This window comes from Phoenix dactylifera, chromosome 12 (genome assembly GCF_051530095.1).
Source record: "Phoenix dactylifera cultivar Ajwa chromosome 12, Ajwa_hap1_PhDact_Kaust_v1.1, whole genome shotgun sequence".
Classification (NCBI taxonomy): domain Eukaryota; kingdom Viridiplantae; phylum Streptophyta; class Magnoliopsida; order Arecales; family Arecaceae; genus Phoenix; species Phoenix dactylifera.
In genome coordinates, this window is record NC_143201.1 from 8,266,015 (window position 1) to 8,338,103 (window position 72,089).

Genomic DNA, 72,089 nt, shown 5'->3' on the forward strand with positions numbered 1-72,089 from the left:
GCTTTTACAATGTTTGGATACAATCATCTAGATTACATGCTAATTATAGTAAGATCTTGCATCGTACGGCTAAATGACACACATAATTAGTATGTGCCTTCAGCTTCCACTTAATTATATCCAAACAAAGAATTGAGATAAAGTAACACACTTTTTCGTTAAGTTACCTTTTTATCAAATTGTGGTACTAATTTTTATTATGTGCACGCCTTCTATACCGACCAATCTGACAATGTCCTTATTATATCCTAACCCTATATATGATAGACAACTTTGATTCACTCCTTTGAGTGATTCGGTGTCGATGCTCTGAGTCTAGGTCTCATTTGGTCCAATACCTAGCTACTCCATTAACATCTTCAATCAAAGTTCTCTTTCACACTTTAACACTACATACTATATGCTCAAGTGATTGGTCATGCTCTTGCTCATATTACCTCTAGATAAACCTTTAAAGTCATGGCTCCATGATGCAACCCTTATTATCTTGTTAGTGTACTTTTTTTATTTTTTTGGCTAATTTAATAGCCAGATCATCATATAGTCGTATAAATTGTTCCTTCTAAGCATCTCCAAAATCTTTTCAACTATGCATTTCGCTTCATCTATCCGCAATGCCTAAGGAATTCTCAATCCATTGCAATTAGATGCTCTCATAATTTTTTCAGAGAGAATCCCTTGGTCATAGGATTGGCCACCATTTCTTCTAAAGGGATATATTCAACTTTTATTTCACCCCTCTCCAATATGTCTTGTACATGGTGATAATTTACGTCAATTGCTTATCTTTAGAACTATTTACTCCCCTCTTAATTAGTGAGATAACAAACTTATTATCACTCAGCAACTTTATAGGATCTATTGGTATACCAAGTTCAAGACTTTCTATAAGTCGTCTTATGTACACTACAGTGCTTGTTGCCATGCTATATGCTATATATTTAGCAACACATTCTTGTTTCTCATGTTCCTAAGAAATAGCCATTTCACCAAAGAAAAATATATGGCCGCTAGTATATTTTCTATCGTTTACACCACCTACAAAATCTGCGTCAAACTAGCTAACTATTTGTAGATCACTTAGTCCAAAGCAAAGTTTAATTTGCTTTGTTCTTTGTAAGTATCTAAAAATTCTTTTGACTGCTTGCTAATGTCTCCTACCTAGATTTGATTGATACCTGCTTACTAATCCAACTCCATGACATATGTCTGACCTTGTGCTTGTCATGGCATACAAGAGACTGCCCAATACTTGTGCATAAGGGATTTTTTGCATTTCTTCCTTCTTATCCTTACATTGTGGATAGATTGATTTACTCAAACACTATTCTTTGTTAACAAGGGTATTTAAAGATTTATAGTCTTGTATATAGAATCTTTTTTAGTACCTTTTCTAAGTACTTTTCTTGATCCAAATATAATATTCTCGATTTTCTATCTCCCGACAAATTCTTATTCCTAAGAGGCTTCTCCCGTATCTTTCATTTCAAATGTGGATCCAAGATATGATTTTGTTGTCTCCATCATATTCATGTTATTGCTAGCTAGCAATATGTCATCTACATATAAAGAAAATATTGATAACTTACCTTAGCAGTTCCAAATATACAGTAATCTAGTAGGCTCATTTTGTAACCAATCTCTAGTAAAGGTAGGTGGAACTTCAAGCACCATTGTCTTGAAGATTGTTCGAGGCTATATAATAATCTCTTTAATTCTGCCTTGTCGTCTTTACTTTTAACTTCAAAACCATTAGGCTAAAACATATGAGAACTTTGAGAACTTCTTGATGTTCCTCAGAGAAAATGAAGTTGATCTTAATGAAGTTCAGGTATAGAATAAATACATACCACATAATTTTGCATGGTTTACAAACAATATCATAAAATCTTCTGATTCTGTTTGAATAAAACAAAACTTTTGAGCTGATATCTTTTCCAGATCCCTTCATTAAATACCAAGGACTACTATGAAGACATGAAACAACCTCCAGCACAAGTGGAGAAGATTATTTAAGTTGTATCAGTTTCCACACTTCCAAGAATCAGAGTGCTTATCAATGCAGGGAAAGATCTAATTAATGGAGCCAACCACAACTTCAAGGGTGGGAGGCTAGAAGCCACTGTAAAGGGACATTGTTCAGTGACCTTGGAAAACCAATAGCAGAGACTCTCCAAAGGGCAGTGATAGAGAAGATCAACTCCATGAGGAAAATGAGTTCTTTCCAGCTTGGGCATCAACTTAGGTTTAAATGGTGCTCCGGAGCAGGTCCAAGGATTGGATTCACTGCTGATAATCCATTGAAAGTAAGATTAAAACCACTGGAGATGGTAAATATCTCACAAAGAGTAATAAGATCATCAACTTCCAAAAGGTTTGACTCATGTTTATTGCCTGACACATCCATGTCACTTACATGCTCTGGTTCAGCAAATCTCTGCCATCCGTTGATGCCTAAAATCGAGCATTTTCTCTGCACCTATTAAATCCCTGAATCTGATCAGCCATATGGATGCAGCTACTTGGATATTGTCCAACCATGTTCCACTGATTCACTTATTACCTCAAGATGATTATGTCACATGTTAAATGCTGGAGTTTCTCCTGGCTTTAAATGCAGAATTCAATCATTTTTACCTCAGTAAGTGAGACCAAAAGGCAGTTCACCTTGCATGGAGGTGCAACTGAAAGATCATACTTTTTGCAACATATAGTAGTGACCGCATTGAGGATCCCTCATAATTGATGTATCTTGCAGAATAAACTGTTTCTTCTGCTCTCTGTCACATTCTCAAATTTAATGAGGTAAATCCTGTTCTATTCAGAAACTTAATATATGCTACTGATTAGCTCTTCTTTTATTCATAATGCAAATTAACTTATTTGGGTGCATATCCTGCATCAACCATCTGACTGTCAACCCCTTAAATGTCTTATTAATACTTCATGGCTTTGTGTTGCTTTCCTTTCCTTTCACATCATGCTGAGGATCTCTAGTGATCCCCCCCCCCCCCCCCCCCCCACCAACAGGCATGTCATTCCAAGAAACCAAGTTCTTGAATGGATTAGAACTTTCTGAGCATCATTCAATCTTCCACAATTAGCTTACATGTCATTGAGTGCGCTTCCGGTGGATTCGTCTTTACCGATTCTTGGTTTAATGATGCAGCAGTGGTTTTGAGGACCCAAACTGTACTTCTTGAAGATCAGCACAAAGAGTCAGATTACTAGAATAGGTACAAAAATTTGGATTTATGCCTTCCATAGACATTTCTTTCAAAAACTCAAATGCTCCTTTGAAATCATCCCGACAAACCTGCCTGATGATCATAGAGTTCCATTATATGATATCTTATTGTTCTTACTAGGAAGTAACTTCAACTTAGGTTGGCAGGCCAGCTTCGAAATCTCTCCAAAAACTCCGTCCTTGCACCTGCAAACCTGAGCATTTCCTTGTCCTTTTGTTTCCTCTTCCTCAAAGGTCTGCTTCCCCATACCACCACCAAAATGCACTCCCATTTCTGCTTGTGCACCCGCTTTTCGCAATTACTTCATCCATTTCTTTAATATTTATAAAGGTTCATCAAGAAATCTACATCGTGCAAAAAAATCCAAAACTGGATTGCCAACATATGCAGCTATCTAGAACCTAGCTTTAGTATAAGTCAGTTGAGCTCCTTCCCTCCTCCAATTGCACCAGCAACAAAGCAATCAATGATTAACTAAATTAAAGATGTACTCCTCAGATTTCAAGGTGAATGAATGCAATTTCTGAGGAGGTCCATAGCCTTCTTTCCTTCTCTTTGATGAATGGAAAGCCTGGTGTGACAAATCCAAGTCATATGTACATAACAATGATCTCTCCCTCAAGAATTAGTCGGATCCAGATGACATAGCAATCCACTTGCTTCTCAACTGCTGAAGCTCCAAATCCAAAACAAGCACCCGAGACGCTGTCACCAAAGAAGACGCGAAGCAGGATCGCTAAATCTTTCCACACTGATGGTCGCCCAAAAAGATGAATCCCCATAACAGCAGTTATGGTTGAAGAATTCCATCAAACACTCTCTAAACCAGGTGCATGAATCACACCACTCTCAGCATATAAATAAACCAATAATTACTCATGAAGCCACTAAGAAACCTAATTCAATTCGAATCAATCAGATGCCAGCTTTGCGTGGGCCATCATCAAATACTCGGATGAATGAGGAGCTGCTGCTGCTTACTTTGTGGCTCTCAGGCATTTTGTTTGGCATTCTCTGGGTTCAAATATCGTTCGCCTCCAACTTTCTCGTCCAATTGTCCAATTGGGCCGGAGCTGGACCCCGCTTGGACCGGTCCACGAAACGGCCCAACTCACTGATCAGGTAACGTCCGTTGATGAATCAACGGTCAGGGATTTCAAAATCTGGACCACCAAAAACCCTAGAGAGATCATCGTAAACCCTCCAATCCGTATATATACACCATAGAGGGGCTTCCCCTTCCCTCTGAAAACCCTAGAGCGGCAGGCCTCGTGTCCGATCAGCCCTTGGGAGGTATTCTTACTTCTCCTTTTCTTGTCTTCTATAACCTTCGATCAGAGTAGCAAATCTTGAATTTTATAGTTGAATCTGTGCACAGAAGCAAATCATGTTGAGATATTGGAAATATCATAGTATGGTCTGTTTTGATTTGATGCGAATCCATGTTTATTTCAACGCAATAGATTCTAGTTTTATCTATACATTGTTGCTTCAAAACTAATAATCTAGTAAACATGTTTCGTAGTATTATTCTGAAACAACTCTTTCTGTAATTTATACTTCTAGTTGGCAGTTTTAACCATGGCATTCATTGTTGTGCTGTCCTGGCATTAGCTATTCAGCATGATAAGAATCTGTTGCTACTCTTGATCCCTAATCAATTTTATTTGGAAAGTATGTTAGCTTGGAAAAAAAGAAAAAAAAACAGTGAAGGATTCATCTGAGATTATGGTATGATAGGTGCTAAATTCTGACAATTTAGACCATGCGTTGCTAGGACAATGAAGCATGTGTAACAATGTCACCTACCAAAAATAATTACATGGGTTAGCTTGAGGACTGTATCTTGTATACTTATACATGTATTGGGTCATTGAATGCTGGCAGGTGAGGCGTGACATCTTGGTTCTAGTGGTTGCAGTTTGCGGGGTGTTTAATTATGAGTGCAAAGCAAGTTTCAGAGGAGGCATTTAAATTCTACTTTACTTGATGTTCATTGCTGTTCTTTTACTAGCTATGTAGATGGAGATATGGTTCTTCAATCCAAATTGACATCTGATGGATACCTGAAGTCATTGATATCCTATCTAATCAAAAGGCATAAGATTATTATAAACAAAAAAAAAGGGATGATGTCGAAAATTCTTGTAAATATTTACATGATAAGGAGTCAGCATTATGTAAATTAGAACATTGATAATATGTTGGTGCTTGAAAATAGGTTGAGAAATTGATTTTTGTGGACATGAGAATGTTAGTGAAACCATGGAAAGTACAATATGCAACACTATATAAATGCATCATCTTGTTGGTGAACTGAAAATTGTAGTCGCTTTTCTCCGTCAATGTGTCTAATATCATATCTGACCAGCAATTCTATTTGAGAATTTGGATTGTTCAATAATAATGATACGAAACATTGAAAGATGACCAATAGCTGGTATTGTCAGTTGAGGATCAAGGTATGGAGAACCTACTTTTTCTTTCTTCCTTTATACTGAGCAATAAGGATTTAAAACATTAACATGCACAAAATAGGCCATTGGGCAATATGATCAGCAGAATATGTCAAGGGTTTGAAAGGGGTCTGAGTGATGTATTAGTAAACTTTTATTGAATGTGAAGGGTGATGGAGCAACACACACAAAGGAAAATCCTTATGGCTGAGTTGATTTTTACTGCTTGTAGTCAAACTGGTATTAACTCCACATTGTATATAATTACTGATGCTGCATATGTTTTTGAAGCTGATCATGTAGTTGTCAACATATATTATAGTTGATACAGATAGTTGTTTGATGAAACTTGGCAAGTAGAATCTATTCTCTTTTCTTAAAACTGTTATGATGCTCTTATATCCCCACTGTGAAGGCTGGGAACTTTTGTTGCCCTTGAATCTATGAGATGATCGATTTTGTTCTTGAATATTCACTTATTCACGAATAATGGCTCTTCTTGAATCTATGATGCACACAGTAAAACCTTCTGCCATCTATTTTAGGATTGATATGATGCTGTATGTCATATTTCACATCGAAAACTATGTCCTCATATATTTAGGGTAATGTTTCTGGGACTAATAGATTCTTTTCTTTTTGCATAACATGTGTCTAATTTATCCTATCTCTGTTTCTTTTCTCTTCTTACTTTCCTCTGATGAAGTTTGACGCAATTGGTTCCAGAGTGCCAGTTAATTTGCAATTGTCTTTTCCATGGTTTTTGTGTAGCCTTCTTCTGACTGCTTGGTTTTGAGGATGTTGGGAAGAATGTCTCAACTAGTTCGTATTATGTTGGATTTGTGAATTGTATTTCAATCTCATGGGCTTATCATGTTCAGGATGAAGGTGATTGCTGCTTATTTACTTGCTGTTCTGGGTGGGAATAACAATCCATCTTCTGATGATCTCAAGGATATCCTAGGATCAGGTATGTGTTGTTTCTTGGTCCTTCTGGTTCCTTCTTCTAGCTATTTTGAGTTATTAGAGTCCCTCATGATGATTCACTGATTCCATTTCTTTTGTTATATATGTTATATTGCTCAATCAGATGTTACTCGATTTATATAATAGATAGTCTCAAGGTATTGTTACTTTAAAGTCATGAATTAGCTTTGATCTTCTGTACTAGTCTGTTGTACAGTTCTGGGTGAGAATAACATAATCCCTAGTACCTTTGTAACAAATATATCCAAGTTCCTAGCTGGCCCTCATGTCTCAAGCAATTTTTGTGATAAAATCTTCTGCAAAATATATTATGTAGGGGAGAGCTCTCAAATCTGGACTTCAGAATTATTTGTCTAGCCTGAAATTTTCCTGCTCGATCAACTGAATGTTTTCCCTTATGGTTGACAGTTGGAGTTGAAGCCGGTGATGATAGGATTGAGTTCCTCTTATCTGAAGTTAAAGGTAAAGACATAACAGAACTAGTTGCATGCGGGAGGGAGAAATATGCCTCAGTCCCTTCTGGTGCTGGTGCCATGGCGGTGGCAGCACCTAGTGGAGGTGGTGGTGGTGCTGCAGCAGCTCCTGCTGCAGCAGAGCCCAAAAAGGAAGAGAAAGTAGAAGAGAAGGAAGAATCAGATGACGTAAGTGTTGGTATATGATACTCTGTCATATTCTTAGAATGCGGGTATAATTCATCACATCCATTTATGTCTTTTATATCCCTGAGGTACCAAACATGTCTGCCTATCCCCAAGGTATCGAACATGTCTTCCTTTTATATTTAGGTTTGGCCTTCTTAGATGCCACAAAGGCCATGCCATAACCTGCTCTTATATGTATTATAGTGGATTAGACATGTCCTTTAAGAGTAATGCCAAGCCTAGCTTGTCTTAAGGTATCTGGATGCACATGACGTGGAACTCCTCTACCTTTTTAAGTATTGCACACTCTGTCAGGTCCTATCCAACAGCCGCATAGGCAGAATTGCATGTGCTTTTTATATCAAAAAGGAAGGAGTTGTTTAGTCCAGTAAACCTATCCATAAAACATTATTGCCAGTTGCGGTACAGAAGAGATTTCTGGCAAACAAGTAATCTGGATGGATATGATGGGCTGAACAACTTCTTTGCTGTCCGGGATAAAATAAGCAAACATCTGGCCCACCTCCCTAGTGCTGGCGCACAGCTGATATTTGATATGTCAAAAATCAACAGCAGCTTCCTACTTTTCTTCAATATTGCCATTATTTGAAATTGATCCCTGACTAAATCTTTACTAGATTATGCCTGATTCTTTTTTTTTTTTTTCCTCATTTGCTGCAGGATATGGGCTTCAGTTTGTTTGATTGAGTGGTTCAGCTATTACATTTTCATTTTGCAGCCTTCTTGATCATCTAACCTGCAAGATTGCAAAGACTTATAGAACTTGAATTTAGATCTTTCATTCATTCTTCTCAAAACAATGAGGAGTCATATGCTTTAGTATTTTGAGCTGTTTTTTATTCCCTTGCTGTAATCAGTAAAATGGAACTTGTAGGATTTCCTTTAAATGTGCATTGTCATTTATTTAATCTGTTTGACTGCTTAGATTGAATTTTGCAACTAGTTACCCTTGACAATATAGTGTTGGATATGATGATTTGACCATCTCCATACTTTGTCTGAATTCATTTGTTTTTGCTTGGTATTTTATCATTGAGCAGGAAGAAATACCAAATTGTGGAAAAGGATTAGCTAATTAAGGAGCAGCTCCACGTAGTATAGAACTAAGTATGCTTGCATGGGTCCTTGCATACCAACCCTGGCATATTTGTTGGGACAGGTCCGAATCCGGTCAAATCCAATAACACCCACCACGACTAGCCATGCTCAATCCCAAAAGAGCTCATGCTGCAACATTTCCTACATAGTCATTAGCCAGCTTTATTTTGATTCCATTTGTAATGATTTAGGATCTTATCTAGAAAGGCTAGTCAAAAGGTGTTGTTTGGATTTTTCTTAGTCCTTTTGAAGTATCCAAAACTTGTCCAGCGTGCAACCAATGTTAAAACAAAACACATCTGCACTGATCCTCATAGAACTCTCACTTGCAGGAGGTTGTTCAATTTCAATGAATTGAGTTATCTTGAATTGCAAACGGGCTGGGAAACCATGCTTCTGCTCATGTGCAGGAGGATGTTCAATCTCCATGATCTTGATTTATGCCTTTTATAGAAACAAGGCTCTCTGGTAGTTCTATTGACAGATAGTACAGACACCTCAACATGAGGTGGAAAATAAAAGCTATTCCCTCTCGTGGCATTCATGGGGGTTGATTTCAATCTAGAAGTTGAATTTAGGGGAAACTGATTTTGTTTTTGCTTTTAATCAAATTTATGTTTTTTTTTTCTTTGCAAAGCTTAATCACTTGGATCCTTGGTGAGGTTTATGCAAGTACTTCAGCCTGCAGCATAAAGAGCTGTGGCAAAAGCCAGCCGAGTCAGTCAGCCTTTGTTTATAGACTCTAATTTCTGGAGACTTCAACTGCATATTTTAAGCTAGGGAGAAATGAGGTTTAAGGTCAGTTGGGAGCACAGAATGTCATTGATTTTCTTCATAGTAATGAACTAACTATTTTAGGCTACTATAGGCCAAAATTTACGTGGTGTAATGATAGGGATTGGAATGCTAGAATCTGGGGAGATTAGACTTGGAGTGGCTAATAATGGATGGCTGAATAGTTTTCCAGAAGCCAGAATGCATCACTTGAACAGAGTGCGTTCAGATCATTGTCCTTTGCTGACTGCAATGGAGAATAAGATTGTTGTTAACTCCCTCTTTCAGTTTGAAAATTCTTGGATGCAAATTCAAGTTTCCCAGGAAGTAATTAACTGAGCATGGAGCAAAAGATTTACTAGTTCCCCAAGTTTTTAGGTAACTAAAAGTTGAAGGCTACAAAGTATGTGCTCCAAACTTGGAACAGAGCATGTGTTAAGCAACTTAACGAGGAAATAAGAGCTGGAAGGTTACAGCCCTCAGCTTCAGCAATTGGAATCTCTATTCAACATGCATTATCTGCAGAAAATCTTGTTATTCTCAAAAGCTACATTACAGAGTAATGCCTACAATAGATCTTTTGGAGATAGAAATTTATTAATATGAAACTAATATCAATACTAAATACTGTAAGTGATCTAATCCTACAGAATGGTGAATGGAACATCACTCTTATGCATCAATATTTTCCTGAGCAAATTGTCCACTCCATTATTTATACCCCTCAATCATCCACTCAAGATGCTGACCATATGTTGGAGTGAGAGTTTCAAAACAAAAGTGAATATAACAGCTACTACAGCTTCTGATGATTTACATCAAAAAAAAAAAGTTCTGATAACTTCAAGTAGATTTGGATGCTCAAGGTGCATCCTAGAATCAAGACTTGTATGGAGGATGAACTGGGAAAAAAAATTCCTTGCAATTCCATTCTGTGGCCGAGGGATGATCCATTCTTCAACTTGCTAGGGATACAATGGAGTCAAAGATGTCAATCACGCTATATTTACCTAGCATTCTTCTAGACAATTATGGAATCTCATCCATCAGATGGGGGCCTTCAATCAATACCTGGTTGGATGCTAAACATTGTCTTAACCAACACTTAATATGAGCATGGCAGATTCAAACTCCACTCCAGCATACATCTATGGCATTGTTGGAACTGCAGAAACAAAGTGATCATTCATGGTGAGAAGCAATTGCCATCACAGATATTTTGGTCAGCCTTTGCATAGGCGAGTATCAAAGTGCCAACAGGGAAGATATCTTGATGTAGAACGGAGCTTCAGGTGCCCGGGATCTGGAGTTCCAGCCCTTATCCCATCCTCATCCTCGTGTTCATTGGTGCCTCCGACAACCAGAAAACATCAAGGTGAACTTTGATAGTTCACTCAAGCAAAAATCAGCTGGTGCATATCATATACATTTGATTGAATAAAAACTAGAAGAATGCACAATGATGAAAAGGATTTGGAGCCTTGTTCTGAAACAGAGTCCCATTGTCACCTAGATTTGACTTCTGCAGTCCAAAGCCTTCTTCCCTAATTATGTCTGCTAAAAGCTGCAAGGCTTCACTTGTGGATATCTTATTAAAGCTGTTATAGGATTGCAAGCACATCTGTTTTTATGAGAATATTTGGGATGTTAAAAAGTAGTGCCCAAAAATGGATCATATATATATAAGAGCAATGCTTATAAGATAAAATTCAATTTAACAATTTTAATTGCATTTTCCCAAGTTTTCACTTTAGACCAAAAGAACTGCATTTTATAGTCTTGTACCAGTTCAAACTTAGAAGATGGTATATAGTATATCACAGCCATGGTCTAAGGATCTAAATAGACATCCTATCTTTGACCAGTAATAGCAATTTATAGAAAAAAATATTAAAATGTGGAGGAATATTTACCCCGCACTCCATTAAAACATAGAGAACCTGCTACGAGTTAGAAAGTCAATAAAAATAGATTGAGAAAGGTATTGACAAATAAAATTATTAGGGAATCAGTTTAACTGAAGGTCCACCAAAGAGGTGGCAACATTGAAAGTTTATAGGTGGTCCACACCAAAGACACAGCAACATTGTTATTTTAAGTTCATAGACACTAACTCAACCACCATCAAGTTGACAATCTATCAGAAAAGAAAATGCAATTGCCGACCATACAGACTGCCCAATTTCCAGCTCAACTCTGGAATTAGATCTTACATGCAAATGTAATACCCTCCTTTGTCAGTTGTTCAAGGTCTCCTGCTGGTGGCTGAACCCTTGCTACCTTGGCTATGGCCTTGTTTTCCTCTGCAGATCCGCCTTCCAGAAAAGTTCCTACCACCTTCCCATCTTTGATCCAGTAAGAACCAAACTTTGGCTTAGCTGATGCAGGGTCATTGTCGCCAAAGAGAACAGTATCTCCAACACTGTCTCCATAGAATTGCCATGACAAATCAAAGGCACGAGAGTAGAAAAATGGAAGGTAGTCATATTCCTCAATGTCTTTTCCTTCTTCGCTTGCCTTGATTGCCTGACAGTGCGGCAAAATCAGAAACTTAGCAAACCACCCAATTTACATGCATTGCAGTCATTACAATTAATTGAAACTCAGCTAATATATATATATATATATACACACTGGAAAAGTGATTACCTTAATAGCTTGTTCGGCCGATTTTCTCGCATGATCAACATGCTCCACTCTCCTTATATCGTTGTACAGTTTCATGGGGAAGGTTGCTACATCTCCTACAGCATATACCCCAGGAATACTTGTTCTAAAGAAACCATCAGTCTGCAACCAAAAAGGACAGCTAAAGCTTTTTTCACATCAAGACTAAAATCAATCCCAACAAGTGGCTAGATAGATTATGGACCAACACTTTCCACATATTGATATTTTTCATATTTCTAATATATTTGCTAGCTTCTTTCTGCTATTTTTATGGAAACATTTCTCGTTGGATAACAAACTTCATGACAACAAGGATGGACAGAAAGGGGAAGGGGGAAAAAAAAAAGATGCTTCTAAGGTAGAATTCAAAGGAGAGATTTTTTACCTTGATTCCACCTTTCTCCTCAACAAGTTGGCCCTTAAAAAGTGCAGTGAGAGGTCTTCCACCAACACCAACAACTACAATATCAGCATCAAGCACTCTTCCATCCTTCAACTTCACTGCTGTTACCTGATCAATATAAACCATGCAGTCACATAATGATACAGAAAGTGTATATATGTCCAAAGAAACATTGTACAAGTAAAGGTTTGAATAAGGTCAAGTAACTTACATCGCCATTGGCATTAGAGTCAAATCCAACAGCAACTGTGCCCTTAATTATTTTGATTCCCTTATTTGCATAATAACCCTCATAGAAAGCAGCAATACCTGATGTGAAAAGGCGAGGCACTGCAAGAAACAAGGGATGATGAGGAATTGAGGATATTCAAGTATGCAAGGATCCCACAGCTAGAACACGACATGGCTTTAACTAAACAACTTTTTTCTTTTTATAGTGATGTAACCTTAGATCTTCAATTTACCAAATAATTTTGATAATTAGGGAGCTGTCTATTTGCAATCCCAATATTTGTCATTTTATTCATAATTATATACAACTTAATTAACTGATTTTGGTGAATGGAAGAACTGGTGATGTAACTTCTATATGTATGATAAAATTCATGTGGTGGAAGCAAAATGAAACTTACTGCACCATGGTTCAGGGTACACCATTGTGACATCCAAATTGTTAATCCTCAATGCAGAGCCAAGTTCAAGACCAATGTATCCTCCTCCCACAATCACAGCCTTTCCATTCTTCTTTGCCTGTATTGCTGCCACAAGCTTATCGGCATCATCAATCTCCCTCAGATAAAATATATTATTAGCATCTGCTCCTTGAACACCAAAGTCAGAGAGCCTTATAACCTGCATAAGGAAAAAATCTACCTCAACATCAAGGAATGCCATGCTTTAGTGCTTTGACTATAGAACAGAATTTTAAATACTAAAGAACCTTAGGTCATAGAGACAAACAGCAGTAGAGGCATGCCAGATTAATATTATATAATCTCATTCCATGATTAAGAATTGACATGGTATAAAGATTTCATTTTTAATTTCACATTTTATTGTCTACTAACGCACAGTGGAACCAGTAGCAATGATCAAAATATCATATGTGAACGTGGCACCAGCAGCACTTGTTAGAGTCTTTGAAGTAACGTCTGCTTTCACGATTTCCATGCTGAGTATCAGCTCTATGCCTGCAATGACAAATATATTACAGTAAACAATCTGAGTTAGAATTAAAGTAAGAATTAACTTCCCATCTAAAGCTGGTTGCAATTTTAGGAACCATATAAAACAAGCAAATTAATTTAAGTATGTAGAACCATATAACCACAATTGAAATGTCAATTGAAAACCATTGCTCAAGGCAATAAAGGTATAACGAGAACAAATAAGACCACATTTTTTTTGGAACGGGTATTGTACAAATAACTATACAGTACAACTGATCTAACTAGCAGACAGGAAAGTTAACATGTTCCTCTGACTTCCTAAGGAAAACAACCTTCGGATATGCTCATCTATACATCTGATCATGTACTTCAAGGAAACCATATCTTTTATTTATATATAGTTGTCAATGATTGAACGTGTAGCATTCTTATCTTTCTATTGGCAACAAGACTACTGATATATAAGTAGCTAAACACAAGCAAGAATATTATATGCACACGCACCTCAGCTACCATCTCTGTTCTCAAATGTCCATACGCTACACTCATCTTAAACTATAGCTAGCAAAATAAAAAAATAAGAAAGCAAGATTCACCTTTTTCTGTATACCATTCAGGAAGTAGTCTTTCTCCCCCGCTTCCAACACATACATGAAAACCTGGGAGCCTTGCAGCGCCTGCAAATTAGAAACAATATAAATGTAAATACAGGAACTAAAAAGCATTCAGGGAAAACTGGTTGCTATTAAAAGAGCCTTTAGTTGTTTTAATAGCCAGAACAACTTATATCAAAGACAATGTGACTGATAAGGACCAACTAACAAGTAATTATGCAGAGACTAACAGTTATGCATGCAGTTACAACTGCTCCTGGATGTAATTATTTTAACGTATCTCTCAGAGTGGCAATAATAGGAAGACATTGAACAGGTTGCATCAACGATTATAATGATTACCACATTTGAACACAATAACAAATACAAATCAACCAAATAATGGGATAGAAATTTCCAATATTTAACTGCAAATATGCTTCAACATGGAACATATTTGACAGTAAACTTGACAATATGTAAAGCTAAATAAACTGATAAATGACACCAATCTTCAATATGGTTGGAATATGGTTTTTAAAAAGGAAATACTAAAAATATTTTTGGTGCAATCCACAAGTTAAATAGCTGGATTTCACAGATAAGAGTCATATATGTGAAAGTAAATGAATGAACAGTCATGCATGCACAGATGGATATTATCAACCATTTTGAGAATATGTTGCATGACCTACCTTGAGGAAAAAGGTAACCCTTGCTAAGTGCTGGACGCTCGTAAGGAGCCACCTGAAATATAGTCTTGTTAAGAAATATGTGCCTTATGAATATGCAGAACAAAAATGAAGATGTCCATAGAGAGCAACTATATAAAAAATTGCCAATAATTCACACAAGATCTACTTAATACAACATAATTTATACATGAAAATTGGCAATGATCAGGATGGACTGTAGTGAAGCATGTTATATCATCCCTGTGAAACGAATGTGAAACAATCCACTTTTATGGCAAGAGTCTCTGACTTTCTAAAACTCAAGACAAAAAATATTCAAAGAACCAAATGAAATTGTCAGACATCTGATATCAAAGTTCATGATAGCATCACCACATCTTATTGTTCTGAATTGCAAAACAATATAGAGGGACTGTTATTGTATATAACTAGGAACTTTCGAATTATAGAATTATACATATTCACCAGTTCAAGTACTTGGCCTGGTTTGTTGACGATAATCGTCATGTACTATAACCAAAATAGATGAATAATACCAGAAAGAAAGTAAAGGGCGAACTGAAAGGAATTCAAGCATGCAAAGTGATGATGAACAAAAGCTCTTAGTACTGATGTTATGTTCCAAGTTTCATCTGAAGCAGATCGCTACTCCTTTCTAGAAAATATGAATTCAACGAGATGTCTCTCTAGGTTACAAACGACTTTGCCTTTTGCTTAAAAATAAGAGCTAACAAAGGATCTTTCCATGGCTTAAGGAATTTTACAAAGTCAAAAGAGAATAAACAGGATTCGATCAATCGATTATAATTACTTTCCCGACTCCTGAGAATATAAGACAACAGCAACCACCTCAGCATTTAGGGAGAATGTAGTGCCATGAGATGAAGGTTGTATGCAATATGCTCCACCACTAACCTAACAATACATTTAGACATGCAAAGCAAGAACTTTTGCAAATACAAAGTTATTTTTATCAATCTCATAGCTTCCTGACAGAATCTGAGATTGAAGGAACGGGATCGGACCAACAAGAATATGGAACATTTACAACCGTTAACAAAAATTATCAAGCACACAATTCTGAATTTCCTCAGAACTGTGTATCTGCGAGAGAGGCATTTGCAGCACAACTGATTTTACGGATTCGTAGCCATTATTCTTTTGGTCAAGCCATCAAATAGGGGAAGGGAAAAGCAAAAACAATGACATCAGAAAATATGATGAAGATAACTGGAAAATAGAGCATGATTTTTTTTTATTGAACCAACATAAGGTCAAACTGTTCATACCCTGTAACATATTACATAAGAAACCATTAAAACAGCAAAAGAGCTATTGACTCCACCTTTTATAGATCCAAGTAAACATGACCAAAACCTTAAAAAGAATAATCAATTATTGCAACACAATAAAACAAGGAACTTACAGATTCGGAGTTATATAATAAATGCGACACGAACAAATAGACCATCACTTGCAGTAATCTAGAAACAACTGAGACATCTAATAATCAAAAATAAAAATAAAAAAAATAAAACCATACCGCCTCCTTTGATATGATCGCCAGCTCTCCTGGCTTGACTCCTTGCTTTGCGAACTCCCTGGCCGCATAACCCTGCAAATACACAACACAGAAAACATGATTTTCGGCATATAAGAAAAGAAGACAGCAAAGAATCCATTACTGGAAACCGTAATCCCATCTACCCCAGTGTAGTCGAGTAATTAATCACCCGGATCTCAAGCAAGTTGAAGAAGAAAAAAATCTAAACTAACAACAGTCTCAAATTCTCAAAAGCATCCTAAACTAGCAAAAGTAAGAGCCCCTCAGATCAGAGAAGACCGTCAATCATCAAGAAACTTTCAAATCCACGCATAATCAAAAATCGATACACATGTGAGAGACTGAAACGCCAATCGCATCACTAACAATCTCTCAAAAACAAGACGAAAAGAATGAAAAATTATAGGAAGCATCGGATCAGGAGATCGGGGAAAAGGAGTCGAGGAAGAGGAGATCCAAACCCACCGCTGCCACACCGCCGCCGAGGATCACGTACTTGAAGTGCTTCGCCGCCATGGATCGGTCGATTTCGTCGTAGATGAGAGAACTGAATGAAATAGAAGAGAGGAGAAGGGGAGGGGGCAAGGGATTATTTATTGGAGCGGGGTGAGAGGGCGTCCGAATTGGCTGGGATGGTCGGAGGAAAGCAAGCGGAAGTGGTAAACCATAGACTCCACGTGTCGCACGCTGAACCGTCCATCACCGATGATGACTCGCCGGCCACGATTGCTTCCAAAAAAACAATGACGTGGACAATTATGAGACGAGAGCTATCAACATACCATTTGTTCTTTTTTTTTCTTTGTTTTTTTTTTCTTCTAAAACTGATACGAATACAACTAAAAAAGCCAAAAAATAACAAGTTCCAAAGTGCAATGGACAGCTTCCTCTCCTCCAACAAAAGAGTATCCTTTTTAAATTTCTTGACCAATGAGAGATTGCTTAAGAGCTCATGGCTCGAGGCTACGAATCGAAAGTGAGAAAATAGGGTTCTTCTAGAGGCCATATCAAGATTGTAGGTGCAAGACTAAATCTCGAACAAGAAGATGAGGTGTGAACTTTTATTTTCTAGTTCTTTTCTTCAGAATTTTTATTTCTAGTTTGATCTTGTTAACTTCTGATTTGAATTTTAATTTGGTTTGTGCTTTTTATTGTCCTAGTTTGATCTTGTACAGGTTAAAAATTTCTTTAGGATTTTTTACCTACATTAGATTAGTTGTTGTCAAGCAACAATGCACCTGAAGATTTGTTACCCATTTTACCTAGACAAAAAGGGGAAGAAAGAGTGTCATTATCTTGGCCAAATCAAGCAGCTGCATTAGATGTCACCTCTCAAATCAAGCAGCTGCAAGCAGAGGTATGGTATGTCATTATCTTGGCCAGCCAAAATTCTAACATGCGCCAGGCATTGCCTCATGTTCCTATGATCACTATTGTGGGACTTCAACAAACTAGGTCTTTTAGATCCTACATGAAGGGAACCATGAAGACAAACATCTCCTTACATGTTGGCTATCCATGGAGCAGCAAATAGGACTAGAGGTGGATTAGATTAACCCAGTTTTGATTTAAGATCAATCCCCATAAAATAATAAAATTTAATTCAAATCAAAGCTACTTGGATTGGGCATGGATCAAATTGACCCTATGTAGATATGGATTATATTTGGAACATTAAGTACCTCAATTCAGACTTGAATCAATTTCACCACCCTTGTGGGATCTAAAAAATTACTTATAGTAATCACTTCTATTCAATTAGTCATTAAATTATAATCTACATATGCTTGTGCCCCATATATGATGCGAATTGCTGATCATGTCTATATGCATTTAATTGTTATTTTCAATTCATTACATATTTAAATTTAATTAAATAAATAATATGTTTACAACTATTGTGATTTGTGTTTGGGTTACTTCTGATTTGGTTTAAACTAAAAAAATCTAATGGATTATCAAAATTTGAATGTTAATCTGGTTTAATTAGAATGGCAATGGATCAGGCTTGGATTCAATTATTTATATGATCGGAATACAGATTCCATTTGGAGTTTGCCAATTCCAATTCCAACCCAATCCGCTATGCAGCCTTAGCAAGCAATTACTGCTTGATGATTAATTGGTTACATATTAATAAGCAATTGTCAAAAAGATTCCCAATAATTCCATTCCCAAGGATGAGCTACTTCCATTGAGAGAGGGCTTGACACGATTGATAGGATGAGGACTGGAAATTGAGTTCCCTATCAAAATGTAGAGAATGCACAAGTATGTAGTTTTCCTACCCAACTCTTTCCCATAGAGGAAACCAGCATCTTGTTTAAAGTTTTCCATCTTCCGAAGTCTGAACTACAAAACACACAAATGCCGACTTCATATGATCTAGTCTAATTCTTTTCTTTTTTGGAAAAAAAAATAACGGAACCTAACCATCACTATTTCATTTAGGAAGGAGATGATCAAACAGGAGTCCAAGAAAGTGGAATGCTAAGTTATGGATGTATTGCTATAAAAAAAAAAAAATCCGGTTACACCTCTTGATACGTTCAGCCATTTTTCCAAAGGAATTCAACGGCCAGTTGGTGGTGGGAGCGTATTAGGTTACATTGTCGGCGTAGCTTTCATTTCTTTTGGTAATTAAATCAAAAGTTAATATATAATATTTTTTGATGCAACGGCTGCCTACACAGCTCTAATATGAGTATAAGTAATAGAGTCAAAAGAAAGAAGATGGCGTAGAGGTGCGGAGTACCTACTCGGGCTCAGAATAACTCCTATATTTATTGATGCTATTATTTTGCCGGCGCTACGTATGTCAGCCATGACATGGGCTCTTAGCGAGCAGGTCAAAAGTCTGTATGAAAGAACTCTCTCTATCTTTTGACCATAGCTAACTAGTCCAAATTACTAACGTCTCTACTCCATTTGGTCAACCTGTCGGAAAGGAAAATCTTTGGGACATTGAGCCAAACAGTATTTTGATTCCGTTTATGAGGTCCACTTTTCAAATAAAAGAACTAATATTATTTAATAATTATATTTATATTGTGTATAATAGTTATATTACTATAATTTATTATATTTAATAAAAATATTAATATTTAGAAATTAAAATTTATAAGTAGTTAATAAGTAAAGGAATGTAGAATAAATAAAATAGGCATACCTATTAATCTTTCTGGATATTTGGCAGCATTTTTTCTTTTTATTTTTAAAAATAAAATTATAAAAATCTAAGTAAAATTTACCTAGTGCTATTATTTGTTTCTATTTTTAAAATTTATTTTTACTATCTATATAAAAATAAAAGTAAAGAATTCTTTCTTTATCTTTTTCAAAAATATAAAACTCATATCTTTTATCTTCTCCATACAAAAATCATATGGGTCAAGCACTTTGGAATATCATATAGAACGAAACTCCTATTTTGCCACGTTTCTTCTAACGCCATCTTAAAGAGGACACCCAAAAGTCAAATAGCAACAAGACTCCTACTAACGGAGTCTGTTAATGCGATAACTTAAAAAACAAAAAGAAAATGCGCCAAGAAAGATCATCTACTAAGAGAGACCATCTGTATCTTTTTTTTTTTCCTCATCAAGCCTCTCCATCTATTTTTTCCTTATCAAGCCGTCTATCACATCCGTGAGGGTTTCCTTCTTCTCCTAAGTCCCTTTTTCCTTGTCCAAATTCTCCTGTCCTTTTTTGGATCTTTGCAACTAAGAGTTTATAGAATCTAAAAAATGATATGTATATAATTTCTTATGTTAAACAAAGCTAAGAAACTGTGTACCGATACCGATGAATGTTATTGTTTAAAAAGTATGTATTAATTACTTGGTGTATATCACTTACATGCTTAGTGTATATCACTTGACCATATAGTGTGTACTGGTAAAAAATATGTTCTGAAAAATATGTATCAATTTACCTGAATATATGTATTAAATTACTGCTAAGTCTATATCAAATAAACTTGCAGTATATATCAGAAAATTGATGAGTGTGTATCACCAACTATATAGTGTATACTAGTGAATATGATATTATAAAAACTGCATATCAATTTCTTAGAGATGTGTATTGGGTTACTAGATGACTAATTTGCTAAGTATGTATCATCTGACCATGTACTATATACTGGTAAATACCATGTTCTAGAAACTATGTGTCGATTTTTCATATGTATTAGCTTGCTAAATGATCAATTTGCTTGGTGTGTATTACTTGGCCATCTAGTATATATATCGATAAAAAGCATATTTTGGAAAACGAGGAAGAAAGAAGATGCCATGCACGATTTTCTTTTTTTTTTATTTTTTAATCATGAGACTAACAAGTTTATTAGTAGGACTTTATGACTTTTAGATTTCTTCTTTAAGATAGGCACTAGAGAAAGCATGGCAAAATAAAAAGCATGCTCCATATTTTCTTCTTTGGTGCTCGTTCCATATGACTTTTGTTCATCTCCACCACCTATACCACCTTCATTGTCACTATCATTGCTGTGAATTGCTACTATCGTTGTCTCCACCACCATTACCACCATTATTGTCGCCACTATCTTGGTTTGGGATAAAAGGGAACTATTGGTTCAGGAGAAAAGGGATGATATCTTGGTTCGGATGAGACTTCTTCTAAGGCAGATGAAAGGGCAGATGGGGATTCATATGCCCTATCTGACTTTCCCGAGCTTCTTCCTTCCCCACCCATTTTCTAGTTTAGTAGTCCACCGCCACCATCTTTGCCACTGCCACCGCCACCGCCATCATGGAACTACCATTATTGCCGTTGGTGCCAACTTTTCTCCGGTACCAATGCTACTATTGCTGCCATTGCTGCTTCCACCATCTTCTTCCATCAAACAGTCATCACTCTAGGATCTCCGCCTCACCATTACTATTATTGCTACCAGTGCCCATCGTTGGTGCCTCTACCGTCACCACCACTACTAATACACATCATTAGTGCGCTCGTTATTACTACCACAATCACCATCCATTTCAATCTTCAGGTCAAAACACCTTTTTCACTGGACTAGCTGAAAGTACAAAACGGTAAAAATCGAATTATGAAAATATGAAGCACTCCACAACAGCAGCTGAGTGCTCATGCAACCCCTATTAGCAAGGAAACTACCAATGCGATTGCTCTCATAAAGAATATCGACAGGTGGTAAGTGAAGCACCCGCCTGACTCAGCATGCAGATATCTAGCAGGTTAAGGGCTGGGATAAGCATGCAGATACCTGTTACGAGAACAATTAGGAAAAGGGCATCATAATCGGCTAGAAAGGAAAATTGAGAAAACTCAACCGGTTATCCTCTGCATCATTTACTAGTTGACTTTTAGATCCTAGGATCCTGATGCCAGTAAAACACGTCAAACAAAAAAATAAAATAAAAAATAAAAAAAGGGAAGGAAATCTGTTGGTTGTATCACTCTCTTTCATACTCTCGCATCAAAACACCATTACTTTTTGAAAATAAATAAATAAATGAATTTAAATAATAGTCATCAGCCATCAGTTTTTTGATTAAGACGGCGATTATATAAATGAGAATGATGGATGCCATTTATTATATGTCAGGATTGCAAAAAATTATTTTATTTTAGCTAGTAGTGATATGATGAAATTACATCATTAGTTTTCTTTTATTTGTTTTTTTCTTTTCATTGAAATGGCAGGTGACACCTATTACAACCATCATAATTTGTTTTCAAAATAATTTTGTTGTAGATAGATTTGGGTGAATAATAGGGATTGCAACCTGATATACTGTTTTTCCCATGTTTGAGAAGTAAATTTCAATGCGGATGCTGAAGGTAGGTTTCCTATTATTTGGTTTCTCATTCACACTGAAGGTCAACTAATCAACATCTGTCCTTCCGGCCGGTTGCCGAGCTTTTTCAACCAAATAAAAGATAAAAGATTAAACACTTATTTGAATAATCCAGCGGCACTAGGCTAGCTCAAATCATGGGGGATGGGGGGGAAAAATCTTCATGGATTTCTTTTTTTGGTTCCTGCAGGCCACAGAATGGAACTTTGGAGAGAGACAAGCCAACTAACTGGCTCGATTCCTACAAAAACACCGGCATACACATTAACTAGAATGCAAGTTCTATGCATCCTAACCTCATCACAAGTAGGAATAGAACACCTAATACACAAACAAAAAGAGCCCTAGCACTGCATAGTCATCTTGATTTGCACACGCATGCAGAGTTCTCTTTTTTTTTTTTTGCTGTGTTGAATGAATGAAGCCCTGTTCATTATGCAAAGTCAAACATATAATTTATAAGGTCTATTCTTGCTTGTAGTTTATTTAAGCTCTAAATAATTATGAAGCAGGCACATCATTCACCGAATCACTTACATGAGAACCGAATTACCACGTCACCCAGTGTTTCTAGACCAAACTATGAGAGACCAAATGAATCACAAAGGAATGCCATACTTGCTGTGATCATCTTGCACCTTTTTTGTCAACCATGACTTGAGCATGCTTATAACCGGTCAAGTTTTCCTCAAACTCTCTCCAGCCTTCTGACAAATAAATTATTACCATGCCTTGACAACTGCTGTTTGATCTATTCGACATAAGTATCCATAATGAGCCTCATTCTGAATTATTTCTGTTTCTAATTAATTTTTCAAGAATCATAATAAAAAGAATAGGGATTTTGCAAAGGATGACCCATCAGTTACGAAAAAAATGCAGAGATGATTCTAAATATCATTTGCCATGTTCAATGCCTGTCATGACCATACAATCACAATCCAAATCCATCTGCTGAGCTTTGGATTAGCGTCGTCAACCAGAGGTTGGGCTACAACAGGTTAAAGGGATTCGTTTTACCTGGATCAAGCAGTAGATACCAAAAACAAAGCATAGCCACTCCCAGATGCTAGAATCTGCAAGGTCTAACTGATACCCTCTGAAATATTTTCAAGAATTATCAGCTAAACATCAGAACGAAGCATGCAGCTTTCACGAGCATGACAAATAAACAATCCACCGGACCAACCATTTGGGTTCCTTGGTTTCATATGTCAATTAGCATTCTCAACATACCATGAATTCCTAGGCTAGATTATAATGTATTATTAACAGATTTTTTTTTCTGAGCATAAAAAATTATAATATTTTATTTTAACAGAAATTTGTCCTCACAAGTCCCTGCACAACATTTTTTTAAAGATAAATCTTCACTGTCATACAAATAATTATATTTAATTGCTTGTCATAGAAGATGTTTTTCATGTTTATTTGTAAGATTTCATCCTTCAAGCAGAACCTTCCACATTACCACCAGAATGATGTGCTATTTGCTAGTGTCAGATGTGGATTTGAGAAGATAGCTGCAGGATTGAAAACACACATAGAAACAATGCAGCAGGAGAGAGAAATACCCTAATAAAAACAACAAATGCCTCGTAAAATGCCAACTGAATGCCCAGGTCCTCACACTTCTCCAGTAATTAATATCATATGAGCCGAATTCTGCATCATATATGCATCCACCACCGGACAGAATTCATCAGATATTACCGCAAAATACTGAGGGTGGCGCTGATAGATTCATGTCATAAAATCACAGCCGGTTTCATAATCCTCCTCCATGTTGCAAGCAGACTACTACAATTAGCAAAAGCTCAGTGGGGCTCAAAATGTCTCCTATAGTAAAACAAATAAACAGAAAAACTTAACAACTTGGCAGATGCTTGTATACCAAAATAAAACATGATCCAGAAGAAATAAATTCAAAATCCATATGTTAGCAGCAAGTTGTTTAACATTTACTTCACTCATTTTTGGACTTAACAAGAAATGTAGTATTTGACCGTTTTGCAGTTTAGTCTCTGTTGGCTTCTAGTTAGTGCCATTTACTGTAGCACTTTTGCCGACACTGTCTTAAAATGGTATTGCCTAGAATGCAAAACTTCAGTATTAGCAATGGACTTCATTAAGAATATATAGATCAGCAAAACCAGAAACTGAGCCATCTCCTAATCTTGTCATTTCTAATCACTAGGTGTGTGTCACTCAAGTGTACTGAATTTTAGGTGAAAGCACTGCAGTACCATCTCCTTCAGATGCAGTACCGCCCTAGACAGTCAAACAGAGCTAGACCAACAAGCTCTCAAATATAATTATTTTCCTTGCCAATCCTCTAGCAGATATTCATAAGTAGCAGCTGATAATACTGAGTTTTGGACAACATTTCAGCTTCAATCCTATGCCTTGCTTTAATTGTCAATCCCATGAGAGGTAAAGAAAACCACTCCAATACACCCTCATTAGTAAATGTGGACCACCACTGCTTTATAAAGACAAAGTTACATGTATAATATTATTTTAAGCATACACTATGGTGAATTTTAGGTGCTCCCAAAATCCTAATTTCATCATTTTATAGACTTTGGGTGAAAGCGATCCTTCACCATCTATTTGGGTCTTGATGTCCCCCAAGTCAAAAGTTAAAACAAGGTTATGCCAACAAGCTATCAAACTCAACTAATACCCTTGCCCATCTGGTTATGTGGATGCTACTCTAAATTTTGGACACCACTTCGGATTTGATGCTATGCCTAAAAATCATCCTCACTTCTATGAGTCCTTAGATCAATAAAAGAAAAAAAATGCTCAATATACTGCCTATTTACCTGCCCTCCACAACACTGCTTTATGAAGACACAGTAACATGTATGATACTTTTAATTGAACATTTATTGGCGTTTAGGTACTCTTAAAATCATAAGCTCAATTTCCTGACCTGTAGGCATATCTCAGTCATGTTAATTACATCAGGTGAAAGGAATCCATCACCAGCCTAGGATTTAGTACCAGCCTAGTCAAAAGAGGATTAGACTTGATAAAATGGTTAAGCATCATGCTTGCTCCCATGCATGCTCTGGGGGAAATCACTCCATATGCCCTCATTAGGATCGCCTGCCCACCACAACACTGCTCTATAAAGCTTCATTGAGATCTACAACAATTTTAATCATCAACCACCCTTCCATTAAAACTCTTATCAATTTACCAGATGTAATTGACTAGCACTGTAACAACCTTATTGGTGCAGCTATAGTAAGAAAAAGGCTTGGCCATTCTAGTCAAGGGGAGAGGAGCAGGAGGGGACATAACCCTAGCTTTGGAGAAATGTATATATCCTCTGATCCCACTCACCATCCCTTTGTGCACCCTTCAGTTGGATCGAGGCATCTCCCTACTTTCAATCATGTACTCCCTTGATGTCCCACCCAAATCAGCTATCCAAGCCAATGGCCCACCATATGACCCACACCAAATCCAACTCCTTGTGGATGCAATAGTAAAAGAAAAGAACGAAAAAGCGCTTTCAAGTTAAAAATAACTCCATAGCCTCTACTTCCTCTCTCCTAATTCTTGAAGGCATTTACCTATGAAGCTTCTCTCTCCAAGAAAGCCTCACTTTAGACCCCAAGTGCCTTAATCGAGCTCTCTCAACACCAACATCCAGATTCATTATCTCTATCTCTATCTCTATCTCTATCTCTATCTCTATCTCCATATGTGCGTGTGCGTGCGTGTGCTACATTCCAACAAGGTGCCTTCTTCTTCTCCCATGGGTTGTTGGCCACACAACCGTGGACTATAGTGGCCACCATCCACTTGGCCAGGGTCCTATTCTCATGTATCTATCTATCTATCTATCTATCTCTATCTCTATCTCCATATGTGCGTGTGCGTGCGTGTGCTACATTCCAACAAGGTGCCTTCTTCTTCTCCCATGGGTTGTTGGCCACACAACCGTGGACTATAGTGGCCACCATCCACTTGACCAGGGTCCTATTCTCATGTATCTATCTATCTCTATCTCTATCTCTATCTCTATCTCCATATGTGCGTGTGCGTGCGTGTGCTACATTCCAACAAGGTGCCTTCTTCTTCTCCCATGGGTTGTTGGCCACACAACCGTGGACTATAGTGGCCACCATCCACTTGGCCAGGGTCCTATTCTCATGAGAATATATTTTTGCTTGAATATTTCTTAGGTTACTAATATTGCAATGATAATGTTGTGTGGAGTAATATATTTATCTGTGGTGTCTAATGAATTCCTGATAATTGATTCATAGAAAATTATTTAGCCATTGCATTTGACACATCTCCAATGATCGAAAAAATAAAAAAGAAAGGCCTATTTTTATATATTTTTTGGAGAAAGAAATTAGTTTTAAAGGGATTGAAAATGTGATGAATCAAAGCTTAGCAAATCTTGTTATCATCTAGGATAGATGCTAAGTAACCATGTCTAGACTCCCTCCTGTATAGTTGTTACAAACAGAAGATGCACAGGCACGAGAAAGAGAAACAAAAAAAAGCAAAGCAAAAAAATAAAAGGAAAAAGAGACAAGTGAGATGCAACTTGCCTACATCCATGGTGAGAGCAGAAGATCCCAAAATAAGAGCCCATATGGTGCCACCCTTCAGTCAATAAAAAAGGGAAAAAAGACTCACGCAAGCCTCACAATCCAAAGGCTCTCTGTAGCATAAATAAACCCTAGAAAAGAATAATGCATCACATAACACCAAGGTTACTCTTAAAGGAGTTGGAACTAAACCATAGCCCAGGATCCACTGCGATTAATCCATAGCCTTCAGCATCCTACAGTGCAAACTAGTTTGCAAATTCAAACCTTATTGCAATGCTGGAGTTGAAACCCATGAGCCCACACCCATGAGTCCACGACCACCTTAGAGAGAAATCTCCGTTAGTAAACCTCATAAAACCCGCATATCATAGCATCCTCCATTATTGAGTCAGAGGAATATAATCATTAAATACCTTTGGCCCACAAACTTACCAAGAGAGAATGAACCAGCTCTCAGTTTCGTTACCAGTGGCCACTAACAAGAGAACTTTTAGTGCTCACATCTAAATATCCATAGTGGCAGCATTTTGACAGAATCCCTATGAGGAACGGGAAAACGCTCATGCTTTACATTAAAGCTCGCACCCACTATAAATAGAAAACCCAATATGCTTTGTTTTTAGTGACTCAAGCACGCGGTCACCAAATTCAAAGAAAGAACTATAAGTTCTGTGTTTCCATGTGGCTCCAACACCAATCATGAATATGTCATCAAGCTATTTATAGTTTTGCCACAACAACAAAGTAAGACATGTTTATTAGCAGCTAACACTACATACCCCTCTACCATGCCTTATATAACAGGTACATCCAGTTTCTCTTGTAAAGCATTATATTTCCCTTAATACCCCTTGATCATCTTGTTCTCTAGTTCACTCGACAAAGTTGGGACTTATGAGTGGCAGTACCGAAGCACAAATACTCAAGTCAAGGAAAGAATAGATACCAACAAGATCAGTTTAGATGGTATATTAGGAAATATACTCTATTTATTTGAGTAACTGGAAGAGTCTCATTATCCCTCTTATTCCTGATTTTCTTGCACATGGCAGCAAATTATATGGCCTGGGATTTGGGCATGGGAAGGCAGGGCATGGCTACCTATCTTCTTTATCTAGATATTTTTCAATTATATCAAAACTAGGAAGAACAGATTGGGTATAGAATGCAAATAGACAACAAGGATATGCCAATAGGTCAAATGTTGAAAGACAAGGTATGATTCAGCTAGGATATGATTATATATACTATATACACTGACAACACATACACACACTACATCTATGTTAACATATTACCCAAACAGCAGAATAGATGCAGTAAGCACATAGAAATCAATAACAATATGTTCATCAAACATTTGATTACCCCATAAAACGAATTTGGCAACAAAATAGAAATAAACACAGCAAAAACAAGCATGAAACATATATAAATTAATAAAACATAAATGCAGCAAGCATTTAATTGTCCTAAAAGAAAATGCCGCAAGATAACCAAAAAAAAATGCAGCAAACGTTAAGATTAAGGGGAACTGCTGGGCTTCTTCAACCCTTTGACTGCACCACATATTTCACCATCATGTGACTAATGAAGATCCAAGGGAAGACAACCCAGCACCCAAGGGAGAAAAAAGAGGTCTCAATCATGCCTCAAGGAGAATGAGGTGACAAGAAGGTTTTGCAGGAAGAATGAAGAAAGCAAAAAGAGGGGGGCTGGCATCTGTCAGCAAGCACTGCTTCACTCTCATTCTTCTCTTCCTCTCTCCACCCTTCTCTCAATTAGGGAACAGGCAATTAGGGCATGTGATAGGAGGAAAGCAAGCCAAATTTTGATTTATTTTATCGGGAGATCCAGGTCCAACACATACTTAGCCTGAGCCAAATAGACCACTAGCAGCTCTATAGTATCGTACAAGTACCCACGAGTCCAAAAGTATCTTGGCATATGCCAGAAAGATCAAAAATCATTTTAATTAAAAAAAATCATGATGTTTATTTGCCGTATTTGACACTTATCAAGTCCATATCCGACAGTACCAGTTATCCACTTCATACAAATATGGTCGTGACCAGCATGGAGTGTCTATACTTCCTGCTTTCAAATGACTTAATTCACCAGTGAGAATTTTATAGTCTATTTTATGAAGAATACAAATCATACACAGATTATACTGCCAAATGTAGCCCTTCCCCAAAACAATTCAGGGAAAAAAAAGAAAAAAAGATGTCAAGGATCTGCCATAGAGTTAGATATCCACCAGGCTGGAGTTAGATATATGTCAATCAAATTATGCTGCACTTCAAACTACAGGTAGCAATTGTTCAGGCTTGTGTCGGGTCAGGTCAAGAAAACCTTCAACCTAGAACCAAGTCAACCAAACCATTTATAATAGGGTCGAGAAGTACAAATCCATACCTAACCCATTTATTTTGATGGACCCATAGCCACCTGCCAGAGCAATAGTATTTCCCCTGTCAGTTGCATATGTTAGTAAATGAAAATAAAATATGACCAAAAACAGGGGATTTAGGGTTGGCATCCAAACAATGTGAGATAGCAATGGAAAAGAAAACAAAATTAATCTTAAACATGTTGTCACTTCATATTTACGGTGTTCTTTATTCTCATGTAACCGTTAATTATGCAGCTTTACTAATCATCCGAAACAATCTTTAACTAGATTATAGCCCATATCGCCACTACTAGTATCTTGGAGGCTTGGAGATGCATTTTAAAGGTTTATTCAACCTATGGTGACCCATTGGATTACCCTACCCATTTATAATTAGGTTGGCCTATGCTAACTCATACCCAACCAATTATAAAAGAAAAACATCAACCAATCCATTTATTCCGCACTTGGTGGTGGGTTTTTTTTTTTTTTGTTGGGGGGGGGGGGGGGGGGGGGGTGGGGGGTTGCTGGCCTGTCCTAGTCGAAACTTGCCACTCCTTCAGAAAAGAGAGTATGTCATTGACATTAAAGTACTTTGATAAGCCAAATGACATGGACAAAGCCACCGAAGGCAAATTAACACCATATACAACCATCAGGAACTGATCTCATGTCATCCCAGAAGCAAGTTGTACACTAGAACCCTTCTCATTTATTGAAATATCATGGTGTGGGAAGAAAAAATTGCTTTGAATCCATGTAAGCATTAACATGACAAACATCAACACATGATAATGAGATTCTGTGATGCTCCTTTCGTTAGAATGGACATATAAACAAGAACCTGATAACTATTTGGTACCGGAACAACTTTCTGACCAGTGCAACTACCAATGGAAATCCTTAAGCTTGACCAACAAAGAAATAAACCATGACAAGTTTACATTGTGTGCATCACCCGAGTATATAAACTATGACCATATACAAAATTGAAAAATATTGGAATATCTTGTGACATAGGTTCACAAGCCAAGATTTCAAACTACAGACTTGGAGAAACACATACCATCAGTCAATGGGAAAGAGCATGAAGTCTAGGAATTGGGAACAGTAACATTTAAGATCTTGACATCCTGATATGGCTTGTCATTCTTATCTGTCTTGACCTTCTCTATTCCCTGCTTATTTAACATCAGATTCAAACAGTCAGCAAATGTGGGTTGGGGGGGGGGGGGGGAGACTTTTCTAAGATACTGCACAAAATTTGTACCTGAACAACATCCATCCCCTTTACAACTCTGCCAAAAACAGTATGCTTATTGTCAAGCCATGGTGTGGCCACAGTGGTAATAAAAAACTGAGAACCATTTGTATTTGGTCCAGCATTTGCCATTGATACTGTGAAAGGTCTGTCATGCCTCAAGCTGCAAGCAGGAAAACATTCATCAACTGGGTATGTGAATGACATCTTCAATATAAGTTATTATGACCAGTGTAATCAACAAAATAGAATTACTATAAAACAAAAACATAGAGGTAAGAATGCAATTGACAGCAGTACTCAAAATGAATAAAAGAATAAGCTTGCAAGATTGAGAACATAGATGTAAACATAAAGTAACATTAATAGCAAGCGTCACTTATTTCAACATAGTCCAGCCTTTGAAATGGAAGACATCTATAAATCCCATCTCACTATTCGTATTGAAGTTTATTGCTATAACTCTTTGACCCGGACCTAAGAACTCTTCCATGGCAGGACTGTCTTGTGAGATGTACAGCCGAACCATTTCAAGTTTGCAAAACATGATTCCATGAAAACTGCATCATGATATGATGTGTGCTGGATTCATAATTAACAGTTGAAGAAGACACAATTAAGTGATTGAACAAGACAGCAAATGGGAAAAAAGAGTTTGTTATCATCCCAAAGCTCTGTAATCATGTACTCATTAGTTAGTAAGGGCCAAAAAGAAGCTATAAAAATTACTAATTAGTTAGTAAGGACCAAAAATTACTCTAACTGGACCCATAAAATCATTTTAAACCACCTTTCTGACTTAGTAACATATTTAATTAGGAAAAGAAAAATGTGTAAGGGCTGGTGTTTTCTAGCAGGCATAATGTAAATTTTTGTCTTTTGAGTCGAAATTCATGCTTAAAAATGAAATGCAAGTACCCATATCTATATAACCTTCTTCCTCTTAGTCAAATCCATCTTTCACCTAGGAATTGAACTGCATAAGCTAAAATTGTGTACCTAATAGTGCAGGTCTCACTTCCCATCCAGTAGCCTATAAGGTTTCCTGATACCCCATCAGTATATTTCCCCTAGGAATCTTTCTTGCCCTTTTTGGACTTAAATCTATGCCTAAATATTCATGCATTCTCTGCACCAAACTTATCCCTGTTCCTCCTAGTCTTGTTTTTATGAAAGGACAAGGATATCTCAATGTGTATTTTTCCACTACCGAGCTCAAATTCCGTAGCCAGCATTGCAGGTCTTCACACCCATCAACTTAGTTTTAATTCCTGATTTTGCTTCTCTAGGAAAAAATTACTTCAGCTAAGAATTTGGCACCAATTCATTAAGAGCTTACTTTAAGATAGAGTGAGTCATAATATTCTGGAAACTTACTAGACAAAACAATCATATATGAAGTTGACCCTGATATGCTCGTCAATTGATTGGGCAGACATGTTGACTAGTCTAGAAGTGTTGCAGCTTGGATTATCATAGGAAAGAATGCATTTGTTATTTTTTAATATCTTTGTTCAAAATTTAGCACTGTCTTAGAAAAGACTTTTAGGGGTTCAAGCTATTACAGTGCATACGAAAAGCAACAAGCTGTAGCATGAAACTTCATAATTGATGTCAATCAGCTCATACAGATACAACTAAGCATGGACTAGGAAATCAGGAGACCATTCAGGATATTAAAATAGAATTATTGGATATGAAGTAACAGCACTTCAACTGCTCAGCAGCATGGACAGCTAGATAATTCTATATGTGCCAAAAGATCTAATTGTTAAAAGGCACCATTCCAAGCATCAAATCTAATTTATGTCATTATACATACTTCACTGAACTTTGAATAAATGGTATGGGTTCAATGGTCAAGGTTTCACTATTTGGTTTCAGTAGTATTTTCATTGTAATTCAACCATGAAGTATCATAGTTGGGGTGGACCGTATAGATTACACTTCAAAATTGGAAGATGTCTTCAAATCAAAGATTACTACTTCCAGCCATCTCAAATTTTGGTTTTATATCAAAATAAACAAATTAAAATGATCCAAGGGGAGATATTACTGTCGAAATAAATAAAAATAAGCATGATAAGAATAAAAGATGCAATACCTTGTAGTAAATAGTAATAACAAAGAAGATTATACAGAACCGCTGACTTCTATAGAGATAAGATATTACCTTTTGTGAAACTCATCTTCAAATTCCCATCCCCATATAGACTGCCCACCAGTGCCATCTCCCAAAGGATCTCCTGTCTGTATCATGAATCCCTTAATTACACGGTGGAAGATGAGATTGTCATAATATCCATTTCTACAATGAGTTGTAAAGTTCTCCACAGTTTTCGGGCATTCTTCTGGGTACAGTCTCATGTGAATATCACCAAGAGATGTGTGCAAAACCTGACAACATAAAAAATGCTGTTAGGCATTGGATGGACATGACATGCTATTCTTGCATCCATGATGCCATCATGGAATATATAATCACAATCCATAACATCATCATGCCATACAGAAAGGGAATTGGAGCCTTATGTGAGTTCAATATTCAACTCATCATTCAGGAAACTTACTACATAAATTACCTTATCTAAGCACAAGCAAATGAATTGAATATCTAGAACTACTAAGGAAATATCAAATGCTATGCCGAAAATAAGTTGTTACTGTATAGTATGGATGTAGATACAAATTACTCTCGTCAACACATTAATTTGACAAGAGACCTTACCACGCTATCAGGAAGGGATGTTGTGACAGCGTTTCCTATATCAGATACTGCTAAAAGCTCCTCAGGTGGCGGCTTTTCATTAAAAACATCCCTTCCTTTGGTTGCATCTTCAGGTTCTTCAGGCTCTCTTCGGCTGTTTAAGATACAGCCAACGTAAGAAAGATTTTACAAGTCACAATCAAGGAGTTAAATTAACTAAAAATTAATAACAAAAGAAGATAATTCCATAACATTCTTCATGTTATTACAGTATTTTCATTATAAAAAAACAAAATTCATGTTTTAGCACAAGGCCTGTTTCATCCCAAAACCCCAGAACAAAAAATGCAAATTACAAATGTATCGATGTAGGAATATAATTCAGCCACCAGCTACTCAATCACCCAGTTTACCGGATTTCACAGCTTCACTTCAGTTTCTCTTAGCAAACATAATCAACTAATGGACACTGATAATATTTGTTGATGGCTCATTTACATAAGCAAATATTTAGTCAATTTGCCAAATCTTGATTTTAGTACCTGAACAAATAGATTCGATGTTTTTTGAAAGCACAACACAGAAGTGTAGGATCTGTCAAAGGTTCTTTGGTTTCATTGACATTTGCTGCAGCTGCAGGAATCTTCCGAACTTTTTTGTTACTCTTGTCACCTTGATATAAAGCAATTCTTAAAAACCTGTCATTATTCTCCACTTTTCCAAGAATTCGGGCAACTTTATTTGTGTGCAAATTTACTATCTGTAGCAACAAAAGTAAGGAAACTTTCAGCAATAACCATGACCATATCTAACAAGCTACTGAATGAAAGTTATTGTTAAGAAGGTACTGAGCATATTATCTTAGAAAACAAAGGGTCATAGATATAAGGAAAACACAACCACATATTCATCAATTAGATGCTTTAGAATGATCGGACACATAGTACTGTGGGAGTCCAGGTGTTGGAACATATCATGGTAAAAGATATTGCTATTAAACTTCATATCATAATGTTGAGAACACCTTCAAAAATTACTCTAAGCCTAATATCAAATACACTATAGCTGAGTCACAAATTCTTTTGTAAAGTCAATATTTATATTATGAACCCAATCTTGTAGTACAACTATGCAAATCACCGGCCAAAGCCGAATTATATCTCAGAGAAATAAGCACAGAAGACACCTTAAAGAGGGCATATGATTATGACTGCTCTATGAGCCTGAAAATAGAAGCACTACCATCCTGCCCAATACACTTTAGTTTCAAGATTCCTGCATACATGAAATAGTGTTTTGGTGTATTTTAGTCGTTCAACAGAAGACCTGTGCAAGTCCTTTAGTGAATATTTCAGTGGCTAATGAGAGAAGGCATATATACTACAGGCACAAAGATCAACGGGTTAATGCATAAATAAACAAAAAAGTATCTAGTTTCATCCTGAGAAGACATATGATTACGAGTGTTCTATCAGCCTGAAAGTAGAAGCACCAATCTCTTGCCTAACACACTTTAGTTCCAAGATTTTGCATAGATGAAACAGTGTTTTGGTATTCTTTAGTTGTTCAACAGAAGACCTGAACAAGTCCTTCAGTGAGTATTTCGGGGGCTAATGAGAGAAGGTTCTATGAAAACTAAAAATTTAATTGCTACAATAGTAACAATATATACTACCACAAATATCAATGGGTTAATGCACAAATAAACAAAAGATTATCTAGTGTGGTCATGACAAGCCACATACTTGAAATGGTCAAAATAAGCGTGAGTTAGAAAAGCTAGCTCTCAAAAGCAACTACTCATGATTTAACATGGTGTTGGAAGAAATAGACAACTGACGGCCAGAAAACCGCCCAATATCGGGCATATCATACTGCCCCGACAGAAAACCGGTATGAAACACACCTTCAAATAGGTGCGAACCCCATACCGCCCGTACCGCCCCATACCGAGGTGTACCGAGACATACCAAGATGCATACCAGTCCATACCGAGGCGTACCGAGATGAAAAATGAGAAAAATGATTGGAAAGTTATTTCGGCACAGAGATGTACCATACCATACCGTATCAAACCGATAAATTACCGATACAATATCCGATACCGAGATTACAGACCTTACCAGACAAGATTTTCTCCATCAAACAGAAAGAGAACCTAAAGCAAATTATACACCAAAAATCAAACACATTTTGTTGCATCAAAAATGGGGCATTGTAGGCATTGATATGATGAGAAAAGTTTACTACAGCTTGTCAACACGATACAACATGGAAGGGAGTAAATATCAGAAAAAATATACCCGAATATAAGCTTTCTGCTGAACATGGAGAGCAAATATTTTAAACTAGGAACAAAATGGGAGAGGCTAGTACAAAATCAGCACAAACAAATTAAGCTCTTATAAAGGATAAGAAGAGAATGAGTAAGAATTTTAGAGGTGTCCTTATGGTGATTTTGATCATCCAGCAAAAATTATTGGTTACAGATGTTTATACCAAGAGCAGCAAGTACAAGAGACGAAACATATGACTTGCATCAGTAATAACCAGAGAGAGCACCACCATGTGTGAGGTGGGAGCAAATGGTTCGATGCCATAAGAAAGTATCTAGAGAAGTTGTGCAAAGGCAACCAACATATCTTTTAAAAAACTTAATGTTGGAAAACTGAAGTGAAGCAGGAAAAAAAAAGATAAATCCTGAAGAAAGACAAAAATTAGAAGCCATAGGACTTATATATATATATATATATATATATATATATATATATATATATATATATATATATATATATATATATATATATATATATATATAATTCCAAAAGAAATATAAAGTAGCTACCAAAGTTCGCAATCCCTATACCGGACTTCATACATAAACCATTTGGTACAGTGTTGGTACGCCCTCTATGGAAGTTGGTTCAGCGTGCCAACACTCGATATGCCCAATTCACTCAATCTAGCAAAAAATGGTCAGGAAAACTAGGGGTTCAAAGCACATACCAAAAACAATGGAAACATAGATGTACAAGATAATGAATTGTAAGAGATAGAAATGATATGTGTTTTACAAGAATAACAAAAGGAGAATAGAATTTGGGCAAGATCCAAGTACAAATGTATGAGTAGATTTAACAAGATAAAAAGATGTAAACTTTAGGACCAGATGGCATTCAAATTGAAGTATGAACTCTAACATAAGAAACTGAAATATGTTCGTTCACTTGAAGGATAGCAGAATACAAGAAGAATGGAGGAAAATCATATCCATAATGGTCTCACTATATTACAAAAAAAAGATATATTGTCTTAACAAATACGTGGAACCAGACTTATTAAATATCCACAGAAGCCTGGATTTCAAGTATCTGAAATATATAATCAAAAAATGGCAGGAAAAAAATTCATGAATGACTAACTTATCCCATTTTTAACTTAACCCACCTTTTTCACCTTTGCATCATTGCAACTTTTTATCAACATTTTTCTAGGCAGCATTTGTTAGGGGAACATAGCAGGCATAAGGCTTGGAATAAACCTTATGCATGCCAAACAGCTTTTAGAAAACAGTCATAAGCAGGGAATAATTATGCTGGTTAACCTTGTTTATGCCACCCATAACTCTTCCGAGGGGAGGCTGTCAAAAGCTATGTTTCCTAGCATAAAGCCATTGCTTATGCCAGCTTTCTATTTTTGATGGACATGAACCCTAATCCAGAAGTTCCAGAAATCAAGGTTTCACATACCAGTACCAAACCTCATACTGAGTTTTTACCAGAAATTGTAACCAAACAAAATTAAAATAACTCATGGCATAAATATTTCCACATGCATAACTTTTCTTGTTCCTATTTTTATTACATCCAAACCAGACATACCCTAATTTGCAAAACTCTCCAACTTGCAAACAGATGGCTCAATAATCTCAGTTGTATGATGAACTTTTGTACAAATTAAAGAGAAAAAAGTTATCTGTTAACCAAGGAAAAACTATACATTTCTCTCTAGTACAGTTTGTAGGGGTGCACAGTGCAAATGAGTCTTTTACATAGAAAATAACATTTAGTAGATAGAAAATGGCACAAAATGAAACTACCGATGAAAATATTTAAAGGTCAATATATATGTGATTTATTGTATAATCCATTGTATGTATTGGGATATATACACAAGTTGAAGGATATGAAATGATAATGATGCTGCCAAACAAGACTTAAATGAAGATCAAAAAAAAAAACTTTCCATATTAAACATGCTTCTCATGGATAACAATGAAAAGCAAGACTATTGGATGGCTAGTAGATTAAAGGGCTAGGCTTCCAATTCTATTATTTACAAGCACTAGAAGCAGAGCTTACTTTTATACCCAGAAGGGTTGCATAAATAAGAAAGTTAGAGCTCTCATCAAAAATAGCATTTGGTTGTGGAGCATTTTCTGTTTTCTCTATTTCCTTCTCAACAGCCATTCTTCGCCCAAAGTCAATCGCTTCTAGCTGATATAAAGGAGCACCACTTCTTTGTAAATCTTGGGCCACCTGCCAAATTTCAGAATATGAGAATATAAATTATCTGAAAAAACAGCTTTCAAGTAGAAATGAATGTTACCTCAAGAGATTCATCATACACAAGCCTCATTTTACCCGTTTTGAACCAAAAGACACGTATCCTGCGATCAGGAGATGTTATAGCAAATTGATTGCCATCTGGGCTCACCTGAACAAAAAGAAAAAAAGAACAGATTTGGCAAATTTGCTAATTAGTAGAAACTTTTATTTGATATTTTGGTTCATTACTACTGGCATATAAAAACCATAGCTAAATAGCATGCAAATTAAGTAATTCGAATTACAAACTTGAAATAAATCAAATCTTAAATGAATAGCAACTTCATCTTCTTCTACTGTGCAAAATAGACATGTAAACAAGTCTCCATAATGACAATTAACATAAGAAAACAAAAGGAATAAGTAGCACTTGTGATACACCAGGTATCCATATGTAAACTGAAAACTAATCATTATTTCCAACTAAAAAAACCACAGATAATTATCAATTCATAAATTTCTGGTAGAGAATAGTACATCTCTTGGTAGGATTTCTCTAAAAGTTAGAGTAGTAGTGCTTGACCATAAGAGGCTTTTGTCAATTATAAGGGTCTCTGAATCAAATTTCAATAGCTTTCCGGCCAGGAATCCGAATGCTTATAAAGGAAACAGCCCAGATCTGTTATACACAGCTGAGAGCATTTGAAGTACCATTTTTGTTGGTTGTTTTCTCACAGTTCTCATTCTTCTTATCATGTCCTCTCCCAAATCAATCAAATTAGGATATAGTGACTCCAAACTTTCTTATGGAAAAGAAAATCACTTCTAAATCAGAAGGAATGAAAAGAGCACCAAAGGTGCACGAGGTGAGGAGAAGGAAAGGTGCTTAACAAATATATATCTGATACCCCTACAATCCATAAAGTAAACCAGAACGAAAACTCAAAGGTATTGAACTATGTTAGTGTTGCATATTCATGGCTCCTTTGGCACCACATACTATGGTGGCAAGGGAAGTACCAAGAAGATTGACAAAGGGTATAGAAGCACAGCATTCCAACAGAAGGCACCTTTGTGAAGAGAAAGTAATAAATTTTTTGTTTATATTGCTTTCATGTGTGAGTTTGTCTAGACAATACATTGTTTTTTAATATTATTAATTACATGACATAGTGGATTATAGATTATCAATAATGGTCACTGAAAGTTTAAGAGTGGCCCAATAAATTATTTTGCAACTCCAACCACTTACACGATAATCTCAGAAATGTTAGATGGCTATTTATTTATTTAGACATCATATGTTTCTGTCTAAGTGGTTAACTGGTTATCTTTCATTAAGCATCTAAAGAATGAGCAAACGTTTGGCGTGAAAACTGAATTTAAAATGCACATATAAATCTAATAACTGCAGATGACCATTTATTTATTTAGGCATCATACATTTTTGTCTGCATGGTTGAGTAGCTGTTTAGCCTATTAAACATCTTAAGAATGAACAAATATTTGGTGTGAAAATTAAATTTAAAATGCACAAATTAATCATAAAATTGAAGTACAATAACTAGTATATTTTGTACAGTGATAGGTTAAATTGTTGTTTTAATTTGACTGGTTTTATTCTACTTACTTAACCCTAAAAGTTTTATATAAACAAGTTCCCGTGGTCCAACCATGTCCTCATCATTGGCTTCTCCATTGTTATCTAACCTAGTAATATACCTGCTTGCATCCATCTTCTCTCCTTTTAGTCAAAGAGCTGAAGTTACATTCACATTAAGTTATATATGCATCAATCAGTAACATTCAACTAGTCAAATCATTCTATTTAGTATTTTATTAGATGAACCACAGATAGCTATATTTTACCTCAAATGTACCAATTTAAATGTTCAAGGTTCAACAAATGATTGTATAACCATCCTGACAATCATGGTGGATTGACTTGAATATATTACAATCCTCCTAGCATGATTTATTCTTATAAGTGGGATAATATAATTAATATTCTTTTCTTGAGGGAAGACATAATTAATATTGATTGTAGTCCTGGGGTTCCAGGAAATTTCATTAAGGGGTCCACTCTTTCCACCTTTAAACCACTATACTGAAGGCGCATAAGATTGATGTTCAATGTGAAACACGTTGGCAGTATAACAATGTATCACCTTAAACATGTAGAGTTTTTTTTTATCGAAAATGAACTCATTTTAAAAAAGAAATACTAAAATGGTTCAACATATTAAGAACAAGAGGAACTATTTGATATCATATATGTTAGAATATGAAAAAGAACAGAGAGACGCAGATAGTCACAAAGGCAAATTGATGGAAAATCAGGACCCTAACAATTCTTTTGTCCAATTTGGGTTGCCATTAAAATGATTGCTTTCACCAATTTCAATTGCAAATATAGTGTTTAAATGCATGAAGCAAAACCACAAAGCAAAGAGGAGTATCAAAATCTTTTCTTCCCCAAAGAGGCTACCAAGGAAGAGAAAACACTGCATTAGCGATAAAGTTGGTTGCGTAATCAAGCTTCAGAAGTACCCTTCACAGCCTACAAGACATAAAATACATGTCTGTGCGCTCATAAAATACCAGAATTAAGAAATGGAAGTCAACTGGCATAGTTATCATTGCCAACCAAAACAACTAAAAAGGAGAAAGAAGAGAAAGCTAAAATACAAAAGAAATCTGAATATACTACATTACTACCTCAATCGCAGAGACGGTGGTCTTGCACTTGGCAATTTCAAAAAGATTGGTGTCCGTTTTTAACTTGAAATTCACACTGCATGCGGTAAACAGAGAAAATTAGTCAAATATCAAACAATCATCATAAACACATGACCTGGAAAGAAAGAAAACTCCCTGACCCATTTCAGTCAATAGAAAGAAGGCATAAAGAATATCCAGAAATTATACAACTAAATTTTATAATTAACAAATAAGACAAAGCTTAGGCATAAATATCATCATGAAGAATGTTACAGGCTGAAATATTCTCCATAAAACTATGTTTTCTTTTTCATGAAAACATTTTTACTTTCCAGGGTGGACAGCAATGAAAATCTGAGTCAAATTCACAAAAGAATTGATCCTATTAAGCATGCTTAAAAGGCTAAAAGAGGATATATGGTTAAGATGTTAGCAGATACCAGTGAATTTTAGTTGCAGTATACCTACATTAACAATTGGTATGCGACAACATTTCTATTGTTTACATAATGTGAGCAAACTTTTAATGAAGTTAAGATGAGTTTTCTTTAATTTTTTCAAGAACAAGGTCCATATCGCTGTCAGTTGATCCAAGAAACAAAAGATCTCAAAATCCGTACTTTACAAAATTACTAGAACTCAGCATGTGAATAAACAGATAAATACATAATTTTATTTCAAAAAATATCATGCAACAGAATCTATGCGAGGAAGGTTGTTCATTTTATTAAACATTCCATAGGAAATAGATTATTAATTAGACAAGTGAAGTTGAAAAGTTTTTGTTTCATCAGGATTCTAAAACTTAGGGAATAAAAATATATCCCGGTGCTGGGGCCACCACCCATGCAGAAAATAGAAGTAAAAGTATGTCTGTTTTCAAGACTGGGAGGCGCGTGGTGCATTTTTATGTCTTCAAGCTCTAACAAGCAGGCTTCAAAGCCTTTTGCTTTATATATTAGCAGATCTAGAAGAGACCAATGAATTTCAGTTGCAGTATGCCTACATTAGCTATCGATATGAGATAATATTTCTATTATTTGCATAAGTTGAGCAATTTTTTTTGCTAGAGATAAGATAAGTATCATTTTATTTTTTTCAAGAACAAGGTCCATGTCAGGTGCTATCAATTGATCCAAAAAGTTCAACCTTCAATTGAGTTCAGGACAAATTAAGCTCAAATCAAGCCTGGTTTTATTTTAATTGAATTTGAAGTCAACAAAAATTAGCCTGGCTCAATCAGGCTTGGCCCAATAAGGCTCAAACAATTATAAGAATATGCATGTGTGCATGGGTGGGTGGTAGTACACCACATAAAAGCTTTGATTGATAACTTACTCAAAATATTAAATTTTATGGAGAGAAGATAGATTTTATAGTATACTTAATTATTTTTCTAAATTTATGTTTTATGATTGAGTATTTCTTTTATGACATTGTTTGTTTACATTATTTTAATATTAATACGAGCTTTACCCAAGATTTAATTTGAGCTTGAATGGAGCTTGAATTAAGTACTAAACAAGCCTGATACAAGCTCAAATTGATTTTAGTTTTATTTACAGTTATTAAGCTGCTCAATTAGGCCCATGTTCAGCTCTGTTTGAAATTAAACTTGAATTAGTCTCCACCAAATAATCAACAAATCAAGCTTGATCTCAAAATTAAAGCTCAAAAATAATTCAAATCAAGCTGGATCAAACTCGAGATTAATCAAGTTTGAACCAATGACACCCCTAATCCATGTTCTGCAAAAAGAAGCCGGTAGAAAGCAGACCCACTTGGGATACCCTGCATATGTGTACTTGGATCAAAGATATTAAGGCATATTACATTCACCAGAAAATGAAAAAGAATCAAACTTTATCCATATTCAGTTTCCTTTGTAATCAAAAATCTTCTTTTGTTTGGATCACCTCAAGTTTTCAAGGGCTGATTTCTGCAGAAACATCAAATTTAAACTGCAGATTAAAATAAGTCTTCAGTAGAACCCGTAACAAAATGTTGGCACTTGGTATAGTGAATGAAAGAAAGGAAGGACAGAGAGGAAAGAAGAGTCAAAAGGGCAAATTGAAATAATATTAAATGAGAAAGGGGAGAAGAAGCACGGAGTATCCATTTTGACAAAAATACAGCTCCAAGACTCCCCCTTAGTCATCTAAAACCTTTTATTTCTTAACCTAGCCAGCCAACCAATATTTTTCAGTTTGAGTCTTGTTAAAACTCTTGTAGTCAAGTAAAAGTCTCTCAAACGAGAACCCAAAAGCTTTCATAGATTATAAAATTCAACCTTCCATGGAATGCAAGAATCATGCTCGGCCGATATCCTAGTATTTGACTTAGCAAGATAAAAAAGGACATGCAGGAAATATATAATTTAATTATTTTATAATTGAAAATACTAAAAGATTTTGCTCATTAAGATGTTTCAAAATACATGTTTCTCATCCAAAGTCAAATATTATATCGAGGATATAACAAACATGACATCTCGCAAAGTTATTTAATACCAACATCTTTAATCAGGCTCTAAAAACAAGGAAAGCCCACTTTCAATGTTTTCGTAGTAGGATGAAACATGGGAAGAGTAAAACTCTCCACCAATATCCAGAAGCTGCAACAAAATCAAACTAGCTAAGTATTTGGCATGTATCTGATTCATGCATGGATGTCCAAAATAGATTATATGAGCGAGATGAGAGAGTCTATGTTGCACAGCCATATAGAAGGACAATTTAGACTTTCCAAGATCAACTCTTAATGACTTCAAGGCATCCTTCAAATGCATTCTTAAAATTCAAATTCCGCATATTAGCACAATCAAAATGCACATTGCAAGTAAAATGAATTCATAATATACAGTAAATAACATTTGTTAGTTTGTGGTCATGAAAACAAAAAAATCACAATAAAAGAAAGAAAAGGAGAAAGAAATTAATGAAAAAACAAAGTTCAGTAGCCCAAGCTAAATTTGCAAGCAAATTACAAAAATAATTATGTTTACATAAATGGAACAAATTTCTTTAATGTAGCAATTCAGTAATAAATAGAAGACAGAGATTAATGGCAGAGCAAAATAACCGAAAGCAATTAAGAACACACCTATTCTCTGGAAACTTGAGTGTAGTGGGAGACCAATATTCTAGGACCCCTTTGGCATCAGCTGATATCATAATATCATATATGTGGTTGTACTTCATAACTTTTACTGGCCCCATGTGAATCTGCAGAAGAGAAAAAGATACATAGGATTATATGTACAAAATTTGAGTAAGCTAGACTTTCCTAGAGGATTTTTGAAAAGAATATGTAGTAACAAGGATAATTTACCTCTCTCGAGATAATTGGTTCATTTGAATCAGCATGTGCATCATATATGTGAACAAAAGAGGAATTTCTGTCACTAATTGCAAGCTTAGCTTTGACATCTCCTTGTCTATAAGCCCATTCAGCCGCACCAGGAATAAATGGAAGGCGCATCATCACCATCATATCAAAGTTTACAACATCATAAATCTTCACCGACCGATCATTAGAAATTGTACAGCAAAATAAACCATCAATACTAACCTGCATTACTGAACCACACCATAATTGACAGCTGCTTAAATAATAGCAAACATACGGAAAACAGACCATAATGATCAGCCGAAGTGCAGAACAACTTACAATTGGGTTAACATTTAAGAAGAAACTAAACCAAAATGGAAGAAGCACAAGCGAAGATGCAGAAAACTCATCATCCAAAAGCAGCAAAGTGAAAAAAAAAAAGTGAAAACTAGGGTACAGCCATACAACAATATGATATTTCCAGGATACAATTGTCTCCGCACTTATTCGCTACATGCAGTTTGACATGGGGCTCTTATGATTTTGGTAGAAACAAATATTTGCGTTCTAGTGCATCAATGTTATTATGGCAACACTTATGCCTGGTCAAAGTTTACATCAAGGAGAGATGAAAGCAAGGATGAAAATAAATATAATGCCTGCCGATCCTCTGTTTCTTTAACCATAACAGACCAAGTACATGGGCATCCAAGATATGGGTAAAGAACAACATAGAGTTGGTCGTTGAGAGTAAAATATTTATTGAGATACCTCAGCCAAGTAGACTTCTCACACCCCAATGGACTAGTATACTCATTGTCCTACAGTTGTTAGTGAATCAAAACCAATCCCAATAGGACTCACACCCCAATGTTCTAGTATACTCACCAATGAACCAGTATACTCATTGTCCAACAGTTGTTAGTAAATCAAGTCCAATCCCAATAAGAGTTCTTCCTGACTAGACTAGAAATTCCTACTAGATTAGGTGCCATCACATAGGCTCGGGTTTGAGGGGTCCATGTACATCATGCTGCTCATTAGCAAGGTATCAACCTCGGAGAAAGTGCCCTTGCCTCTGCCATCATTTTGGTCTCTAGTTCATAGTCAACTCATGCAACCTCCTGACATTGGATTATTTTTTTTCATGAAAGGGCCCTACACAATGGGGGGTAGCCCTGCCCCAAATACACCTAATCCCCCAAGCCTTGGTGAAGGCATGATTTGATCCCAGGTCACTGCACAACCACTGAGTTAAGATGGCAAGTTCATATTGGATTAATACTTTAAGAAATACGTCTGACGTATAAGAGACAAGTTTTGACAAAAAAAAATCAAAAAAAAAAAAAACTAATGACTCCCTCGAAGAATAGGTTAACTAACCTAGAAATGGGTGTGTAGTGGACTAACATGCCAACCTATTTGACAATGAATCATCAGTTATATCATCCATATCTTTGATTCATTTAAGTGTTTGTTTTCGACAAATATTGATATCACTAACATTAAAACTGAACCCACATTTTTTTTTAAAGTACAGGTAAAAGCCTAAGAATCCATATGGTATTCAAATATATATTTGTATTTACTGAATAGAAGTGGATATCAATGTGTACCAATACTCAAATCTATTTTCAGCTCTAGATTGTTACAACAAAAAGAATATGCCAATCACTTGTCCAAGTGCAATAGTTGAAGAGGCATGACTGCATAAGGTTTCTTAAAATAGGCGGAGGCCCACCCCCACACCCCATCTCCCCCCCCCCAAAAAAAAAAAAACAAAAAAAAGAAAGAAAAGAAAAACCACGTAAGAATGTCTTTTACTAATCAAGATGATAGCATTGAATTTGATATACTCCCAACTAACAGCACTTGAACATTTGAATGACTTGATTGCATTGTAAAAATTCCAAATCAATGTTCTTGAATATATATGTGTGTGTGTGTGTATTTACCACATCTATGCTATATATAGAAACACAAATAAATTTCTTTACAGACCAATCACAGCCCTCTGATTTGATTGCAGACATTCTAACCATTAAAATGAATCCTTCGAGCTGAACTAATCAGCCAATCATAGCAATCCGGCACTAAAAACTGCAGAAAAAAGACAAGTACAGTCATGGTGAGACCCAGACTCCCACTTGGAGGCCATGATTTCCCACCCACAAATGCAATCCATCTTAATTATATGCTCCATGTGTGATCAATTATAACATTTTATTATATCTCCCCTTCACAGCCTGCATCACCAGATTTGGCATTTGAGAATATGCCCAGACTCCAGTATCCAGTAAGCCAATGAACACCTTGAAGTGGCTTAGGATAAAAACAAAGTAAGTTTATCCATCTCTTAGACCACATGCACGGAGCAAGCTGCACCTTTTTTGGTCCCTTCTTTCCATATTTTTTTATTATCTATGCTCACCTATATTGTACCACCTATCTATGTGTTATCTCTTCATTCTTTCTTAATTTCTTTCCTCAATTCATTATTCAAGGAAGTCTAATACAGAATAAGACATGAACCTTATTCCATACCTGGTTTCGAAAAGAAAAACTAGATGTGGATTCAAATTGACACTTGTATTTTAGAATTGTTTTGCACTTCTATTTTTCTACTTGAAGGCATATTTTATCCAATGGTTCACCTTGAGTGTATACCATAACAACAGACTTGACGAATCTAACTTACTATCAAAAGGATAGAAAGTATCTAAGTAAACCCAGTTATGACTGGATCTAGATGCTGTTAACTGTATCTAGGATCCAGATGTTGTACATTGTATCTACTCAAGTTGATTACTGTGATATGTTTCTTTGCGTGTAGTTAACAGCATCCACAAGATCGATGTTTGGGGGTTGCCATGAGGAGTTGTTTGTATCTTAGCTCCTTTTCGACCATGAGTTTAGTCTTAATGTTCAAGGATCAGTTATGAGTTGTTCTTTCATTAGTTACTCTCTGTTTCTGTAGGCAACCCATCTTTTGTTGTTCTAGAGAATTTTTCTGTCTCTCATAGGTGTAATGTCACGAAATAAGTCCTCTAGTTAATGAACTAGGCAGCCAAAATTTACAAATATCTAAATTGACATCACTATAGTAGTCAGCCACTCTAAGATCACACCACCAGCTTTTCACAATGTTCTAACACACTAAGACCAAATAACTCCTTCAAAGCCAAATACATACACATGCACACTTGCATGCACACACAAAAGCAACAATACAGAATTATGGACTACACTGTTAATTTTTTTTTATTTATGGCAATGTGAAAGGATAATTATCTATATTTCAAGTTTTTGCTGTGTCAAGCCATTTATAATTTTTTATATCCACATACATACCATGGGAAGATATATCCTTATGATCACCTTTATCTGTCCGCTCATCAACTCCATATATATGGTAGCTTATTCCACATTTATGTTGCTCTTCATTAAATCACTAAAGACAAGATTTATGTAAAAGTGTCGCTAAGGTATACTGTTCACAAGATAAGATCTATTCTTAAACTGCATACAAGCTGAATATGAGAGAGTTTGGATAAGGCTCTAATATAAAGTATAGGTTTTAGGATGATCTACTTCTAGTGCTTATTAGGGTGGCAATGGGTCAAGTCAGGCACAGATCTGGTCGAATTTGCGTTGGGTCAAAAGTTTCAACCATAACCAGTGCTTTTTTTATGATACATAATCATAACCAGTGCATATAATCTGATTTAGAAAACTAAACCCATAGCGAACCCACTTATTTCATATGGACCCATACACAATCCATCAACCCATTATAAGTCTTCACTTGTCAGTCATACACCTAAAACAAGTAAACAAAATAGGGATGAAAAGAAGGGATCTAGGGCTATGCATCCAAATAAAGCAAGAGAGACGAGAGAAATTTTAAGCAAAGAAGAAAAAACAGTAAATCCTAAACGTACACTACAAAAACAGTAAACCCTAAACGTACACTACGCACTTCACTTTTCTCTTCAGCATTTTTTCCTAAACCATTAATTGCATAACTTTCCTAATTACTTGAATTCTGCATTAACTAGCCTATGGCCAGTGCACTATTACCACTATCCTGGAAGCCTAGAAATACGTTTTAAAGGTTAGTCCAACCGATGAGGCCCCATTGGGTTGTGGGGTGTGTGTGTGTGTGTTGGGGGTGGGGGGGGGGGGGGGGTGGGGGGGGGAGGGCAAATCCAAACCCAAACAAACCCATCTATAATCAAGTTGGTCTTGGCTAACCCAAACCCATCCTAATTAACAACAAATCCTCATGGAAACCCATTTATTCTGGGTGAGTTCAGGCTGCTTCGCAGGTCTTGGTCAAAAATTAGCATCCCTAAGTTCTTATACTAGCTAAATATGAAAAGGATTTGAAGGCATGACCAAAGGTTTACAAGATAGACATATTTTGAAACCAAAATAGTTTCCTGTGTTTGAGTTTTCCATAGTCCATACATTAAAAGAGATGCATGCTTATTCCAATTTTAAAATTGAAATATTTTTAATTTCACGATGTAAAACCTTAATAGACTAATCAAGTAACATTTAGTGGCATCATAACACTTCAATCTTTAGACTAAAAATGTTAAATATTTCTGGCAAAGGTTCCCAAAATACCCAAAAGCTTGAATACCAAAAAACGCATTAAACATAAAAATTCACAATCATTTGAGTGATAAACTTTAATGGTTCTTCCACTGCACTTTCAAACTCTAAGGAAGCATTAACAATTCCAGGATTAAAGCATCTGGACAATAAAAAAGATTACGGTTTTTGTTACGCTAACTATAGCATAAGATATATCATATGAATGACTAGTTCTCTGCAAGCGACAATAAACAGCCAGATAACCACTCACAGCCAGGCCTTCAATGGGACCAAGATGAGATCTGAAATGTTTAGCAAATTCAATCCCAATAGCCTTCTTCTTCCAAAATTTCAGATGCCCTAAAACGAAAAATGTAGAGGAACATATCAGCATTCTAATGGAGGCACAATGAAACATGGCAAACAAGTTAGGGACTTGAGGGAGAAAAGCCTGAACATCCCATACATAAAAACTTCCTAAACATGAAAATTTTAACACCTCTAATGAAAAAATAAAGAAAATGTCCTCTATCAGACTAAATAAATTTCTTTGCATGATTTTGAAAACAAATGCAAAGGCACCCTTTTTTGTTTCATGTTTTTTCAGGTTTCAGCAAAGGCATCTTAAAAGGGCAATATTCATGAAATGATGAAACCACTGAGTTTCTATTTAGCAAACCAAACATCAGAAAACGTAACAAAAAAATGCAACTAGCTGTAATTTTATTAATCTAGTCCAATCAGTAAGTCTCTTAGTTTCTTTTGCTATTTTATTCACAGAATCAGCATTTGAATCAGAGGAACTTGAATGCCTCCAGAACAACTTGCTTAGCAACTAATAATAGATAACTAAAAATATCAATAAGCAAACTGCTGCAGTCTAAACAATAACATAAATTTATTCACCGGACAAGGTTATTTAGCTCTCTCTAAATACGTAAGTGCCTAGCAGCCAAGAAGAGGCAGCATGTACTGGTCTTCCTTACTCTTTTGTACAGTTATCCCATTTTTCACTAGCCAACAAAGGTAGTATCATGCAATCTCACAAATAAGAGAGAAAAATAGCTTGCTGAACAGCAAGGATAAGATGTTGTACTAATCTAAAGCCCCTCTTGTCTGCGCTAATGCAGTTTTTCTCACTGATTATAAGATGATAATGTACTTCTCTACTACATTTTTCACACAACACCCAACTAAATCTAGGATTATGTTGCAGACTAGATATTAATACTATATTAGCCCACGGTATTTTAATCTTGATGAGCATGAATTAAGTCAGTTCAAAGTTGCTCCATGCTTCTTACACTTCATCCTTTGGTAAAAAAATGGAACTCATAGTTTAGAATAGTTGCACTTACAATATGCAATTTAATAGTTGTATAGTCTTTTCTAGACTTCTTTCCTCCGGCAGTTAGGACAAGTTTGGTTTTGCTTAGACCAAGTTCTTTTGTAAATTTTGAAGTAATAAAAATGCAATTCCTACAGAAACTAAGGCTGTGTTTGGCGTTTCTTAAAGAAACTATTTTTGCAACTACTAAAGAAAAAAGTGCTACCTAGAAAAAAAGTAAGTGGTTGATAATGATTTCCAAGAAGTGCTTTTACAAGAAGGAAAAGTTTAAGAAGTGCTTTTAGGAGAAGCTAGAAACCTAGCTTTGGCTTCTCCTTATGTGAGAAGAACTTTCTTGAAGTAGAAACAACATTAACATGGTAACCTCACTCACAAAAAAATCGTTCTAGAATAATGTGATAACCAAATACCAAATACACCAGAAAGTAGTTTTTGTTTAAGAAATCAAGTAAATGTGATTTTTGAGATTGACCTTTTAAAAGCAGAAGCGACATCAAACATGCCCTTGGAATTTTCTTCACATGTAGTATTTTTTTAACCATGGAATAGATATATTGGAGGACAAGTTTATGTACTTCAAGAATTTCATTATTAACTTTGTGCACAATTCATTCCCGCAAACTTTTCATTCTATTTTGATACAAAATATTACATAAAAACTAAATGATCGACGAAATGCTCATCATTAATAACCTACTGGTTGTTGTTGTATTTGACTTCATACCACATAGAAGCATCATAATTGACAAAGTAGTTCTGTATAAACTATCAATTCTCCTTTCTTGGAAGTAGACAAAAATACTGAACATTGTTTAGCAAGACAGAAGGAAGTTTGTAACTCATTGTTTATGAAAATACCAGCAATCGAAAACTTAATTCCAACAAAATCAAGAGAAATAGACAAAAGAAACTTTGTAGAAAGTACATGAGCCTGAATACAGTTACAGCAAAAAATGCCACCTCAGACTCCATCTTCTACTATAATATTCATAATTGATGGCAGTGTATAATTAAAGCACGAGCACAATTTAGTCAAGCAAACTACTAGTGAATTATTTTAGAGTCAGATGTTAATATTAAAAAGGGTTTTTCATGCGTAAATATTCTCCTATCATTAAATTCCCCGACTTTAAACAAAGTGAGAAACTAAATTTAACAAAACATTCATGTAGTATATTCCAGAATTATGAACATGGACACTTGGAACCGACTCCAATTGTATTTACTACCGATTTCAGTTATTTAGAGGTGTATGGGTTATAAGTTTCCCTCATATAGAGAATGTTCATTGTAGAAAATCCTGTCATAATTTAATTGGTGTCTAGTGTTATAGCAAAACAAATAGAAATTATTCTTTAAAAAAAAATCTCGAGTAACATGAAATTATGTAACTTGACAACCATAAGCCCGTTTTGTTAGACAAAACAGACGACTAAAGCCAGACAAGTTTCAAGTTCAATTAAATAAAAACAGGCAAAACCATAAGTCATAACAGCTCCCGTCATAGCCAAATAATAACCATTAAGTTAGACAAAATGTGAAACAAAGTTACATATTCTAGAACTGAATATTGATACTGTTTTAGAGACAGATGAACTCAGATAGCTGGCGAGTGCGCACCATCGATGCTTCCAGTAATGAAGAAGTCTGCGGCCGACACAGCAACATGAGTGACCACATCTCGATGCATGTAACTCTTCTCATACCTGCAAGAAGCTTCGCATTTATAGAGGGGAGAAAAGGCTAACCTTCACAAAATAGATAACTATTCGCGAGAAATCTAGTAATTATTTCTTGGATTACGGAGCAATTTGTTGTTGCTACCATTGGCTTACAAGCGAAGTGCATAAATTAAGTGCTCGCTAAGCAGAACAGCCCGTAGAAGCAGGGCCGGATCAGAAACCCTAGAATTCAGTTATTCTTTGAAAGGCGACATAGAGATGGATGGAGAAGTGTTACATGTGAGCACAGGGGAGGGCATCGAGGAAGGCCTGCTCGAACTGGAGAGGGCGCTTGGGGCGCGGGCGAAGGGCGGGGCCGGGTCCTATCATCGGCTCCTCGTCGTTGTTCTCCGGTGGATCCACAGGTGGATTCCCGTTCTGGTGATCCGCCATTGTAAAGGATCGACAAGCGGGAAGGAAGAGGAGAGATCGAGAGGAGTGGAGAGGGTCGTTTCGAAAGAAAATCTTATGCGAGGAAGAGAGGACGAGTCTAGGGTTCCAAAGAGAGCGAGGGCTTTAGAACCAGTAAAGGAAAACTCCCCTTGCATTGCAAGGGCAATTATGTCTATTTTCGAGGTTTGAATTCGACCGACATAAGTTACGCAATCAGGATATACAAATATTTGAATTCCACCGAACATGCGTTAGGAAATCGGGATATAAATATACGGGGTTTTTTCCATAAATACCTCCTAAATACCAAATTTTGCATAAATAATTATTTAAAATTAATATTTATATGTATACTCTCGTCAAATATTTATTTTGCTATTCTATTTTTTTTTATTTTTGTATATGCACTTATATCATCTAATACTCTTAAAAAAATTAACAGTTTCAAATTAAAATAACTAAAATATCCTTATAGGTAGAAATGTAAATAAAAACATTTATAAGAATATGCAAGTAAATAGAAAGTTTACAAGAATATTCATACAATTTTACATATTTAGAAGGGTATTATGCAAAAAAAAAAAAACCTAGTAGATGAAAAAAACTTAGATATTAATTAATGTGATAGCCTTCAGACTGTATTTATTAGTTAATATCATAGCTTTCAAAATTTCACATTTATTAATTATTGTTATAGCTATTAGAGTCATGCATTTATGTTTCTACACAAGTAGAATGAATTAATACATCATAAATAAGTCTCAAGATCTTAAGTGTTATTTTTGTATTGATAGTTTTGAAATAGTCATAGAAAAATTAAGAGCTCTCAAGAAAACTTGTACTCTCTTTGCAAGGTGATATGTTCGCAAAAAAGGGTATGTCGATGTTTTGGAGAAAGTAAAAAAGGCTTGTTATTCAATTTGTTGAGTTATTGTTGCATCTCTTCACAAGTGGAACATATATATTCCACATGATGGTTCTCTCCTGTATGCGCTACCTAGTGAGACCTCAACTATCAAAGAAAGCTAGAAACTGGAGCACACTGCTAAATTCGAGTATAAAACCACGTTGGAACTATAAAGCAACCATATATATTTCATTATATCTTTTAGATAATAGTATTATAGAAATACATATATATACACACACACACCCACACATATACATATACATATATATATATATACATACATACACATACACACATATATATATGTTTATATATGTATATGTATATGTGTATGTGTTTGTGTATATATGTGTGTGTGTGTGTGTGTCTATGTATGTGTGCGCGCGCGCGCGCGCGCGTGTATATATATATGTATATGTGTGTGTGTATATATATATATGTATGTATATGTATATGTGTGTGTGTGTATATGTATATATGGATTTTTTTGCATGTATACCCTCTAAAATATATAAAATTGTATGAATATTCTCGTAAAATTGCTATTTGTATGTGTACCCTCATAAAATACTTATTTTGCATATATATCTTACTTTTATTTTTTTTAATATGTATACCCATACCATCTAATACCGTTAAAAATAAACGATTTAAAATTAAAATAATTGAAATACCCTTATGGGTAGACATGCAAAAAGAAAGCTTTATATGGATATACATCCAAATAATAACTTTGTGAGGTATTCATGTAATTATGCATATATTATGAGGATATACACTTTAAAAAATCTAATTAAACATGATCAAAATTTAGTAAAGATAATTTATTAATAAAAATAACAAAAAGGATTAAATTATATTAATATCAATTCTTATAGAATAAATTATGTTGCTTTTACAAAATTCTTGCCTCAAAAACAAATTACTAAAAACTATTTTACTAATCTAAGCATCTATAATTAATTTAAATTTGAGATGTTTTAATCTTATAAAAATAATGAAGAATATGTAGATATCATAGATTCAATAATCATAATTATATTAAAATCAAATAAAGAATAACATTACCAAAATAATCGCCCAATATTCTAACTTGATTGAATCAAGATCTTAAAAAAGAAAATTGACAATGTACTTGATCTTTTTTTGACTTGTCGAACGAACTGTATCATAAAAGATTTGGTAAATTTTAACCAAGTTTTGATTTTTTTTTTTTTATAGATTTTTTGAATGTATACCCCTTCTCAATATGAGAAAATATATAAATATCCTCGTAAAATTGCTATTTATATGTATATTTTTATTATTTTTTTTGCATATCTACCCATAAGAGTATTTTAGTCATTTTAATTTTAAGCCATTTATTTTTTAACGACGTTAACATGTACTATATATGCAAAAAGGAAAAAAAGAAGGATATGCATGCAAATAGTAATTTTACGAGGATATTCGTGTAATTTCATATATTTAGAAGGATTTACATGCAAAAAATTATATATATAATTTTAAATTCTATTTGTCAAATTTTGTATTTGTCAAATTTTAGAAAAATAAAGTTAGATAAATAACACAGTTTCATATTTTATCTAAATAATCCATATCCTAATCATGAATATCTTAGAAAAAAATTAAAAACTAAGCTCAAAGTCTTTTGGACAAGGCTAAAGATTTAGACATGTCGAGACGACGGACCTAAAAGATAAACAAAAGATGGACTCATTGGATAAACGGGACAAGCTCAAGCTTAGGTATTAAAGCCCGGCCCAACCCGATTTTTTCACTTTGCTTGTTTTATTTATTTATGTTTGATGTATCTCTAAACTTAATTGATAATTGTTGTTGTTATGTAAACTAATAATAAAATTATTTTGAATTAGTTTTAACTTTTTTAAAATATTTTTTAAATATAAAATATTTATGTACCTAAGGCCCAACTTAATGCTCCAAGCTCTAGTAAGAGCAAGCTTGGAAAATATGCTTGAAGGCTAGACCGAGCCAGGCATTGCTATCCAATTTCATTTCACCAGATTTGGTCCAAGTGGTATCTTCTATGGCGGAACCAATGGAAAAGTTGAATAATAAATTATGCTCAGGAGAGAACTTGCAAGGCCAATCAATGTCAAGGAACTATAGAGGCTGCTCAAACCATCAAGACAGATGCAATAGCATGAATCCTTCTCACGGATTTGGTCGTTAAAAACATCACCATGGACCAAATTCTTCTGGTGGAAGAGGTTACCTTGTGAGGAACTATTACAATACAAGAAAGGAAGTTTCTATGACCCCAGGACATGGATTGCAATTTGTGCATATGTATGATTTAGGATATTAATTATTGTGGAAATAAAGGATTTCGGACTTAGTCCCATATCGACTGAATCATAGAAAAGTCTGTGCCTTAAATGGAGGAAAAAATTCTTTCCCTCACGAGGCACCTTTTGTGGAGCAAAACTGTCTCAGGGTGCGTAAGTAACCCCGAAGCAGACAATACCTCGAGAGGGATACAACCATTATTCTGTTCCAGTTCGGTGGGTCTAATGTCGGAAACTCCGTTCCTTATCATTAATCATGTCCTTATTACATGCACTATTGCTAATCAAGCATAGGAATATCAGAGTAGTTAGATGAACATGCAATTAGATTTTGGAACATGCGAGGCTTTATTTTTTTGTCTCTTCAATCCCAAGCTACAAAACCTCATCTGGGCATCAATCTGTTATACGGGTTGGAAACTTTAGAAATCTAGGAGTGGGAAGTTATTTGAATAAAAGCTTTTATTATCATATTACACTATAAATATAATATAATATTAATTATATCATAATATACTGATATATTATGTTAAATAATTTAATATTATATTAAATTATTATGTTATAGTATACAATATTATATTACTATATTATAATAATATAATATTATATTACAATAATAGTATACTATATTAAATATTTATGTATTAATGTATGGTATATTTTATTATAGTCTGTTGTATAGTACTATGCAATGCCTTTATGATAATTTTGTTATACAAAATTACTTTCTCAATTTATTTTTCAAACATATATTAAAGTGCCACAACACTTTAAAAATGTAGTTATCAAACAACAACTTTTTATAAAAGCTCTACTTTAGAAAACTCTACTTCCAACAGCTTTACTTCCAAAAGTTTTATTGCCAATAGCTCCTCCAAATAGGATCTATGTACAACAGGAATAATTATCAATGAATAGAGCACAACATCTAGAACTTTTAATTGTAGAGATTGAAGAAAATCCTCACATATCAGAATGCACTAAATCAAATGGTGCAAAGAAAACATGTTCACTTTTATTAAATGATAAGGTTGATTATATTTCTAGTCAATACTCTGTTGGAAGAAAAAAAACAAAAGAAAGAGAAAAAAATATTTATTTATTTCTTTCATTCAGTAATTGTTGGTTGGGGATTATGCGAGTGCATATGCACACCTTATGTTGAAAAAGTAATACAGACCGCCGCTAATAAAAAATAATAAATATATTCTTGTGTGTTTTTTAAATTATTTTGATAAAATTATACTAATAAAAAAATAATATAAGTCGATACATAACCATACCGATAAAAAAAAAATAATAGATCGACCCAGATTGTTATGCGGATCCACGAAACCACGTTAGCACAAATATTTTCCAATTCAATTCTACATTCTGAGCTGGCTTTGTGGTCAATACGGGCCGTGATCGCTCCCCGTGGCGCCATGTTCGTTTCAGGGAATGGTCACGTAAGTGTCAAAACCCCTCTCTCGCATAAAAAACAAGGGAAAACCCCCACTTCAGCGCCGCGATGAAACATCCCTCTCTCCATCTCCACGGCTGTAGAAGAATTCCTTGCGGAACCGCGAACCAGGACACCAATTAAATGGGCCTGGAGGGGATCGAATTCAAGCCGCCTGCGAGGGAGCGATCCGGCCTCCCCAACGCCCGAGCTGGCGGCAGGTCCCGCCGGCGGCATTTCAAGAAGACCTTCAACAACCTCAAGATCACCGTTCTCTGCGGCCTCGTCACCATCCTCGTCCTCCGCGGCACCATCGGCGTCGGCAACCTCGCCGGCCCCGCCGACGCCGACTCCGACTCCGACCAGAAGGTCGTCGAGGACATCGACCGCATCCTCCGCGAGATCCGCTCCCACTCCGATCCCGACGACGAGCCTCTCCTCGCCTCCGCCGCCTCCAATTCCACCGCCTCCGCCGCCTCCAATTCCACCGCCTCCGCCGCAGCCAATTCCACCACCGCCCCCGCCAAGAACTACACCCTGGGCCCCAAGATTTCCGACTGGGACGAGCAGCGTCGGCGGTCGCTGGCGGATCACCCGGAGTTCTCGAGCCGGATAGCCGCCGGGAAGCCCCGGATACTCCTAGTGACCGGATCCCCGCCCGGCCCCTGCGACAATCCCATCGGCGACCACTACCTCCTGAAGGGCACCAAGAACAAGATCGACTACTGCCGTATCCACGGGATCGAGATCGTCTACAACATGGCTCATCTGGACTGGGAGCTCGCCGGTTACTGGGCCAAGCTCCCGCTGATCCGCCTCCTCTTGCTTTCCCACCCAGAGGTAGAGTGGATCTGGTGGATGGACAGCGACGCCCTCTTCACCGACATGGCCTTCGAGATCCCACTGTCCCGCTACGACGCCCACAACCTCGTCATCCATGGCTATCCGGACCTCCTCGAGCAGCGCTCCTGGATCGCCCTCAACACGGGCAGCTTCCTCCTCCGCAATTGCCAGTGGTCGCTCGACCTACTCGACGCGTGGGCGCCGATGGGCCCCAAGGGCCCTGTTCGAGAGGAGGCTGGTCGGGTGCTTACTGCCAACCTCAAGGGCCGGCCGGCATTTGAAGCCGATGACCAGTCTGCTTTGATTTACCTCCTTATCTCGCAGCAGGATCGCTGGTCGGACAAGGTTTACATTGAGAATTCATACTTCCTCCATGGATTCTGGGTTGGACTGGTGGACAAATATGAGGATATGATGGAGAAGCACCACCCAGGGCTCGGGGATGGGAGGTGGCCATTCGTAACACACTTTGTCGGGTGCAAACCATGTGGCAGCTATGGGGATTACCCTGTTGAGAGGTGCCTCGGCAGTATGGAGAGAGCCTTCAACTTCGCTGACAACCAGGTGCTTCGTTGGTATGGATTTGGACACAGGGGACTGTCGAGCCCCAGCATCAAGAGGACTAGGAATCAGACAGCAAGACCATTGGAATTCAAGGACCAGCTAAATCTCCAAGCCAAGGTATCTATTGGGTAATCAAGCAAGGTTGGCCACAAAATCTAGTCCTGCTGCTGTCTCAGGGCAGCTTCGTGACTTCAGTTGCGCTGTATGATGATCAACTTCACTGGTTATGTAATTTTAAACTTCAAGGTGCAACATTTTTGGTTTTTTGGATAGCATTGAACTTTTTGGTTGTTAAATTCATTTTGGGGATTCCAATCAAGGAGGATATAAGGTGGAGGGAGCGAGGGAATTCTCTTATATCTTCAAATGTTCTGATTAAATTATTTAAATCATTCATGTATACTGAGTAAATGATTCATGATCAGTCTGTGAAAAGCAACTAATTCTCTTCTATCTATATCAATTTGTGGACACAAAGTTATGTTTTCATATTTGAAATTCAAGTCAAGAGACGATATGGTTCTTTTTTTAAAGACAATTTTTTTAATTGTCTTTCTTAATGTCATCTTACGTACAAATTGTCTCGGAATTTTGATCATGTTTTTCAAATTTATGGGGGAAGAAAAATATCTAGCATTATTATATAAAGTGACACATATTTTTTCTATTAAGGTCAACTTCTTGAAATCTTCTTCATCACTGTAAACTTTCCAGTCAGCTGAAGCCTTTACAAGACCTATTTCGCAACTTTGTTTTGTGAAATGCACATGTTGTACAACTAAGCCTTTCTCCTTCAGAGGCCTTCTTTACTTGTTCATAAGCATAATTTTGGACCATCTCTAATTTTTTTTTTGAAGATGACTCATGCCTAACTGGATTCTTCCTATACTTTTCTATAAGTCAAATGCATGTGATTTTGAAAGCAGCAATTGGGAGGTAATTAGTTGTCCTTTTGGATGCTTTGCCAGTGTGTTTTCTTTCTTTTATTTTGTTGAATAAGGTGTGGTGATCTTTTAGTTTGCTGTAACCAACCTTGTCTTATACTAAATATGGATATAAAAGGAATACATAATATGTTTCATTTTGATGATGCAGTATTTCGTAACATGTTTCTCCATATATACTAGTATATTACAATCATAACTTTTCTTGTTTTATTTGATTCTGTTTTAGGTTGTCATGCTTATTGTCAACACTGTTATCTTTTACCTAACTTTTTTGTTCCATGTTGATGCAGATTTTTTTGTCTAATGGATCAAAGTTAAGGATGCTATATTTCTATCTAAATCTTTCGTGTACTTCTCTGCTCATGTCTTTTCATGCCAAAATGTGATATAGTATGTGTCCTGTTCAGGGGCGGAGCCTGAAAATTGTCCTTTTGGTGTCCTCTTTTCTTTTTTCTTGTCTTGGGTGGCGGTGTGTTGGGGGGGGGGGGGGGGGGGGGGGTTTCCCAATTTTTTTCTTAATCTTATTTGACTCCTGCATAAGAGGAAGAAAAATCACTATAAATCCCTCTCCTTTTATGTAGCATCTATAGGTTGGCTTCCCATTGCTTGTCATCTTATCAAACCCCTTGCAACAGTATTTTCTCAGCTAAAGACAAAACAAGTTAGGTTTCTTTATCTAAAATAAAACATATATTGTAAGGGGATACTTTGTTGTTTGTTTTGTGAAGGAACTCCTTGCACATTAAGGTTACCAATTAAGTAAATAGATGATTAACCTCCCAATCTGCCATTCTTCTTCCCATGATCCATCCACTGGTTTAATAATCTTTTTTGCTTTAGATGGGATATCTTATGGATTTGCAGTTATAACTGCCCAATTCAAAAAAATGTCAGCGAGAACTTCAAACACTTCCTTTTCTGCATGAGGGGTGGCATATGTAATGGAAACCTTTGAATTCTTCGAGGTCAAAGAAGAGTATTTATTTGGAACAGGAAAGAGATCCCACATATATTTTTCAGATTGTTTAGGTGGGATGCAATCCCGCTAGAACATCCCTTCGCTCCGCCCCTGGTGATGTAGAATTGAACAATAGAGCACCAGTATGCAAATTTATCATCTTCTTATGTAGTCAGAGAGGAGTTTCTTAAAAGAAGGTTTCTTAAAGCTACACTCGATCTGGTCAGCTTACAATTTTGGCACTACCAAATGACAGCCTAATGTATTGTTATGCTAATTGTAAGCCAGAGCTGCCTTATGATCTGCAAACAGAAATAATGATGATATCTTTTATGCTCTTTTGCTTCTCTGCAACCATTTATCTTCACTCTTTAATATTGCGCTAGAATGAATGGTGGCATATGTGAAGATAGTGCATCTTTGTAACTAATGCTTGGTGCTTGTGATTCGTGAGAATTTGAATAACTTCATCTGAATGATAATCAAGAAGACTTGTCTAAGGTATTAGATTTTGCTTTCTGATGCAAACAAACTTTGCTATTGACAAATAATGTAAGATACGTCTATAGTTCATGAAGTTCCAGCTAATGCAAAGAAAGAAAAGTGAGGCAAAAAGGAAAAGTTTTGGTGAGAAAATTATGTGCTACAAGGTGAAATCTGAAAAATCTGAAGACAAGATTGAAACTCAGATATTGGTCAACAAGGCAGAGTGAGTGCTGAAACTGTGAAGCAACTATTTCTTTCATGAAAGATGTAGGTTTACATCTACTTCTCTCTCCTGTCCCTATCTCATTCGTACAGACACAAGCATGGAAATTCATGAAAATGTACATCCTTTGCTTCCTTTCCTAAAACAATATTTTTCTGTGTTGGGTGATTGGTAATTGTGCTTACAAAATCTGTTGATCTGATAGTGGAATACATGTTGATCTGCATACTTGAATGCTGCTATACATTATTTTTTTCCAGCTGTACTTCAAGTTGTAGGAAATGTCACAAGCAAATCTCATGATGAGTGGCATTTGCGAACGATTTATCAAAGACAGAGTACTTCGATGAAGAGGGAAATGATGGCGACATAGCTATCTTATTGAGCAGAATATATCCAGATGAGTCAAAGCCATAATAATAATGAAACTGATCATTGTCAATCAGGAGTGGAGCCAGAATATATCCTTAGAGGGGGCCAAGATGCAATAATATATTGTATAATAATATATACATGATAATAATGATTGCTTTTCAACTATTAGATGAAACAAGTACTTTATTTTACACATATTATCATGAGCTATAGTCATGATCCATGATCATATATTAATTTCTATTTTCTTAAAAAATAATATGGTTGGCGAGGTACTTCCATATCTTGGGCTTAGTGGTTTCTGTTGGGGGAAAGACCCCAAGTCATACCACCACGGAGGCGCTCGGCCGAAAAGCGCCGACCGGAAAGGTGCTCGGCCAAAGAGTGCCGACCAGAGAGCACCAACCAGAGGGGTGCTCGGCTAGAGAGCGCCAATCCGAAAAGATGCTCGGCCCAAGAGTGCCGACCGGAGCGCCAAGAGGTGCTCGGACCAACCAACACGTCCCAAGTAGGGATGCTCGGCTAGAAAGAGCCGACCAGAAGAACGCCGACCAGAGAAGCGCTCGAACTAGGAAGCGCCGACCAGAGACAGCGCCAAATAGAGGCGCTCGGCTAGAAGGTGCTCGCCCAAAGGGCGTCGACCAGAGGTACTAGAAGCAACCCCGCCACAGGGCGCCCCTCTGGGCGACCAGCTCGGCTCGGCACCCTTGCCGAGCCGATGCCTTAACTAATACTCCTCCCCGCCAAGCTTTCTCGAAAGGTCCGGCGGCTATACACGCGACTCTACTATAGCCTGCCACTATCTCCAAGCCATCAAGGCATAAGATCTCTGCAGGTATTCGGCACGACCTGCCATTAATGCATGAGACTCCCTCAAGTCTCCGATGCACTCAGTCATTTAATGAGCACGGCCCAAGACGATCTCCGGATCACTGAACCATCAGAGCGTATGGCTCTCCCTGACCGCCGGTTCATTCGGTAATAAATGCACTTACCATCCACGGACCCCAGGCCCACCACAGCCGGCGGTTCAACCACTCCAACAGGTCCGATCGACCGTGACAACTCCCTGATTCCGGTCCGATTCGGTCCCGTTCTCCACTACGCCATTAATGGGCCAAATCGTGCCCAATTATTACAAAAGAGGACAAACCTCCTGTCACCTCCCAGGTAACAAAAATCCTTCTATAAAAGGAAACCTGGGGGAAAAGGATGGGGGGCTCCCGGACAGAACCCTCCTGGACCGGGTGAAAAGAAGCAAACAGCGCAGACACAAGGGAGGATATCACCCTCTTCATCTTCTTCATCTTATCCAAATATTCCTGCTGTCTTCTCCATATACTCTCTTCCTTGCTCTCTACACATATCTGCCCCCCTCTGACTTAAGCATCGGAGGGCCGGCGCCGGGGAGCCCGGCCACCGGCTTTTTGCAGGACTTACACCCCTCCAGGAGGACGTCACCAGTCGGCGCGCCGCCGACCACCGTCCCTGCAGCGAAGCTCCTCCTTCCCCGGCTTCGCGGTAGCCCCCGGGTCCAATTTCCAGCAACAGTTGGCGCTAGAGGAAGGGCCCGAGTTCGCTGCCATGAAGCTAAGAAGCAAAGGGGCTTCCAACGCCTCTCGACGTCCTCCACCCAGTCCTGAGCATTCCGTCCGGAACTCACCACCTCCGGCCGAGTCAACCCCTCAAGTTCGGCCGGAGCAGTTTGATGCCCTGGTGCAACAAGTGCAAGCCTTGGCTACCGCTGTACAAAGCCTGCAACCCAGGGGCATCCCAACGGCACCGCCTCCTCCGGCTCCAGTCCAACCGGAGCCTCCTGCAAGCGGACTTTCCCTTCGAGGTCAGGACTCTCAAGTCCAGGCCTCCCTCTGGAGAGAGCACCCCGTCAGAGGCCATGGAGGCTGGCCACAACCTTCAGAAGCTGAGTCGGTTCCAGGGCAACCTGCACCCGAGCGAACCGCTGCAGCAATCCTCCAGAACGATGAACTCGACAGGAAGGTCGAGAAGCTGGAGCGCCAAATCCAGGCACTCCATGGCAGGAAATCGGGGCGCGATGGCGACTTTGAGTTTACTACGAAGTCGCCCTTCTCCCCGGAGATCGAAGATGAACCGGTCCCATTACGGTTCAAGATGCCCCAGGTGGAGCCTTACAACGGCAAGGCTGATCCCCTTGACCACCTGGAGAGTTACCGGGTCTTAATGGCCCTACAAGGAGCCTCGAAGGCCATGATGTGCAAAGCTTTTCCGGCGACACTCTGAGGGCCAGCCCGGCTTTGGTTCACCGGGCTGAAGCCGAGTACTGTCTCTTCCTTTGAGCAGCTCGGCAGACAATTTGCTGGCAACTTTGCCGCCAGCCAGCCCCAGCGGTGGACATCCGACTCCCTCCTTGACATTAAACAAAAGGAGGGAGAATCCTTTAAGGAGTACTTGGACCGGTTCACCGCCGCAACATGGGAGGTCCGGGAGCTTGACCAGTCCATCGCGATGTCCGCACTAAAGACTGGAGCCCGGTCCTACAGATTCCTCTTCTCGATCGAGAAGAATTTCCCTGCGGACCTCACTGAAATGTTCGCTCGGGCGCGGAAGTATGCCAAGGCAGAAGAGGCCGTGGCAGTTAGGCGGGGTGGGACCGAGCAGAACCCCAAGAAAAGACGCCGCGAGGAGCGCGGCCGGCCCAGAAGCCCGTCTCCGCGACGAGCTAAGAATCCGCCCCGCCCGAAGAGTCCACCCCGGTTGAGAGGACCGCCGCAGCAGAGGTCACCACTCCGCCCGAGGTTCCCACTGCAGGCCCGTGCACCTGAAGGGAGGTATGAAAAGTATACTCCCCTCAATGCTCCTCGGGCTGAAATCCTCATGGAGATTGAGAGTCGGGATTGCATCCGACTCCCACCTCCGAAGCCAGACACCAGAATCCGGCGTGATGTCCGGAAGTATTGCCGTTTTCACCGGGATCACGGCCATGATACCGATGATTGTTATCAGCTCCGAAATGAGATCGAAGCACTCATTCGACGAGGGGTGCTCGATCGGTTTGTGCAAGGCCGGCGTGAAGGGAAGAAGCCAGCCGAAGGAGAAGCACAGCCTGAAGGTTCAAATGCCAACAGGCCCATCGCCGGCGTCATCAACACTATCCGAGGCGGGACCTCGGCTGGGGAAGCCTCAGGGGAAGAAGCCTCCTCAAAGCGCCCGCGCACCTCTGAAGCCATCTCCTTCTCAGATGATGATCTAGAGGGAGTCGAAACTCCCCATAATGATGCCATGGTCATCTCCATGATCATAAATAAATTTGATGTAAAACGCATCCTGGTTGATAATGGAAGCTCGGCGAATGTTTTGTATTTTGGTGCTTATTGTAAAATGGGGATGACAAAAGAACAGCTACGGAGGATGAATGCTCCGCTAGTTGAATTCACTGGGGATTCAGTTCCAGTAGAGGGCGAGATCGACCTTCTGGTCACAGCCGGGCTCGCCCCACGTAAAAGTACTGTGGGTATGAGCTTCCTTGTAATACGCCTGCCCTCGGTTTACAACGCCATCCTCGGAAGGCCAGGACTCAACGCCCTCCGAGCAGTGGTCTCGACTCACCACCTGCTGATGCGATTCCCCACCAGCCAGAGAGTCGGTGAAGTCCGAGGGGACCAAATGGTGGCAAGGCGATGCTACCTAGCGACCCACGAGGCAAGACGACCAGCCGAGGTGCCTGCCCCAACGACTGACCAGCCCTCAACTGAAGTTATGGAGGCACGGGTCAACCCCCAGAAAGAGCGGGTAGAGCCTGGTGAGTTGTTAATTCAAGTTCCCTTACGAGAGAACTTTTCCGAGCTAACCGTGCAGGTCGGCTCTGGCCTTGGCGAACACGAGAGGAGTCGCCTCGTCAACTTCCTACGGGATAATATGGATGTCTTCGCATGGTCGCCTGCAGACATGCCGGGGATAGATCCGGAGGTCATGGTCCACCGGCTTCAGGTGAAGCCGACCTGCAAGCCCGTGCGACAAAAGAAGCGAGGCGCCGCCCCTGAACGACAACGAGCAGCAGCCGAGGAGGTCGGCAAGCTCCTTGAAGCCGGCTTCATCCGGGAGATATCCTACCCGGAATGGCTCGCCAATGTGGTCCTCGTCAAGAAAGCTAGCGGGAAGTGGCGTATGTGCGTGGACTACACCGACCTGAATAAAGCCTGCCCGAAGGACAGCTTTCCACTTCCCAGCATCGACCAGCTCGTGGACTCCACCTCGGGTCACGAGCTGCTGGCATTCATGGACGCCTTTTCCGGATACAACCAGATCCGCATGGCGCCAGAAGATGAGGAAAAGACAGCCTTCATCACCGACGGGGGAACCTACTGCTACAAAGTGATGCCGTTCGGTCTAAAAAATGCCGGGGCAACTTATCAAAGGCTGGTCAGCCGGATCTTCAAAGACCAAATAGGTCGAAACATGGAGGTCTACGTGGATGACATGCTGGTGAAAAGCAAGGCGGCGCAAGACCACATAGCCGACCTCAATGAAGCATTCTCCACACTCCGAAAGTACCAGATGAAGCTCAACCCAGCTAAATGTGCATTCGGGGTCACCTCCGGCAAATTCCTCGGCTTCATCATTACACAACGAGGAATTGAGGCCAATCCAGAAAAGATCCGAGCCCTCCAAGAGATGACACCTCCCAGGACGGTTAAAGAGGTACAGCGGCTCACGGGCCGAGTGGCAGCCCTCGGGAGATTCATCTTCCGCTCGGCCGAGCGCTGCCTTCCATTCTTTGCAGCCCTCAGGAAGCCGAAGAACTTTTTGTGGTCGGACGAGTGCCAGCAATCTTTTGAAGAGCTCAAGCACCTACTGGCTTCCCCTCCCCTGCTCATGAAGCCTCAACAGGGTGAGCTCCTCTACTTGTATCTAGCTGTCTCCCCTGTAGCAGTAAGCTCGGTCCTGGTCCGAGAGTAGGGCAAACTCCAGAAGCCAGTATATTATACCAGTCGGGTCTTAAGGGACGCTGAGACCCGATACTCCAAGCTTGAGAAGACCGCCTATGCTTTGGTCATCTCGGCTCGGAGGCTCCGACCCTACTTCCAAGCTCATACAGTGGCTGTGCTGACTGACCAGCCGGTCAAGCAGATCCTGCAGAGATCAGATCGTGCGGGTCGGATCACTAAATGGGCCATTGAGCTCGGAGAATTCGACATCGAGTACCGGCCCAGACCGGCGATCAAAGCACAAGCACTCGCAGACTTTATAGTCGAGTGCACCATACCGGATGAGGTCGAGCCTGAACCTGAGCCACCGCTGGAGCAGACCCCGAGTTTGACATGGACTCTACATGTCGATGGCTCTTCAAACTCGGGGGGTAGCGGAGCAGGATTTATTCTCACCAGCCCGGAGGGGGTGGTCGCCGAGCAAGCCCTGCGCCTCGAGTTTTCTGCTTCCAATAACATGGCGGAGTATGAAGCGCTCGTCGCCGGGCTTAAGCTAGCCAAAGAGCTAGGAGTGAAGGACTTGAAGGCCTTCAGTGATTCTCAGCTCGTCGTCAACCAAATTGTGGGCGACTTCGAAGCCAGAGACCCGACCATGCAGAAGTATCTCCAGAAGGTACGAGATCTCGCCTCGACCTTGGACTCTTTCCACATTCAACATATTGCCAGGTCGGAGAATCTCAGGGCCGACCAGCTATCAAAGCTGGCATCCTCTCGCATGAGCAAGCTTCCCAAAGAGGCAGTACTGGAATATCTCCAAAAGCCCAGCACAGACGAGCCCGAGCAGACCCTCTGCACCGAGCTCGAGCCAAGCTAGATGGATGAACTCATCAGCTATCTGCAAGACGAAACCCTCTCCGCTGATGAACGAGAGGCTCGCCGAATCAAGCGCCTCGCCACCCGGTACATGCTATACGAGGGAAAGCTCTATCGGAGATCCTTCACCTCTCCCCTCCTCAGATGCCTTCGCCCAACGGAAGCTAATTATGCCCTGCGCGAAGTCCACGAAGGGATTTGTGGAAACCATCTGGGAGGGCGAGCATTGGCCCATAAAATTCTGCGCCAAGGATATTATTGGCCGACACTCCAGAAGGATGCTATGGATTTCGTCCAAAGATGCGACCGGTGCCAAAGGAACGCCAATGTTCAGCGCTGGCCCTCGGCTCCTTTGACTTCTATCAGCTCCCCTTGGCCCTTTGCCCAGTGGGGAATTGACATTTTAGGGCCATTTTCACTGGCCACCGGGCAAAGGAAGTTCCTGGTCGTCTCCATCGACTACTTCACGAAGTGGGTAGAAGCCGAGCCCCTCGCCCGGATCACCGAGTAGAAGATGCGGGATTTCGTCTGGAAGTCCATCATTTGCAGATTCGGGCTTCCCCGCATCCTTATCTCTGACAACGGTCGCCAGTTCGACAACATCCATTTCAGAGAGTTCTGCTCCGAGCTTGGCATTGACCATCGCTTCACCTCGGTCGCGCACCCTCAAACGAACGGAGAAACCGAGGTAACAAATCGTACTATTTTGCAGGGTCTCAAAACCAGACTCGACAAATCCAAAGGACAATGGGTCGAAGACCTATACAATGTCCTGTGGGCTTACTGGACTACGTTCCGCGTCCCCACCGGCGAGACTCCCTTCAACCTAACATATGGGACGGAGGCCGTCATTCCACTAGAGATTGGGCTCCCCTCTCCAAGAGTCGAGCACCACGATGCCAGCTCCAACTCTTCGCAGCTCAGAGGCAACCTCGACCTGATCGAGGAAACAAGAGAGGTCGCCCGAGTGCGTATGGCGAGGTACCAGCAAAAGACAGCTCAGTACTACAACGCCAGGGTCAAAGTCAAATCTTTCAGACCAGGGAACCTTGTCCTAAGAAGAGCTGAAACCTCCCGACCAACTGAGCGAGGGAAGCTGGCCCCGAATTGGGAAGGACCATACCGAGTCACGCGCATTCGCCGACCCGGAACTTATCAATTGGAGTCTCTAGATGGGACTCCCATTCCGCGGAGCTGGAGCTCTGAAAATCTCCGCGTGTACCACCAGTAGAACCCTAAGGGGTTCCCCATTATTCAACCATTGAATTTCATTCTATAAATTTCATTTCACAATAAACTGATGGTTTGCAAACTTATTCCGAGCTCACCAATTTTTCTGATTATCTCATGGCATCAGGTTTATTCCTCTTCCCTGACCGCGGTTGGGATGCCCCGATGCCTCGGGATGATGGAGTACCTGCATGGACTCCCTGAAGATGTCCGTGAGTTCGTGGTGCGCTCTCCATCAACCAACGAGCTCGGCTCGTGCTCCATCGACTATTGAGTAGCGGTCCTCTCTGACCGGACGAGCTCGGCTCGTGCTCCATCGACTATTGAGTAGCGGTCCTCTCTGACCGGACGAGCTCGGCTCGTGCTCCTACCCCGACCTCGGCCGGGATGCCTCGAGACGTCGAGATGCCCCGGTTTATCGGGATGCCCCGATGCGTTGGGATGCGGTCTTCATTGACCAAGACGAGCTCGGCTCGCTGTCCGCCGGCTCCAGCCGATGAGCTCGGCTCGTTCTCCATCGCCGGATTTCTCTGCCTGTCCTCGAAGAACGGACCCCGAGCAGAGGAGCGTCTTTAGTCGCCTCAGCGCAAGGACGCATACGGTACCAGGTACCCGTTTATTTAATGTCTTTACATTATTCTATTCTTGGACTTTTCTCTGCCGATGTCCTCGAAGAACGGACCCCGAGCAGAGGAGCGTCTTTAGTCGCCTCGGCGCAAGGACGCATACGGTACCAGGTACCCGTTTATTTAATGTCTTTACATTATTCTATTCTTGGACTTTTCTCTGCCGATGTCCTCGAAGAACGGACTCCGAGCAGAGGAGCGTCTTTAGTCGCCTCGGCGCAAGGACGCATACGGTACCAGGTACCCGTTTATTTAATGTCTTTACATTATTCTATTCTTGGACTTTTCTCTGCCGATGTCCTCGAAGAACGGACCCCGAGCAGAGGAGCGTCTTTAGTCGCCTCGGCGCAAGGACGCATACGGTACCAGGTACCCGTTTATTTAATGTCTTTATATTATTTTATTCTTGGACTTTTCTCTGCCGATGTCCTCGAAGAACGGACCCCGAGCAGAGGAGCGTCTTTAGTCGCCTCGGCACAAGGACGCATACGGTACCAGGTACCCGTTTATTTAATGTCTTTACATTATTCTATTCTTGGACTTTTCTCTGCCGATGTCCTCGAAGAACGGACCCCGAGCAGAGAAGCGTCTTTAGTCGCCTCGGCGCAAGGACGCATACGGTACCAGGTACCCGTTTATTTAATGTCTTTACATTATTCTATTCTTGGACTTTTCTCTGCCGATGTCCTCGAAGAACGGACCCCAAGCAGAGGAGCATCTTTAGTCGCCTCGGCGCAAGGACGCATACGGTACCAGGTACCCGTTTATTTAATGTCTTTACATTATTCTATTCTTGGACTTTTCTCTGCCGATGTCCTCGAAGAACGGACCCCGAGCAGAGGAGCGTCTTTAGTCGCCTCGGCGCAAGGACGCATACGGTACCAGGTACCCGTTTATTTAATGTCTTTACATTATTCTATTCTTGGACTTTTCTCTGCCGATGTCCTCGAAGAACGGACCCCGAGCAGAGGAGCGTCTTTAGTCGCCTCGGCGCAAGGACGCATACGGTACCAGGTACCCGTTTATTTAATGTCTTTACATTATTCTATTCTTGAACTTTTCTCTGCCGATGTCCTCAAAGAACGGAGTCCGAGCAGAGAAGCGTCTTTAGTCGCCTCGGCGCAAGGACGCACACGGTACAAAGTACCCATTTACTTAACGTTAAAGTCTCTATATTGTCTATTCTGTTCTGGGATTTCTCTGCCGACGTCCCCAAAGAACGGAGTCCGAGCATAGAAGCGTCTTCAGTCGCCTAGGCGCAAGGACGCACACGGTACAAGGTACCCATTTACTTAATGTTTCTACATTAATGTCTCTATTGTCTATTCTATTCTTGGATCTCTGCCGACGTCCCCAAAGAACGGAGTCCGAGCAGAGAAGCGTCTTCAGTCGCCTCGGCGCAAGGACGCATACGGTACAAGGTACCCATTTATTTAATATTTTTACATTTATCTTATCCATTCTTGGATCTCTGCCGACGTCCCCAAAGAACGGAGTCCGAGCAGAGAAGCGTCTTCAGTCGTCTCGGCGCAAGGACGCACACGGTACAAGGTACCCATTCATTTAATGTTTCTACATTCTGCTTTTGGATTTCTCTGCCGACGTCCCCAAAGAACGGAGTCCGAGCAGAGAAGCATCTTCAGTCGCCTCGGCGCAAGGACGCACACGGTACAAGGTACCCATTTATTTAATGTTTTTACATTATCTATTCTGCTTTTGGATTTCTCTGCCGACGTCCCCAAAGAACGGAGTCCGAGCAGAGAAGCGTCTTCAGTCGCCTCGGCGCAAGGACACACACGGTACAAGGTACCCATTTACTTAATGTTTCTACATTAATGTCTCTATTGTCTATTCTATTCTTGGATCTCTGCCGACGTCCCCAAAGAACGGAGTCCGAGCAGAGAAGCGTCTTCAGTCGCCTCGGCGCAAGGACGCATACGGTACAAGGTACCCATTTATTTAATATTTTTACATTTATCTTATCCATTCTTGGATCTCTGCCGACGTCCCCAAAGAACGGAGTCCGAGCAGAGAAGCGTCTTCAGTCGCCTCGGCGCAAGGATGCACACGGTACAAGGTACCCATTCATTTAATGTTTCTACATTATGTTTTGGATTTCTCTGCCGACGTCCTCAAAGAGTGGACTCTGAGCAGAATATTTTAGTCGCCTCGGCGTGAAAACACACGACACCAGCACAATTATACTAAGCCCGGTGAATCCCCGTCACGAGCTGACGAGTATTCAACCCGTTCATCGGAAAAGAATCCGACCCGCCCCGGCAATGTGGGGCTCGGACCCAAAGTTTAAGTCCCAGTGACCGCTTTAGAGCTTGGTCGAAATCTGGGCTAAGCTCGGAAGGACTCTCCGAGCCCAAATCCTTTGAGCACAAGCGTTGCTTTACCGCTGGTCGAAGGGCCGAGTAATGGAGCTCGGCAAGCCGAACCTAAACCCAAACCCTGTGGCGGGCGAAATTAGAGGCCATAGAGCCCATCTCCTTGGAGCCTAAAATGGATCCGAGCAGGAAAACTTGGGACTATAACAGAATAGTTTCCAAAAATATGTATTCATTTCAAAAAGGCCCGTAGGCTAAGTATAAAATTCGGGTTTGGCCCTTACAAGTACAGGAGGCCATCCCGACTTTACAAAACAAAACAAAATTACACTCTAAGGCCCGAGCCCGACCACTTCGGCTTCGGCAGTGTCGGGAGCGGCGGGCTCAGCAGTCGGGACCTCCTCGGCCTCGGCAGCGATGGGAGTAGCCTCGGGGGCGGCTTCGGTCGCCTCGGCCTCCGGAGCATCCGCCTCCGCATCCGGCCTTTCGACCCCTGCTCCCGGTTGGAGCAAGTTCACGTCAAAATCCGGGAGGAGCCGCCGCAATTGATTGCGGAAATCCCGGAAGCCCTGGATCAGCCCATTCACGCCCTCCTCTTCCAGGAGGTCGCGGAACTCCTCCGACTCGCGAAAGAGCGCCACCGCGCTCTGAGCTTGCTCCCGAGCCTCGAGCTTCCGAGCCTCGTGGTAGGTGGCCTTCTTCTCGAGGGTTTTTATTTTCCGCTCGAGCTCCGAATGTCGGGGGCGGGCATTCCCCACCTCCTGCTCGTGGGAGGCCAGCGCCTGCTCGACTTCGGCCAATCGAGCCTCAGCAGCGCGCAGCTCGGACCTCGCCAACGCATGCGCGCCCTTTTCCTCATCGAGCTCGGCGGTAAGGGCTCGAATTCTTCCCTCGGATGCTCCGACCTTTTCTTGGAGCACCTGTCGTTCGGCCTCAGAGGCCTGGTACTTCGCTTCGGAGGCCTGGTACTTCACCTCGGCGGCCGTGTACCTCGTCTGGGCCTCGTCATACCGGCGCTGGCACCTCCGGGCCATCTTCCAGTATTCTTGTACTAGGTGCATCAGCATCTCCGTCTCGTGCAAATGCTGTAAAAGAGACGAAAAGAAAAACATAAGGCGCCACTAGTAGAAAATCTATACAGATTACACAGGTGGAGAATTTTACTTACCCGGACGGCGTTGCAGCGAGTAAAGTCCATGAAAGCATTATAGCTCATGGACTGCATCATGGCCCGGTCGGCTGGGAGCAGCGCTACCCGGAATATCTCAAGCGCTACTCGAGGATTTTC

The 72,089-nt window shown here is 38.9% G+C and overlaps 4 protein-coding genes across 11 annotated transcripts; 2 read left to right on the forward strand and 2 right to left on the reverse strand.

Moving 5' to 3' along the window:
- The first annotated feature begins 4,420 nt into the window (after nt 1–4,420).
- On the forward strand, nt 4,421–8,261 carry LOC103699020 (uncharacterized). The gene is made up of 4 exons (XM_008781061.5): nt 4,421–4,541; nt 6,586–6,674; nt 7,100–7,332; nt 8,014–8,261. The coding sequence occupies exons 2-4, from the start codon at nt 6,587–6,589 to the stop codon at nt 8,038–8,040; spliced, it is 348 nt and encodes a 115-aa protein (XP_008779283.4). The 5' UTR covers nt 4,421–4,541; nt 6,586; the 3' UTR covers nt 8,041–8,261.
- Nucleotides 8,262–11,209: 2,948 nt separating this feature from the next.
- Nucleotides 11,210–16,962, reverse strand: LOC103715398 (monodehydroascorbate reductase 3, cytosolic). Its single transcript, XM_008803011.6, has 10 exons — nt 16,785–16,962; nt 16,299–16,370; nt 14,756–14,807; nt 14,064–14,144; nt 13,370–13,488; nt 12,931–13,150; nt 12,510–12,628; nt 12,281–12,406; nt 11,875–12,015; nt 11,210–11,751 (listed from the first exon to the last, which is right to left on the reverse strand). The coding sequence occupies exons 1-10, from the start codon at nt 16,833–16,835 to the stop codon at nt 11,428–11,430; spliced, it is 1,305 nt and encodes a 434-aa protein (XP_008801233.4). The 5' UTR covers nt 16,836–16,962; the 3' UTR covers nt 11,210–11,427.
- A 6,577-nt stretch (nt 16,963–23,539) lies between these two features.
- Nucleotides 23,540–51,975, reverse strand: CYP71 (cyclophilin71). Of its 8 annotated transcripts, none has more exons than XR_605379.5 (15): nt 51,619–51,973; nt 51,280–51,365; nt 48,583–48,671; nt 43,710–43,949; nt 43,482–43,603; nt 40,377–40,452; nt 37,720–37,827; nt 37,473–37,649; nt 33,654–33,871; nt 33,133–33,265; nt 32,578–32,801; nt 30,414–30,567; nt 30,210–30,321; nt 29,167–29,199; nt 23,540–24,004 (listed from the first exon to the last, which is right to left on the reverse strand). XR_605379.5 is itself a non-coding variant. In XM_008803012.5 (14 exons), the coding sequence occupies exons 1-13, from the start codon at nt 51,771–51,773 to the stop codon at nt 30,238–30,240; spliced, it is 1,866 nt and encodes a 621-aa protein (XP_008801234.1). In that variant the 5' UTR covers nt 51,774–51,975; the 3' UTR covers nt 23,540–24,004; nt 30,210–30,237. The 8 variants fall into 8 exon arrangements, 4 of the variants coding, with proteins under 4 accessions (XP_008801234.1, XP_008801236.1, XP_088564354.1 ...); XR_015971838.1 differs by having other exon boundaries at nt 23,540–23,962; nt 29,167–29,222; XR_605378.5 differs by having other exon boundaries at nt 23,870–24,004; nt 29,167–29,222.
- A 4,421-nt stretch (nt 51,976–56,396) lies between these two features.
- LOC103715401 (putative glycosyltransferase 2) lies at nt 56,397–58,344 on the forward strand. Its single transcript, XM_039116562.3, has one exon. It carries the CDS (start codon nt 56,584–56,586, stop codon nt 57,976–57,978), a length of 1,395 nt encoding a protein of 464 aa, XP_038972490.2. The 5' UTR covers nt 56,397–56,583; the 3' UTR covers nt 57,979–58,344.
- The last annotated feature ends 13,745 nt before the right edge of the window (nt 58,345–72,089 follow it).

Bases quoted from the DNA above. Each gene is read 5' to 3' on its own strand.
- LOC103699020 (XM_008781061.5), top strand. From the start codon at position 6,587: ATGAAGGTGATTGCTGCTTATTTACTTGCTGTTCTGGGTGGGAATAAC. The intron at 6,675-7,099 runs GTATGTGTTGTT...TATGGTTGACAG, and splicing joins CAAGGATATCCTAGGATCAG to TTGGAGTTGAAGCCGGTGAT. The intron at 7,333-8,013 runs GTAAGTGTTGGT...CATTTGCTGCAG, and splicing joins AGAAGGAAGAATCAGATGAC to GATATGGGCTTCAGTTTGTT.
- CYP71 (XM_008803012.5), bottom strand. From the start codon at position 51,773: ATGGCGGATCACCAGAACGGGAATCCACCTGTGGATCCACCGGAGAAC. The intron at 40,453-43,481 runs GTGTGTTCTTAA...TACCGCATGCAG, and splicing joins CTCAAGTTTCCAGAGAATAG to TGTGAATTTCAAGTTAAAAA. The intron at 37,828-40,376 runs GTAGTAATGTAG...CTTTTTGTTCAG, and splicing joins CCACCGTCTCTGCGATTGAG to GTGAGCCCAGATGGCAATCA.
- LOC103715401 (XM_039116562.3), top strand. From the start codon at position 56,584: ATGGGCCTGGAGGGGATCGAATTCAAGCCGCCTGCGAGGGAGCGATCC.
- LOC103715398 (XM_008803011.6), bottom strand. From the start codon at position 16,835: ATGGCGGCGAAGCACTTCAAGTACGTGATCCTCGGCGGCGGTGTGGCA. The intron at 16,371-16,784 runs GTGGGTTTGGAT...GTGTATTTGCAG, and splicing joins TCGGCGGCGGTGTGGCAGCG to GGTTATGCGGCCAGGGAGTT. The intron at 11,752-11,874 runs GTAATCACTTTT...CCGCACTGTCAG, and splicing joins CGGCCGAACAAGCTATTAAG to GCAATCAAGGCAAGCGAAGA.